Source organism: Sciurus vulgaris, assembly GCF_902686455.1.
Source record: "Sciurus vulgaris genome assembly, chromosome: 12".
NCBI lineage: Eukaryota > Metazoa > Chordata > Mammalia > Rodentia > Sciuridae > Sciurus > Sciurus vulgaris.
Window position 1 is genome coordinate 82,664,994 of NC_136473.1, and position 56,766 is coordinate 82,721,759.

At 38.0% G+C, this 56,766-nt stretch overlaps 1 protein-coding gene across 2 annotated transcripts; it reads left to right on the forward strand.

The window, feature by feature from the left end:
- Nucleotides 1-23,006: 23,006 nt before the first annotated feature.
- DDX59 (DEAD-box helicase 59) lies at nucleotides 23,007-44,344 on the forward strand. Of its 2 annotated transcripts, none has more exons than XM_079106829.1 (8): nucleotides 23,007-23,176; nucleotides 24,421-25,220; nucleotides 26,668-26,835; nucleotides 30,882-30,971; nucleotides 38,172-38,423; nucleotides 39,099-39,251; nucleotides 39,732-39,860; nucleotides 43,736-44,344. In XM_079106829.1, exons 2-8 carry the CDS (start codon nucleotides 24,432-24,434, stop codon nucleotides 43,997-43,999), a joined length of 1,845 nt encoding a protein of 614 aa, XP_078962955.1. In that variant the 5' UTR covers nucleotides 23,007-23,176; nucleotides 24,421-24,431; the 3' UTR covers nucleotides 44,000-44,344. The 2 variants fall into 2 exon arrangements, with proteins under 2 accessions (XP_078962955.1, XP_078962956.1); XM_079106830.1 differs by lacking the exon at nucleotides 23,007-23,176 and adding an exon at nucleotides 23,204-23,221.
- The last annotated feature ends 12,422 nt before the right edge of the window (nucleotides 44,345-56,766 follow it).

The window sequence follows — 56,766 nt, forward strand, 5'->3', positions numbered from 1 at the left end:
CCAAGCAAGTGCTCTACCACTGAGCCACAACTACAGTCCCAAGGAATGGAATTTCTGAATCACATAGTAACTCTAAGTTTGATTTTGAGGCCAGAATGTTTTGCAAAATGACTGCAAAACTTTGCATTCCCATCAACAATGTAGGAAAGTTGAAATTGCTCCACAACTTGCTAACACTTGTAATTAATTGGTGTTATTATCTACCTTCATCTCTTGTCTTTCTCTTTCTCTTTCAGAGAGAAAGAGGGAGGGAAGGAGGGAGGGAGGGAGGGGGAGAGAGAGAGAGAGAGAGAGAGAGAGAGAGAGAGAGAGAGAGAGAGAGAACACTATCCTTGTGGTTGTGAAGTGGTATCTCATTTGGGGTTTTCCAATTTTTCTATTTTTACTTTTGTCTCTTATGCTTTTGGAGTTATATCCAAGAAGATTTTGCCTAACCCAAGAGAGTGGAGATTATATGTGTATTTTCTAAGAGTTTTCTAATTTTAACCCTTACATTTCGGTCTATGATCCATTTTGAGTCAATTTCGTGTATGGTGTGAGGTAGGAGTTCGATCTTATTCTTTTGCATGTGAATATCCAGCCATCCCACTACCATTTGTTGAAAAGACTATTCTCTACTCCATTGAATTGTCTTGGCACCTGTGTAGAAAATAATTTAATCATAAATTTAAGGCTTTCTTTCTGGATTTTTTTTTTAATAGTGATCTTTTTTTTAAATTTTTTTTTTATTGTAAACAAATGGGATACATGTTGTTTCTCTGTTTGTACAGGCGTAAAGGCATACCATTTGTGTAATCATAAATTTACATACAGTAATGTTGTTTGATACATTCTGTTATTTTTTCCCTTCCCCCCACCCCTCCCACCCCTCTTTTCCCTCTATACAGTGCTTCCTTCCTCCATACTTGCCCCCCTCCCTAACCCTAACTCTAACCCTAACACTAACCCTTCCCTGCCCCCATTATGTGTCATCCTCCACTTATTAGCGATATCATTCGTCCTTTGGCTTTTTGAGATTGGCTTATCTCACTTAGCATGATATTCTCCAATTTCATCCATTTGCCTGTAAATGCCATAATTTTATCATTCTTTATGGCTGAGTAATATTCCATTGTATATATATACCACAGTTTCTTTATTCACTCATCAATTGAAGGGCATCTAGGTTGGTTCCACAGTCTGGCTATTGTGAATTGAGCAGCTATGAACATTGATGTGGCTGTATCTCTGTAGTATGCTGATTTTAAGTCCTTTGGGTATAGGCCAAGGAGTGGGATAGCTGGGTCAAATGGAGGGTCCATTCCAAGTTTTCTAAGGAGTCTCCACACTGCTTTCCAGAGTGGCTGCACTAATTTGCAGCCCCACCAGCAATGTATGAGTGTACCTTTCTCCCCACATCCTCGCCAACACCTGTTGTTGCTCGTATTCTTGATAATCGCCATTCTAATTGGGGTGAGATGGAATCTTAGGGTGGTTTTGATTTGCATTTCTCTTATTACTAGAGATGTTGAACATTTTTCCATATGTTTGTTGATTGCTTGTAGATCTTCTTCTGTGAAGTGTCTATTCATTTCCTTAGCCCATTTGTCGACTGGATTATTTGAATTCTTAGAATTTTTTGAGTTCTTTATAGATTCTGGAGATTAGTGCTCTATCTGAAGTATGATTGGCAAAGATATTCTCCCACTCTGTAGGCTCTTTCTTCACATTGCTGATAGTTTCCTTTGCTGAGAGAAAGCTTTTTAGTTTGAATCTATCCCAGTTATTGATTCTTGCTTTTATTTCTTGTGCTATAGGAGTCCTGTTAAGGAAGTCTGGTCCTAAGCCGACATGTTGAAGATCTGGACCTACTTTTTCTTCTATAATCTGCAGGGTCTCTGGTCTGATTCCGAGGTCCTTAATCCATTTTGAGTTTAGTTTCGTGCATGGTGAGAGATAGGGGTTTAGTTTCATTCTGTTGCATATGGATTTCCAATTCTCCCAGCACCATTTGTTGAAGAGGCTATCTTTTCTCCATTGCATATTTTTGGCCCCTTTGTCTAGTATGAGAAAATTGTATTTATTTGGGTTTGTGTCCATGTCCTCTATTCTGTACCATTGATCTACCTGTCTATTTTGGTACCAATACCATGCCGTTTTTGTTACTATTGCTTTGTAGTAGAGTTGAAGATCTGGTATTGCAATACTCCCTGTTTCACTCTTCCTGCTAAGGATTGCTTTAGCTATTCTGGGTTTCTTATTCTTCCAGATGAATTTCATAATTGCTTGCTCTATTTCTGTAAGGCACGTCATTGGGATTTTAATTGGAATTGCATTGAATTTGTATAGCACTTTAGGTAGTATGGCCATTTTGACAATATTAATTCTTCCTATCCAAGAACATGGAAGATCTTTCCATCTTCTAAGGTGTTCTTTAATTTCTTTCTTTAGTGTTGTATAGTTCTCATTGTAGAGGTCTTTCACCTCTTTTGTGAGATTGATTCCCAAGTATTTTATTTTTTTCGAGGCTATTTTGAATGGGGTAGTTTTCCTAATTTCCCTTTCTGAAGATTCATCACTTATGTATAAAAATGCGTTGGATTTATGGGCATTGATCTTGTAACCTGCTACTTTACTGAATTCACTTATGAGTTCTAAGAGTTTTCTGGTGGAATTTCCAGGTTCCTCTAAATATATAATCATGTCATCAGCGAACAGGGATAGTTTGAGTTCTTCTTTTCCAATTTGTATCCCTTTAATTTCTTTGGTTTGTCTAATTGCTCTGGCCAGAGTCTCAAGAACGATGTTGAATAGAAGTGGTGAAAGAGGGCATCCCTGCCTTGTTCCCGTTTTTAGGGGGAATGCTTTCAGTTTTTCACCATTTAGAATGATATTAGCCATGGGCTTAGCATAAATGGCCTTTACAATGTTAAGGAATGTTCCCACTATCCCTATTTTTTCTAGTGTTTTGAGCATGAAGGGGTGCTGTATTTTATCAAATGCTTTTTCTGCATCTATTGAAATAATCATGTGATTCTTGACTTTAAGTCTATTAATGTGGTGAATTACGTTTATTGATTTCCTGATGTTGAACCAACCTTGCATCCCTGGGATGAAACCCACTTGATCATGGTGCACTATCTTTTTAATATGTTTTTGTATGCGATTTGCTAAAATTTTGTTGAGAATTTTTGCGTCGATGTTCATTAAGGATATTGGTCTGAAATTTTCTTTCCTTGATGAGTCTCTGTCTGGTTTAGGTATCAGTGTGATATTGGCTTCATAGAATGAGTTTGGGAGGGTTCCCTCCTCTTCTATTTTATGGAATACTTTGAGAAGTATTGGAATTAGCTCTTCTTTAAAGGTTTTGTAGAACTTGGCTGAGAACCCATCTGGTCCTGGACTTTTCTTTGTTGGTAGGCTTTTGATGACTTCTTCTATTTCAGTACTTGAAATTGGTCTATTTAAATTGTGTATGTCCTCCTCGTTCAGTTTAGGCAATTCATATGTCTCTAGAAACCTGTTGATGTCTTCGAAATTTTCTATTTTGTTGGAGTATAGATTTTCAAAATAGCTTCTAATTATGTTTTGTATTTCAATTCTGTCTGTTGTGATATTTCCTTGTTCATTCCGAATTTTAGTGATTTGGGTTTTCTCTCGTCTTCTCTTTGTTAGTGTGGCTAAAGGTTTATCAATTTTGTTTATTTTTTCGAAGAATCAACTATTTATTTTGTCAATTTTTTGTATTGTTTCTTTTGTTTCAATTTCATTGATTTCAGCTCTGAGTTTAACTATTTTCTGTCTTCTACTACTTTTGGTGCTGGTTTGTTCTTCTTTTTCTAGGGCTTTGAGCTGTAGTGTTAGGTCGTTTATTTGTTGAGTTTTACTTCTTTTATTAAATGTGCTCCATGAAATAAATTTCCCTCTAAGTACTGCTTTCATAGTGTCCCAGAGATTTTGATATGATGTTTCTTTGTTCTCATTTACCTCTAAGAATTTTTTAATTTCCTTCCTAATATCTTCTGTTATCCTTTCATCATATAATAGCATATTGTTTAATCTCCAGATGTTGGAATAGTTATTGTATTTTACTCTTTCATTTATTTCTAACTTCAATCCATTATGATCTGATAGAATACATGGTAGTGTCTCTATCTTCTTGTATTTGCTAACATTAGCTTTGTGGCATAATATATGGTCTATTTTAGAGAAGGATCCATGTGCTGCTGAGAGGAAAGTGTATTCGCTCTTGGTTGGATGGTATATTCTATAAATGTCCGTTAAGTCTAAATTATCAATTGTGTTATTGAGATCTATGGTTTCTTTGTTCAATTTTTGTCTGGAAGATCTGTCCAGTGGTGAGAGAGGCGTGTTAAAATCACCTAGTATTATTGTGTTATGGTCTATTTGGTTTCTGAAATTGAGAATGATTTGTTTGACATGCATGGATGAGCCACTGTTTGGGGCATAGATGTCTATGATTGTTATATCTTGCTGATTTATGCTTCCCTTAAGCAGTATGAAATGACCTTCTTTATCCCTTCTGACTAACTTTGGCTTGAAGTCCACATTATCGGAAATGAGGATGGATACTCCAGCTTTTTTGCTGAGTCCATGTGCATGGTATGTTTTTCCCCATCCTTTCACCTTTAGTCTATGGGTATCTTTTTCTATGAGGTGAGTCTCTTGTAGGCAACATATTGTTGGATCTTTCTTTTTAATCCAATCTGCCAGTCTATGTCTTTTGATTGATGAATTCAGGCCATTAACATTCAGGGTTATTATTGAGATATGATTTTGTTTCCCGGTCATTTGGTTCATTTTTTAAATTTTATTTATTTATTTGTTTGACACAACTTGTTTCCTCCTTTATTTGACAATTCCTTTAGGATAATTCCTCCCTTTGCTGATTTGCTTCTTTGTTTTTCATCTCTTCCTCATGGAATATTTTGCTGAGAATGTTCTGTAGTGCTGGCTTTCTTTTTGTAAATTATTTTAGCTTTTGTTCATCATGGAAGGATTTTATTTCATCGTCAAATTTGAAGGTAAGTTTTGCTGGGTATAAGATTCTTGGTTGGCATCCATTTTCTTTCAGGACTTGAAAAATGTTGTTCCAGGCCCTTCTAGCTTTTAGGGTCTGGATTGAAAAATCTGCTGATATCCATATTGGTTTTCCCCTGAATGTAATTTGGTTCTTTTCTCTCACAGCCTTTAAAATTCTGTCTTTATTTTGTATGTTCGTTATTTTCATTATAATGTGCCTTGGTGTGGGTCTGTTGTAATTTTGTGTATTTGGAGTCCTATAAGCCTCTTGAACTTGATTTTCCATTTCATTCTTCAGATTTGGGAAATTTTCTGATATTATTTCATTGAATAGATTGTTCATTCCTTTGGTTTGTTTCTCTAAGCTTTCCTCAATCCCAATAATTCTTAAATTTGGCCTTTTCATGATATCCCATAGTTCTTGTAGATTCTGTTCATGATTTCTTACCATCTTCTCTGTTTGTTCAACTTTGTTTTCAAGGTTAAATATTTTGTCTTCAATGTCTGAGGTTCTGTCTTCCAGGTGTTCTATCCTACTGGATATGCTTTCTATGGAGTTCTTAATTTGGTTTATTGTTTCCTTCATGTCAAGGATTTCTGTTTGGTTTTTTTTCAATATCTCTAACTCTTTATTGAAATGATCTTTTGCTTCCTGTATTTGCTCTTATACCTGTTGATTGGTGTGATCATTCAATGCCTGCATTTGCTCTTTCATCTCATCGTTTGCTTCTCTGATCATTTTAATTATGTACATTCTGAACTCCTTTTCTGTCATTTCTTCTGCCATGCTGTCATTGGGTTTTATTGATGTAACATCTAGATTTGTTTGCAGCATTTTCTTTCCTTGTTTTCTCATATTGTTCAGGTATCAGTGGACCGCTGAGATATTGCACATTTCCTCTATTGAGTTACAATGTCCCTGAAGATTTCTAGTATATCCCCTCTTAGCCTTCAGTAGGCTGAAGTCTTGGAGGAAGTTGATAAGGCGGTGCTCCACAAGGAAGATGCCTCTCTAGGAGTGGTGGCCTTCAGGTGGGGTATATTCCCTGCTAGTGGGCAGAGGTGCCTCCACTTGTTGACCAATGGTCATCCAAAGGGGAACTAGGCTGCGAGCTGAGGCAAGGCCTGTTTGGGCCTGTGTCTCTGGTTTTACCGTCCTTGTGGGGAAACCTCACCCGGCAGGGAATACTCACCCGGTGGGGAAGTCTCGCTGGTCAGTTCCCTCCTAGAGGTTCTCCTCAATTTACAGCTACCGCCTGGGCTGGGCTGCCTTCCTCTGCAAAGTTCCCAGGGACCCGGCCCTACCTCCTGGGCCTGGGAGCCTCACCCTTCGCAGATGAATCTCCTTAGGCTGCCCCTCCTCAGAGAATCTGCCCGCAGTCCTGGAACCTTCGCTCTGCCCCTAAGCGTGTCTCTGTGGGGCTCTTCCACCAAGAAGCCTCCTAGATCCTGGGACCCTGCTCTGCACCTAATCGCCTGGCTATGTGGCCCCTCCTCTGAGCAGCCACCTGGGGCCCCGTACAATCGCTCTGAGTCCCGGAGACCCGCCACACGCCTCTTCCTCCAGACAGTATTCCTCGCCCAGTATTCCGGTGCGGTCACTAGGAGTCCAAGCAACTTACTGCGTGCCTCCTCCTCCCACCAACCACCCTCTTTCTGGATTTTGAACGCTACTATTTTCATTTATATATCTACCTTTATGCAACTACTATTAATAGTTGCCTAAATCTTTCCTCATATTTTTTTCCTTTTGCTATCTTTATTCATATTTTATTTTGTCAAAACTATTGCATATGCTCCAACTAGTGAAAAAGAGGTTCTGGGTTTTTTTCCCCATCATTTTGGTTTTATTTACTGATTGCCCTAGTTCCCCCTATTTTTGTGTCTTTTATTAACTAGTGCATTGTCTTATTAAATCTTTACTGTATTTAATGCAGGATTTGTGCTTCAGTTGCTCTGTGTATTTGGATATTTTTATTTAGAGGTTTTGTTTGCTCTTTGACGTTAGTTGTTAAGTTACTTCGTGTTATAGATGATATCCTTTACCCCTTAATATTTTACAGCAGTACGTTTTTTTGTAACGTGAGACTGCAGAATTTTTTCCTTTTGTTACTGTATGTGAAGGATTACAACACAAAAATTATCCTGCCATTTCAGTGCTCAGAACGAAATGTTTTCTGCAGATCTTGTGGCATTTGTCTCTAGTGTGATATATAAAGGTGTAATTAAGACAGATTTCTGTTAATCTAATCAAGTTTGCTGTTAGTTGTGCATTAGCAGTATAAAAGCTAATATATACTGTATGGTCTTGCAACAGTTTTAAAGCCTCTGCATAATTGATAATAAAAATGCATGACATTTTTGTTTTTAATAGACTTTTAAAATTATAATTTTAGGTTTAACACGTAGATCTTTGTACAGTTGATTTTTTGACATAGCAAGGCCAGAAAATAACTTTCTGAATATTTTTTTTTTCTTCTGTGTAAGTGGAAAGGGCATTTTCACATATAAGTGGGCTATTATTTTCAGAAGAAGCTTATCATTGTTCAACTAACAACTAGCCCTTAATTATGTTGACAGTTTCTTTTTGGTGTGTGTGAGATTACTCTAGCAACTATTGACAGTATAACACAGTTGAATGATTCTCCCACACACACACCCTATCACCCAGATAATTTACAGTTCTATTAACAGTGAGATTGATAAAGTATTACTGATTTTAAAAATTAAGATTATCTAAGGGAAAAAAAAATTATTTGGTGTGGCCACCTTACATGCTAATGTCTTCTACAAATAACTAAATATCCTAGCAGTGGTGTAATGAAAAGTTACATCTTACTGTTGATGTATGCATGCTCTGGTACACAGATGTCATTTTGTTGTCACAGCACTACAGTGAAATACATAAATAAAAATTTAAATTCATATAATGAAAAAAAAAAAAACTATTGCATAGATTTTTTTTTTTTTTTTCTTTTGGCACTGGGGATTGAACCCAGGGACTCTTAACCACTGAGCCACATCCCCAACCCTTTTTAAATTTTTTTATTTTGAGACAGGTCTCACTAAGTTGCTTATGGCCTCAGTTGCATAGGGCCTGCTAAGTTGCTGAGGCTGGCCTTGAACTTGGGGTCCTCTAGGCTCAGCCTCCCAGGCCACTAGGATTACAGGTATGTGCCATCATTCCCACCTCATGCATAGCATTTTTGACCTTTTTTTTTTTTTTTTAACATCTTCTTTTTTCATTAAATATTTGACTTTTTTTGTTGTTGTTTGTTTGTTTTTGGTAGTGGGATTGAACCTAGGGGCACTCTACCATTGAGTTATATCCCCAACTGTTTATTTTTTGAGACATGGTCTCCCTAAGTTGCTCAGGTTGGCCTCAAGCTTTTGAGGGTCCTGCCTCAGTCTCTCAAAGTCATTAGGAGTATAGGCCTCTGTCTTTGTGCCCAGCTTCAACATAATTTTTACAATCACATTATATCCCATTGTATAGATGTACAATAATTAGGTTAAATAATCCTCTGTTGCGAATATTTAGGTTGTTTTCAGAATAACATTATTTTCAAATAATGTAATAAACACTCCTCCCAAAATACCTTTATTTGCTTTAGTAATGATCCCACAAGAAATAAAACCTAGACTAGTAATTGCTAGGCAATCATATTTTTAACAACTTGATACTACTGGCCTAGCAATATACAAACATATCATCTGCAGGTAGCAATGGTGTGCAACTGTAATTCCAGCTACTTTGGAGATTAAGGCAGAAAGATTGTAAGTTCAAGGCTAGCCCAGGCAATTTAGCAAGACCCTGTCTCAAAATAAAAAAAATAAATAAAAATAAAAAGAGTTGGTAATGTGGCTCAGTGGTAGAGCACCCCAAGTTCAATCTCTATTACTGCAATAAATAAATAAATAAATAAATAAATAAATAAATAAATAAAATTAAATAAAAATAAGGAGTATCAGTTTCCTCACATACTTACTAGAACTAAATATTATCATTTAAAAGTATTTAATTATTTTGGATTATATTTTATTCTTGTCTTATAAAAGATGGATATCTTATATCTAAAACCTGAGACTTTGTGATAAATTGATTAAAAGTCAAATAACCAGTTACTTCCTATGTTTAAAAGAATCTCACAGTTTGATGAGATTTTTCATTTCCTATATTTTACTTCACAGGGTAAATTGCCATTGAAAGAAAACAGTTCAAATTAAGCAACCTAATGAAGCAACAAATAAGATAAAGACTTACAGAGACCTTACTTGATTACCTTACACTGATCTGGTTACCCCAATGAGGTTCTCAATGTAAGTTCTCAATGTAAATTTGATCAGTGTGTCCAGGTTTATTGGTCTCTGATGAAAAGATGAATGATAACCATCTTACTAAAGATTAATATGTAAGATGGAATGCCCTTCGTTAACTCCTTGTAAGACATCTTATTGACATAGACCAGGTGATGTTTGCTTTGGGCATGTCTTCTCTTGTGAGATGGAACAGAAGAAATAAAAGACAGGGAGAAAGGAGACAAAAGGGAGGAAAGGGAGACTATAATTTTAATCTGAAAATCTTGTGCCGAAGTTCCTCGTAGTTTTTCTTCTCAAGCCAGTTTTCCTCCCAGTCCTGTCACTCTCAAATTTCTGTGAAATCTATAAATCTTCACCCACAAAGTTACTGAAAATTCCACTGACTGATGGAAATTGTCCTGTGCAATGTAGTCGCATGCTTTTTTAGAATAGATTAGGCAAAGGAAGATACAGTATTTTATGAAAACTATAATACAGGATACATTTCAAACATTATCTATTGATCAGATAATGGAAACAATGTCAACCTAAGGATCTTAAGGACAGACAGATAGCAGTAAAACATCTTGTGGTCACTGATGTCATCTCCACGTACATTCCAATGCCCATCCCTCACAAAGTTTCCTTTAAAAGAAGAACCTGAGGCCCCCAGAGCGCAGCTCACTCTTGAGAGAACCCTCCTTCTCTCTTCAGTTTAATCAGGAAAACTCCTTGTTTTCCTGATTAAAGCTCTGCTTGCACCTCTATCTGACACGTCTTGAATTCTCAACGATGCCATCATTCTGAGTTGAGGCCCCCTCTGGCAGACCTCCTCAGATCCCCTTAGGCATGACAAGATTTGACATATGGAAAGTACTTGGTAAAGGTCAGTCAATATTACCATTATTAATAGTAATGTTATTACTATTATTTATCATTTTTATTATTATAGTACAATAGACTATTGCTTCATTCTTCTCTCTCCTTTCTTGGGAACACAGTCTGATTTTTAAGATGGCACTTGACCTTTTGGGGTCAAGAATCTAATCTTAGTTGAGCATCTAAGGAAATCTAAGGACACTTTCCACAGAAATAAACAAGGCTCCTATGTACATATGGAGGATTTTATGTACAAACTATGTCCTTATGTTCACTGCAGCCCCCTCTCACTTCAGCCTTCTAAAGGGAAAATGCTCATACTTGTGCCTTCTTGGATTCAGAGCAGAATGTACTCCAAGTTCATGATCAGGCCGCTATGCTACAGGACTGGCTGGGGCAGACTCTTGACTTTTCCCTTCCATTTCGCTTTGTGCCTCTCTTCTCTTCTTTCATGGAAATGTCCACCACTCAGAAAGGTCAAGGGGTATGAGACTCAGGTCTGCCCCAACTGGCTCACTACTCTCCTTTTCTCTCTCTCTCTCTCTCTCTCCTCTGTGTGTGTGTGTGTGTGTGTGTGTGTGTGTGTGTGTGTGCGTGATCTTAACATTCAAGTGGATATTCTGACCTTGGCCTCTCAGTTCCTTGGCCCTCTATTAATTTAATTCTGTACCCCACTTCAAACATCCATAACCACATTCCTGACTTTGTCATGACAATCCCAGTATACCTCTGAGATTCTCACTTCCAGAATTCTACTCTGACACTGTGCCCTTCTCTATCCCTCCTGCTCCAGCAATTATTGACTCCATCCCAAATTTCCCTCTGGAGGCAGAGACGGGAGAATCACAAGGCCAGCCTGGGTGACTCAAGAGAAATCCTATCTCAAAATAAAAATTAAAAGGACTGGGGATGTAGCTCAGTGGTAAAGCACTCCTAAGTTCAATCCCTAGTACCAAAAAAGAAGAAGCCCATCCACACACTGTCACTTTCCCAGTTACGATCAATCTACTGCCATGTTCTCACGTTTCTCTTTACCCAGGCTGAATCCATAGATAATACTTATAACTATTTCCTTGCAAACCCCTTAAAACCCTAGTCCCTCTTTCCCCAAGCCTCCAGCTCTGGTTCCACCCCATAGTCTGCTCACTCTGGGCAGCACTAGAGTCTCTTAATATGGCGCAGCTGATTGTGTTCAACATGTTCATGGTCTTCTTTAAATTTAGGGCTCCAAATCTCATTTGAGTGCTTAATACGCTTGACAATCCTATCATGTTCCTTGGAATGTTTTCTTTCCCACTTTTCAAAAAAAGACTAATTCACACCTTTTGTATTTTCAGACTTTCTGAATTATTACCACCTCTCTCCAACTTCAGCTGTAGCCCACATCTACTTGCATTTTTTGACCATAAAATAAAGTATAAGAGCAGACAAGGACCACCCAGACTACAAACGTCCTTTGTGTGTACCCACTGGGCATCACCTCCTTGTTCTATGGGTCCAATGTCCTCGTTCCTTTCAAAGTTCAGCACTTCTGTGTTCTGGATCCCAAGTAAATCTTGCATTTTATGCTCGGATAATTATTTCTCTCTCCCCTCTATCACCAATTTCTCCCTTTCTCATGGTTTATTTTCACCAGCGAACAGTATACTATAATAGCTCCTATCTTCAAAGAGAGAAAATATTATTTTTATCACACCCTAGCCTAGTCCAGTTTCTCTGCTCCCCTCCCTAACAAAACTTAAGTTGACCATTAATAGCTGACTTAACCTTTTACCTCACATTTTCTCCTCCAGGGCATTTCCCTGGAGACGCCTCTCGTCCAAGTCACTGAAGGCTTCCATGCTGCCAGATACAATGGTCACTTCTGTTGCTATTTCACTTGATTCTCTCTGAGCAGTGTTAGACACACTCTCTCATTCTCTAAGTACTTTCTTCTATTGGTTTGTAGGGCAAAACAGTCTGTGGGGTTTCCTTCTTTGGGTGAGGATGTCTATTCACAGATTTTTTTGCCAGTTATTCTTCTGCCCTACTTTTAAATGCTGCAGTGTGAGTGTCCCAGGGCCCTGCTCTTTTCTCTGGGCAAACATTCCCAGTCCTGGGCTGCAGCTTTAAATACTACTTGTAACCCTGTAGGAGTGACTGGGTAACTAAGTGGTTGTGATAAGGGTAGGAAGAAGAGTCATACCTTCTAATTTGTGTTCAACGACAAACTAAAATTTAAATGACATATGAGGGAGAGAAGACTGTGATTAGTTTATGCCCTTTCTTATAGAAGGCCAACTTAATCCTAACTGATACAGAGGGACAGGCTGCATTTATAAGGCAGAAAAGGGGAAACTACTACTGTTAAGATTCTGGAATGGCAGGAAGAATATAATCCCAAGTCCAGTGGAGCAAGTCCTGGTAGGAGGAAGAGAATATTCTCTTTTGGCACATCAGGAAGAAAGAGAGAGTCCTGAGTAATGATACAGAAGTTGTATGTTTTTGGTAAGAAGCTGAGATGGTTCTTGTGTGATGGTTCCATGTTGTCTATGAAATCAAAGGCAAGGTTTTTTATTCAGAGTGCTGGCCAGGGTCAGGGAAGGTAGAAGAAAGGACCTTTGAGGCTTTGATGACATGATGTTTTAAAATCATTATTGCTGCCAGCAGAAGTGCAAGTTGACCAGAGAAAAGCAACGGGATTGTCGAGAGACCATTTACAGCTGGTGACCATGAATTAATACAGGGGAAGCAGAGCAGGAGTGAGTCATGACTTTTTTGGTTCAAATCCAGGCTCTGCCAGTAAATGGTTGTCTAAGCTCAGGCAAGTTAGTTCAGAGCTTCCCCATTTGTAAAATGAGGACTCATTCATTTATTCAACAGACATTTATTAAGTGCTTTTTATGTGCCAGGCAGAATTTTTAGGGCTGAGAATGGAGCCCCAAACAAGAAAAGTCTTTTCCTCCACAGAGCTCATGATAGTTGTACCTGCTTTTAAGGTTGATATAAGGGTTACCTGAGATTATCATTTCCTGAATTTTAAGATGTACCTTTCTTTTTTTAAATTTTAAATCTTTGAACTTAAGATTCATCTTACAATCAAAGCCATCTTTATTCATTGGCGGAGTGTTTTCTTTTAATTTTTTTTTTTAGTTGTAGATGGACACAATACCTTTATTTTTATGTGCTGCTGAGGATCAAACCCAGTGCCTCCCATATGCGAGGCAAGCGGGCTACCACTGAGCTACAACCCCAGCCCCGGTGGTTTTTTTTTTCCTTGGTGTTACATAGGGTAGTGTTGCATCTTATAATCACTGGAGTTTCTGATTCAATAAAATGTGATCATACTTACATAAGCTTAATAAAATGCCTGGAAGGCTTTATTGCAGCACTTACAATAGCAAAGAACTGAAAACAGCTCAAATACTTATTGACAAGATACTGGAGCCATAGAGCAAACACACAATGGAGTACAGGGAAGGACTGAAGAATAATTCTATGCACTGCTGTGAAGTAATCTCGACACATCGCTAACGGAAAGAGGGTAGAGAAAAATGTCAGCAGTATGCTTCTGTTTATAATAAAAGGGATGTATACATTTGTGCACATATATAACATATTTGTTTATTTTTTCCAAATCGGAAGGATAGACAAAAAAATTTAAAGTAACCCATTAGGGAGGGAAGGAATAAAGTGGAAGAATCAGGAATAAAAGCCAAACTTTTCTTTTCTTTCTTTCTTTCTTTCTTTTTTTTTTTTTTTTTTATTTGTTATTGGGGATTGAACCCAGAGGCAATTTACCACTGAGCCACATCTCCAGCCCTTTATATCTTTTATTTTGAGAAGGGTCTCGTTAAGTTTCTTAGGGTCTTGCCAAATTGCTGAGGCTGGCTTCCAACTTGTTATCCTCCTGTCTCAGCCTCCTGAGCCACTGGGATTATGGGTGTAAGTCACCTTTGCCAGCAAAAAGCTAAATTTTTCAGGATATACGTTGTTTTGCAGATTTGATTTCAAATCAGCTAAATGTTTTATCATTATAAAACAATAGTAATTCAAAATGGAAACATGATTCCTAAAAATCAAAAGCGAAAGGAAACAAATTAATGTTTCTGTGTATTGACTTCAGGATCTAACCATATTATAAGGAACTACTATTATTTTAATATTTAAAAAATTGTTTTTTAGTTGTCAATGGATCTGTTTTTTACTTTATTTATTTATACGTGGTGCTGAGTATTGAACCCAGGGCCTCACACATGCCAAGAAAGTGCTCCACCACTAAGGAATTATTTTTCATTGTTTTAAAATATATTAATCTAGTTATATAGCATCTTCACTGGGATACACTTAGAAATTTTTTTAAGAAGATATTTTAAACTTTTCAGTAGTATGAGAAGTAATAACTTTGGCATTGTTATTCTGAGGCTATTTTATACATAACAAATAACTAATTATACTAATATACAATAATATACTAATAATAGTCTTAGAAATGAAGACTTTTAGTGAAAGAGAAAAGTGATACCAAAATAAAATCAGACAGGAGTGATGCGTGGATGTATATCTATAATTCTAGAGATTTGGGAGGCTGAGGCAGGAGGATCACAAGTTGGAGGTCTGCCTGGGCAGTTTAGAGAGACCCTGTCTCAAAATGAAAAATAAAAAGGGCCCGAGGTATAACTCAGTGGTAGAACGCCCCTGGGTTCAATTCCTAGTGCCAAAAAGAAAAAAAGGAAAAATAAAAAGAACTGGGGATTGGACCCCTGGATTCAATTCCCAGTGCTAAGACAGAATCAAACAAACAAAATAAGTTAAATAGAAACCTTATGATTCTAATTTTAATAGTATGAGCCTATGACATTTTTTTCTCCTACCCCCCCCAAAAAAAAAGAGAGAGAGAGAGAGATAAATAACATCTTAGCTCTATCCACTAAAAAGACACAGAATCAATAACCAACTTAGTAGCACTTAACACCTCTCATAGTAGACAGGCTTGTGAACACCTTTTCTGTTAAAGGGAACCAGGAACCAAAATTCCAGTTAGAAATGGCTGATTTCTAGTCCCCAGCAAAAATAGGCAAGATGAGCCCAGAGCAGGAAACAAAGAAACTATTAAAGACTACTAGGGCCTTCGGGCCCAGTGGCACACACCTGTAACCTCAATGGCTCTGGAGGCTGAAGCAGGAGGATTGCAGTTCAAAGCCAGCCTCAGCAACAGCAAGGTGCTAGACAACTCAGTGAGACCCTGTCTCTAAATAAAATATAAAATAGGGCTGGGGATGTGGCTTAGTGATTGAGTACCTCTAAGTTCAATCCCCAGTAGTCCCCCCCAAAAAAGACTACTAAGGTTGCATGTGAAGGAGGTCCTGGGGCCAGCTTAAGAGAGTCCTACTGTCAAAAATGGAACTGTTTCAACTTCAGAAAGAATAGTAAGTACAATGAAATATTAAGGGCATCAAGTACGTTAAAAACCTCAAGTTCACAGTGATTAAACAACAAAACCTTTGAAAGATGTTAGGAAACCAACTCTCCAGACCCAGGGTAAAAGCAACACTCTTGGTCAGTATGTTTCATGCCTTCTATGCAGAGCTGACATTTCTGATTTCAGTAAAATAGTTCTGGTTCATTGTTGGCATGCTGAAACCAACCCTCACAGTACGAAATCTCAGTTGGATAAGATAGAAAGTATGACAGTAGGTGACAGAGAAAAGAGAAGAGAATAGACTAGTGGTCCCTATGTGGTTGAAAAATGATCATGGCATGAGAAGTTAGACGAGTAAAGCTGGAAGAAGAGGAGGTTGCTTCCAGATAAAGGAATGTTCGAATTGGTGCTCTTAATTTGTTCACTGCTGAGACATTACGTCTTGGAAAACCCTAAGATGCGGGTTGGTGCTGGAACTCAGTGGCAGAGCGCTTGCCTAGCATGTATGAGGCACAGGATTTGATTCTCAGCACCACATATAAATAAAGGAATAAAATAAAGGTCTGCCAACATCTAAAATAAAAAATATATTAGCAAAATTTATAAAAAAACAAAACAAAACCCTAAGATGCTCTCTCTCTTTTTTTAAGGATTTAATGTCCCAGTAATATGCCTAAACTTGAAAGAAAAAAAAATCCAACACAGTGGTTGAGTGTCCCTGAGTTCAATCCCTGGTACCAAAAACAAAAAAACAAAAAACCTATTACATACTTCTGACAGGGTGCAATGGCATACACCTATAATCCCTGCAACTAAGGGGACTGAGGCAAGAGGATCACAAGTTCAAGGCTTGTCTGGGAAACTTAGCAAGACTGTCTTAAACAGCAAATAAAAAGGAGTGAGGCTTGGTGGTATGCCATTGAGATTTTGTCCTCTTTTATTACTGCAGCATAATTCGACCAAAGTAGATTGATGTGTAAATTCTTTCAGTTCCTCAGATATGCCATACTATCACGTTAAGCCTTTCTTTCTTGTTTTACTTATCTCAGTTCCTACTCAGCTCCCAGATTTCCATTTAGATGTCATTTCCTCCAGAAAATCTTCCTCTGATCTCTCCTCATGTCTGGTTATGTGCCTATCTTATACATTCCCATAAAATCCTGTACTTTCTCAGCATAGCACTTAGAGTGGAATTGTCTGTCTCCCTTCCTTTGCTGTAAGATTGATGAGGGCAGAGACTTTAGCTGGGCACAGTGGCATATGCCTGTAATTCCAGTAATTTAAGAAGCTGAGGCAGGAGGATGGCAGCAAGTTCAAGGCCAGCCTCAGCAATTAGTGAGGTCCTAAGCAACTTAGTGAGACCCTGTCTCAAAATAAAATATAAAAAGGGCAGGGGATGTGACTCAGTGGTTAAGCACCCCTGGGTTCAATTTCTAGTATCAAAAAGGAAAAAAAATCATAAGATTATGACTTCATATTTTTCATCATTATATTTTCAGGTCTGGTACAAGGTGGATGCCATAAATCTGCAGAATGTTTAAATAACTCAGCTTTTAGCATTTGAAGACCAGGTCATGCTACTTAGCAGGCAAAGGGTACAGAAGGCAGAAAGTAGTAGGAGCCAAGCTCTGAGTTGATACATTGCAATGATTCAAGTGAAAAAAATTTCAGTGGCAAGTCCAATGTAATCGGTCTGTATTTTCCTGTCTTTACCTTGAGCTAAATTTACAGCTTTCCAAGCTTCACATACTTACAGAGTAGGGAGTAGCTACAAACTAATAGGTATGAGACTGAAATTTCCCGAGATGAAAGAATGGTAGGCATTATTTATTTCTATACATGTCTCAACAGCACATGAGAATAACATACAGGTCGGCTCTCATCATTGCAGCATTTCCTGTTCTAAGACACAGCTTAAGGCAAACTCTTAGGATGGATATACAAGATGTATGCATTCCACAACTGGTCTGAGTCACTCTGGGTATTTTCCTGTCCCTCCCTGCCATAAAGCATAATGCATAATAAGTAGGTATTAGTGAAGCCATCTGTGATTTCCATGTGACCTACTCTGGGGAATGTTTTCTGTGACCCCACAATTAAAAGACCACCATAAAACCATTTTGGTGAAGACCTTTTGTGATGAAGACAGAAATAAAAGTTTCAATTAATTAGACTGTGTTCTGATGAGAAAATCTGAGATCTAAGCTTTTAAAAAAATTTTTTTTTTAGTTGTAGATGGACATAATACCTTTATTTTATTTACTTTTATGTGGTACTGAGGATCAAACCCAGTGCTTCACACATGTGAGACAAGTGCTCTACCACTGAATCACAACCCCAGCCCCTGAATCTGAACTTTTTAATTAAAGAGCATATAGTGAGGTAGGGAGCCACATGTGAGACCTGAGTGGTTCTGAGGTTTGACTTATTAGCCTTGAAAAGTGAAGGATTTCACATTAAATATTAGGTCGAATGAAGACTCATATTTCATCCAGTCTAATATTTAATAACTTATATGCAGAAATGAATTGTAACTCACTAGGATGGGCATTAAGAATGATTCATCCCCCACATCAAGACTAGCTACTTCTCCATTGCGTACTGTCAAAGGTTCAAAGCTTCTGTGAGAAAACTGAGGGAATTTGGGCTAGGAAGCAAGTAGCAGCCCGAATTTTCTTCTGAGGTCTCCAAGAGGTTGGGAAATGCTAGGAACATGGAAAATGATGGTTGGAACCAGTTATAGTGATTGAAAGTTAAGGGGACACGGTTATAGATCTAACATAAACAGATTAGAGCAGGGGCATGGTGGCACACCATAATGCTAGTGACTCAAGAGGATGAAGCAGGAGAATTCCAAGTTAGAGGACAGCCTCAGCAATTTACTAAGACTCTATGCAGCTTAGCAAGATCCTGTTCCAAAATAAAAAATGAAAGGTACTGGGGATGTAGCTCACAGGTACCATCCCCAGTACCAAAAGACAAACAAACAAAAAAACAGGTAGGCTAATGGGTTTAAGAGACAGACCTGACAGACATGGGCATAAATTTCTACGGTGTCATTAACTACCTGTGTGATCTCTGGCAAGTTGATTAATTACCCTAACCTGTTTTTTCTACTAGTACAATGGAGATTTTAAAAACCTACTTTGCAGGATTATACTGAGAATTAAATATAACAGTGTTTGAAAAATGCTTTCATAATACCTAGCCTTACAGAGATCTCCAAAGAAAAACTGGACTGCCCTGTAAGGTAAACTTCCTGCCTCTCAAAGTATTCAATAATTCATTTGGTCATGTAGCAGGGTACTGTAAAATAATTCTAGCCTGTACACGTACGGAGAGTGACAGAGGGTGGTGACTGGACTCTGGTGAACGCATTCAAATCTAAAATTCTACTACATATTAAGGTTTAAGTTGTTTTACAAATATAAATTATAGATTAAAATGGCCCTCAAGTTTACAAAACTAAAATACTAGACCTACAGGGGAAAATGGACAAATCTACCATTTTAATGGGAAATTGACAGATCTATTTTTTTTTGGGGGGGGTGCTGGGGATCGAACCCAGGGCCTTGTGCTTACAAGGCAAGCACTCTACCGACTGAGCTCTCTCCCCAGCCTCGACAGATCTATTTTATCCATTAATAGATCAGAGGCACGCTGACAGGCAAATCTGAATGTGAACATTAGGAAGGATGTAGAAAATAATGAACAACCAAGCTTGATTTATTTGACACATCTCATTGCACCTCTCTATTGGTGAATAAACATTCTTCTATAGTCTCCATTCTTCTATCAAAATAATGCATTTCCAATCATAATCACATCAAGATTTTTTTTTTTTTTGAAACTGACAAGTTGATTCTAAAATGTATATGGAAGAGCAAAGCTTTCAACACTTGTGGAAAGCTCAAGTGAGGGAACTTGCTCAACCGGATTGCAAAACCTATAATAAAGCTACAATAATCAAGACAGGGTGGTATTGGCACAGGGATAGACAACTTGGAAGAGAACAGTGAGTCCAGAAACAGACTTGTGCATTGTGGAACCTTGATATGTGACCAGCAATGATACTGAAGGTCACTTGTGAAAGGATCCTAGTCAATAAATAATATTTGGACAACTGGCTGACCGTCTGGAAAATAAAAAGTGGATTCTTATTTCATACCAGCTACAAACCAATTCCATATGAGTTAATGATTTAAGTGCTAAAGGTAAAACTTCAGAACTTTTCCAAGAAATTCTAAGAAAATACCTACTTGATTCGAGGGTAGGCAAGATTTTTTTGGGAGAGCAAAGTTATGAGCTACAAAAGAAAAGATTGACAAGTTTAAGAACAATACATTTGGGATTTTTATCTATCAAAAGACTCCTCAAAGAAAGTGTCAATAGGAGCTGGGGTTGGGCTCGGTGGTAGAGTGCTTGCCTAATAAGTACGAGGCATGGGCTCAATTATCAGCACCACATAAAAATAAATAAAGTTAAAAGAAAAAAAGAAAGTGAAAATATTTTGAACTGACTTCCCTGACTGGGAAGACACTGTTCTGAAGACCAACAGGCAAAATTTCCATGAAGACTATGTAATAACTACTAATATTATATTGATGCTAACCTACCTAAATTCGAACATTGTTCTTTATGTACATGAGAGAAAATCTTTGTCTTCAGAGGTTCATGCTACAATTTACTTTCAAATGATTCAAAGGCAACAACAACAAAAATCTCACACACAAGTAAACTCTGAATCTATGTGAAGAACATAGGGGGTTTATGTGGACATTGTATTAGCCATAAATTTTTCTTTGTTTTTTTTCAAAGAAAGTTTAAAGTGTTTTAAAAATTAAAAGCATAGCACCCTATAAACATACACATTTTTATGCTTTTATGTACCAGTTAAAAAATTAATTTAATTTTTAAAAAATTTTAAGTCATTCTGGGTCTTTCACAATACATATGCCAAAATGCATGAGGAAACTTAGAAATTCTCAAATGAAAAAAAAAATCACCAGTTATCAAAGGCAGGTTTTGTTGGTGTTTTTTTTGTTTTTGTTTTGTTTTGTTTTGGTATTGCAGACTAAACCCAGTGTCCTCTACCACTGCATTCCCTGCCCTTTAAAAATTTTTTTTGAGACAGGGTCTCACTAAATTGCCCAGAATGGCTCAAACTTGGGATCCTTCTGCCTCAGTCTCCCAAGTCACTGGGATTACAGGTGTGTGCCACTGTACCCAGCATCAGTTACTTTTTAAATATGTGACTTTAGAGATATCACCTACTATATATATGTCTACATGTGTAAATATGTATTTTATATATTTAAGCATTAATATAAGCCAATCTTAAAATCAGATCATGCATTGTAAAAAATGGAAAAACATGCTTTTGTATGATAGTTGTATTTGCAACTACAATTGACAAAAGATTGGTATAAATAACATACATATTTAAAAAAATACTTGATGAAGAAATACAAATGAAACACTATGTAAAAATGCTCAATGCTTAATTTCATCAGTAATTAAAGAATGCAAATTAAGATCATAATGTGGTAACCTTTTTTTTAAATGTTTTTATTTGTGCATTCTAGTTACACATACTAGTGAAGTTCATTTTGACATAAGGTACCTACTTATTCTTTGTAGACTGGCAAAAGATTAAGAAGTCTCACAATAAGGAGGACTGGAGAGAATGGGGGAGGCAAGAGCTGATCAATGCTGAAGCAGAGATTGGTTCAACCACTCTGACAGTATCTCAGTTACCTTGGAAAACTGAACACCTCCTCCACTCTGTTACAACAGTGCTACTTACACATTCAAATGAGACTCGGGCACACTTGCCCTGGGTGAACAAAAATGCTCCTGCTAGACTTGTTATAACCAGCACCAAAGCCAGGTTTTGTTGGGGCATGAGTTTACATGATCAGAAAAGGGTAAGATTTTTAAAGAAAAAGATATAAAATTATGAATAAATATTAGGCTCAAAAGTGAACATGTAGCCAGCCTCAGAGGTGCACACTTGTAATCTCAGCAACTTGGGAGACTGAGACAGGAGGATTGCAAGTTGGAGGCCAGCCTCAGCAATTTAGTAAGACCTTCAACAATTTAGTAAGGAACTCAGGGAATCTGATAAATTTAGTGTGGGTCAATAAAGAAAAAAAAAATACAGTTAGGCAGAGTAGAATTGCAAGTTTAAGGGGCTCAGCAATTTATTGTGATCCTGTCTCAAAAAAAAAAAAAAAAAAAAAAAAAAAAGTGCTGGGAATGTATCTTAGTACCCTGGGTTCAATCCTTAGTGCCAAAGCAGGGAAATTAAAAAAAACAACAACAAAAAAAGTAAAGTGCGTATTTTAATTACGTTTGCTGTAGTACTGAATACTGAATACATTCCTGACAGGAAATAACTTCCATTTGAATAGGAAGTGAAAAATAAATTTCAACTATTACCCTCAACTACTTTGATAAGTCAAAGAGACAAATGTTGAGTAATAAAAGCACATCTGGGAAGGCTATATATGTAAAATATATTTCTTTTGACAAAATTCAAAAATAAAATGAAACAATACAGTTTAGAGATGCAGCCAAAATGCATCTACTAAAAATGGAAAGAACATCCAAATAAAACTTGGAAATGGGGGTGGAGGAAGAGGCAAGGAGTAGAATCTTGGAGATACAGAAATAAATACTAAGTATTGATAATGTGATTGGATCAGATTTTGCTTTTATTAGTATGCTTCAAATTTTGTGTTCGTTAAATATACTATTTTGAATGCATCAAACATTAGGTTGAAAAATACGTAAGAATACTTACAACATCCAAAAATACACACCAAGTCATTAACCTCTACTTCCCTCCTTTCCCTCTCCTTCCTCACTTCACTTCTCAACCACAAGTTTCCTGGCTTCAGAGGCTGGGAAGGCAGAGGAATGTCAACCCACAGAGATCTGTGTGTTGTGTGTGTTTGTTTCACTTCGGGTTATTTTATTTTTTTGGTGCTGAGGAGGAGTATGGTGGTGGTTGAAATGTTACTCAGTATAACAAATGTTCCACATTAAGTGTACTCCGTTTAAATTTTTCAAATTATTCTTGCTAGCTAAAAGCAGAACAGCGTTTTCCGGCCCGACAGGGCCTCGCCCCTCCCTTCCAGGCTCAAACTTCCCACTTTCGAAGTGTGCCAGGCCGGCGCACCACGCTCGTGCGTCTTTCCGCGCGGCTCCGACTTTCTCACCAGTCCCGGCCTACTCGATTACGTAAATTCTTCCAAAAGGATCCCCAAACCCAGCACTCCACGCAGAGCCTGCTCAGCCCCAGGCTAGCTCCTGACATTTACCGTCAGCGGGAGCCGGGGCGGGGCTAGAAAGAGCGCGGAGCCTCCCGGCCCGCCCCCTCCCCGCCGAGCTCCGCCCCTCTCCTCCGCGCCGAAGGCGCTCGGCCCCTCCCAAAACCCGGAGAGGTGGATCGGGAGCGCCACATCGCCCGCGGGGGCCGCAATTCGGCCTGGTTCGCAGCAGGCCCGGCCTGGCGCCTGGAAGGGTGAGCTGGCCCCGAGAGGAAGCAGATGCGGCCTCCAGTGCCCGCGGGTGAGGAGCCGGGGCGTGAAGCCGCGGCAGCAGAATGGGTCCCCGGTGCGGCCTCCCTTTCCACCTTTGCAGAGCGGAGTCTCGGCCTCCGTCCGGAACCCTGCGCCCCGCCTGCCGCGTCTCCTAGCAGCGCCGTGACGTGCGCGCGCCTCCGGGTGCGCGGCCACCGGGCGCGGGTGGGAGGCAACGCCTGTGGGGAGGGTCTGGGAACGTGCCAGGGTGCGGGGGGCGTTGGCGAGAATTTGAGGCCGCGAGGCCGCCCGCCTTGCCGGAGCTGGTTCGATTTCGTCATTTGAAGACTTGGTGTTCCGCGCCATTCCCTGTTGACTTTGCGCTGTCCCACGCCCACCCCTTTACATTTCCGAGTTAGAATATTCATTCTGGACCCTCAGTTGCGTTTTATTCCGCCCGCCCGCGAAAATGGAATTTGGCAATTTATACCAATTTTTTGAGAAAAATATTAGTATATTTGATAGTCCCTAAGTTAATTAAAAGTGCTCTTTCCCAATTACTGTAATTTTACCAACATAATTTTGCAAGCTCTTTTGGCAAAATTAGCTTCTGTTCTGGAGCCAGAATGCTTGACTTCCAATATTTTAAGTGTGAGCTTGGGCAAATAAACTTAATCTCTAGGTGGTTGAGTTTATGTGTAAAATGTGTTTATATATAGATAGTTATATGCAGTTGATAGACATTTTATACCTTATCATGCTATGTAATATTTGTAATGTGGTATAATATATATACACACACACACATACAACCTACTTCACTTGGTTGGGAAGATTAGGTGGAGCACTAAACACTGGCACAAAATAAGCAGTTTATAAGTATTACTTAAAACAACATTTTTCTCTATGGTTTATGGTTTCGATTTTAAAGATTCTAATTGTGAAGTATCCCTCCAGTTTTCTTTTGTGAAAATATAAAAGATGTATTTACTTTAGAATTTCTACGATACCTGATTCAAACTGCAAGTGATCAGTAAACAGAAGTAAACTGTACAGCAGGGCTGGGTTGAGCAGTGTGCAGTATTTCTGCTGCTCATGTGTGTAAAGAAAAGACTTTTTTTTTTTTTTTTTTAAACCGGAGGAAACTGATAAATGAAAGAAAAGCTTGGTGTAAAGTAGTGGCATGTTGTCTTCACTATTCCTTTGAGGTAAAACCTTGGGACATGTAACCATATGGTACTTTATTTGTGAACTGGATTGATGGTGAAATATTTCTTATCATTTCTTCAACAGAATATTGAAGGATGTTTGTTCCAAGATCCCTAAAAATCAAGAGGAATTCTAATGATGACATCAAAAGTTGTGTTGCTAAGAAAATTAAGCCAGAAACTGAAGACCTTCATTTGGGGAAAGGCAGAGACATACTGGTTGATGCTTTAGTTACAAAAGAAACCACCACACCAGACAGGCCCAGCAGTGAATCAGGCTCCCTTCCCAGTTCTGATCACTTGGCCAAGGTTGGCTCTGTAGGACCTGAGTTGGGTTCTGAAGAGCCTGTGAAGTCATTTTCCAAAACACAGCGCTGGGCAGAACCTGGGGAACCTGTCTGTGTTGTTTGTGGCCGTTATGGAGAGTATATCTGTGATAAGACAGATGAAGATGTGTGTAGTTTGGAGTGCAAAGCGAAACATCTTCTCCAGGTTAAGGAAAAGGACGAGATATTAAAACTAAGCGGTCCCCAGAAAGTTGGTTCTGAGCCAGAGGCTCCTTCATTTGATGCTTTTTATGTCTACAAAGAACACCCCTTTATTTTGAATCTTCGGGAGGACCAGATTGAAAATCTAAAACAGCAGCTGGGAATTTCAGTTCAAGGGCAAGAAGTCACCAGGCCCATTATTGACTTTGAACATTGTGGTTTCCCTGAGGCCTTAAATCACAACTTGAAGAAATCCGGCTACGAAGTGCCAACCCCCATCCAAATGCAGATGATTCCAGTGGGTCTTTTGGGTAGAGACATTCTGGCCAGTGCAGATACTGGCTCAGGAAAAACAGCTGCTTTTCTTCTTCCTGTTATCATCCGAGCTTTATTTGAGGTAATTTATAGAGTTCGCATGAATCATTATTAAAAAGAAATGAGATATTTGCTATGTTTCATCCTTTAATTTTTTTTTTAATATTTCATCTTTAACTATATTAAAATTGCAAGTTGAAACTAGATATTTATAACTTCAGCCACTGGAGCTCCTACTGATTTTACTTCTGATGGTTCATATGCAAAACAATTTTAGAGAATTTTTCCATTTTATATTGCATCAAAGGTCTCTGCATTGCAAGTCTAAAATATACTGGCCTTATAAAACCTTTATTTTCAACAGCTTATCTATTAAAAAAATAAGCTTTTGATCTGGTGGAAAAAAATTCTTCTGATCACATGAGCTGCAGTTTATGTGTCAATTAGGCTTCCCTGGATTTTGTATTTTGAAGACACTGCTTTCTATTTTGCAATCCTATTGTAGAGTTTCAAAATATGCCCTTAATATGATCCGTATTCCATCTTGATATAATACTACCTTATCTTGCTTGTTAGTTTACAGTGTATAAACCACTTTCGTAGATATTTTGCTTAACAAACACTTGGAGTAATTATTCTGAATACAGTGAATATCCTTTTTCCAAAATGCTTGGGACCAAAAGTGATTAAAAGTTTTTCTGATTTTGAAACATTTGTGTAGATTTTACAGGTTGACCATCCCTAATTCAAAAATCCAAAATAGAAAATGCCCCCAAATTTGAAACCTTTGACCATCATGTTGGTGCTTAAATGTTTTATATTTCAGAGCATTTTGGATTTAGGTTTTCAGATTGGGAATGCTTGACCTATACTGATGAGCTTGTGAGCTCTGAAGTATGACAGGGAAGGAAAGGAGTGAAAAATGTGGTCCAAAGAGAAGAAGGATAAAGGAGAAACATTTGGAAATCTAAAGAGTGGTAGAGAACAGGAGAAAATATAGTGAAAACAGTGAGGACCAAAGTAGAGCTAGAAGGCAGAAAATGAGATGTGGACACACACACACATATAAAAATAAGTTCGTTGTTTTTTTTTTTTTTTTTTTTCTGGACAAAGGAAGAATCTACAAGAAAACTGAGAGGACAAGATAAAAGGTAGAATGCCAAACTTGAACCATATCTTCCTGGTGACTCTTGGGTTTTGTCTATAGAGAAGGCTGACTAAAGATTGCAGAATCCAGTTAACAAGGAACAATCCTGCAGTTTTCCCCACTTTGGTTACTGTGGACACCTCTTCCTGGCCCCAATTTTCATCTTTCATTGTGTATCTGTATTATATAAGGAATGGATTCAATGTATGATGGTTTTTGGAGGCAAAACCTGCATGTGGTGAGCAGAAGGCAGGAGGGCTTGTATCTCTTTGGGCTGATGGAAACAGAAGGGAAATGTTCCTGAAGTCACTGTGGTGATGTTTTTCTGTATCAGCAGGAATTAACTGCTAGCATTCCTGACTTGCTTTTCTTGTCTTTGCAGAGCAGAACTCCATCTGCACTTGTTCTTACACCAACAAGAGAGTTAGCCGTTCAGATAGAGAGACAAGCTAAAGAACTGATGAGTGGTCTGCCACACATGAAGACTGTACTTCTTGTGGGGGGCTTGCCTTTACCCCCACAACTTTATCGTTTGCGGCAACATGTTAAGGTAAGCATCCATTTGATAGAATATCTTTGAAAAAGTTTTGTAAGGGATATAGGAACTAATATTTGGCTTTTTCCCCTTTGAGGAGTAAGTGCGGTTTTATGTAGCTTTAAAATTCTTGCCTAAGTCTACCTATTTTTTTAAAGTTCATTTTATAGAGGAGAGGAACAAAATTTATTGAGTGTCTGTTGTATGCCAAATGCTGCTGGATACTCACTTAAGTATCCCATTTAACCATCACCTTTGCTCTGGAGGTACGTTGGCATATCCCGTGTTTTATGGTTGAGAAGATAAAAGATCCATAGTCAATAAATTATAGTTGCGAAAATTGAACGCTTAATTTCCCTGACTTTGCTCCTTCCTTAGTTATACTATTATGTTATAATCTATATATTCTGAGATATGAAAGTATGTAAAAGCAATGTGGTCTAGTTGTACCTTTGGAAACTTGATAGTAGTATGGCTGTAGATAAGTTACTTCACTTCCCTGAGCCTCACTTTTCTTGAGTTTGAATAGGAGGTAAAGATACCTACATTTAAAGTAAAAATCTTAATGAAAGGATTGGCACACATGCTGACCACAGTGGACTGTAGCCTTGGTGCAGGGCTGGATCCTGGAGGCTCCCTGCTCTTCTGAGCATCAACTGTTTAATTTTGGAGGTAACAGGGAGCTCCTGGAGCCCAGGAGAGGAACTGACTTGCTGGGGAGATGGTGGGAGCACTGTTAGAGGAAGCATCAACATTTACTTACCAGTCAGCCTGAAGCTACCGCAGCCTTCAGTGACTTCTATGGATGAATAAAAGCCTTTCTTATATGAATGTTATGAAGATAAAATGAGGTGTATTTGATGAATTTAACACATGTAAAATATAGACATTACCGATTAATAATGGGATATTGGACAAGTGATTTTCAGCATGGAACTACAATATAAAAAACAGATAAAGGTGATGTTCTGGTAAAATAAAATTATAAGTTTAGCAATGTATTTTATAAAGTTAACAAAAATATTTTTGATGGACATCAATTTTGAAATTGAGTTAATAGAGTTTCTTATAATTTCACATCAATCTCAGCATTAAATTTATTTTTCTTGCATAGACTAGAAAACATTATGATTCACATGGGTATGTAGATGCAAATTCTAATAGCTTTTAAGCAACAAATCTTGCATTCTTATTCTTAAATAATTGAATGCATTGGTAGTAATCTCAACTTGCAGCATGTAATAGCTCATATGGTTGGGTACAGTGTTTTTTCACTGTATTTCACTTATTTTTAAAGAAAGGTGACCAATGCACTGTACAAAACTCATTTCCCCCAGGCTTCTTGGAAGTTAGTTGCTGATTTGATTCCCCACATACAGTATGAGTCCTACAAAGACTTCATCCTGTGTAACCAAAGTGCAATTGTAGAATCATGAAATTAACATCAATACATTAGAACACATTAGAAATTGGCATTGATAATCATCTATACCTTACACCCTATTCACATTTTTTAATTTTCCTGTTTTTTAATAGCACAAAAATCTGGTTCAAAATCATTACATTTAGTTGTCATGTCTCTTATCATCTCCTTCAGTTTGGAACAGTTTCTTAGCCTTTTGTTTTTGTCATGATCTTACCACTTCTAAGATTTACAGTCTGCTGATTTTGAAGAACATTCCTCAGTTGATTAGATTCTACATATTTTTGATAGAAATATTGCAGAAGAGATGCTTTGCTTTTTTTAATTGCATCCTTTTAGGTGGCAGATTTCAGTCTGTCTTTTTCTGGGTGATAGTATCTGTTAAGTAATTGTAGAGTTTCCCCTATTTTCTGTGTTATTAGTAAATATTTTGGAAGGAATACTTTGAGATATGTAGATTTGTGGTTCACAAATCTTTTAGTTTGTTCATTTATTTTACTTATGCCAGTATGGGCTCATCATTTCCTATTTTATTCAGAGGTTTATAATCTATTATTATCATTATTTGTTTGGTACTCCAGTTGTCTTTGATTTGACCAGTGTAAGTACCTTCAAGTTGTTTTCTGTGTCCTTTAATCATATCCCCATTGTTCTCTGCTTGCCTTATTCTTCCTGTCCCAGCCTGGAATCACATCTCTTTCCAAGGACCCTGGTTCCTTTTGTTGGAGAGTTGTATTTAGAAACCAAGATCTGGGTTTTCCGTGCGCTCATTTTGTTTGGGCTACTACTACTTTTAGTGGATACTACTCTTAGTGGATAGAGCTGAGGAATAAATATAAAAGTGTGTTTTTCTGTGTGTATTTATTGGAGATTATGAGTTCATGTTAATAGTTACAATCCTAATTCAGCCCAACAGGAATTCATTTCAGGTTTTTTTTTTGTTTGTTTGTTTGTTTCATATTTGTAACTCTGATGGGGGGAACCAGCCACCCACTTTTCTTTATGTATTTATTGATTTGACCTGTCCTTCCCACCACTACCAGTGTCCCCTCCCACACAGTGATGCCTCTTCCCTAGTCCCACTCCACTTCTCACTCCTCGGGCTCCAGTCCTCTTCTCCTCCTGCTGCCACTCCCACCTCTCACACCAGCCTGTGCACGTTCACCAGTGCTCTCTGAGAAGGAGACACTGAACCATCTTTCAGTACCTAAGGCAAACTAAAGACCTTTCCAGATAAACAAAACTGAGAGTTATTACAAATACACCATCTAAAGGAACTTTCAAACTGAGATATTCTACAAATAAATAAGATGATTCTAGAAAGAAAGGTGTGGCATAGCTAATTACTGGCCAGAATAGCATGTAAGTGCAGGGGAGATGTAATTGATGTTAAAGCATTTTTCCTTGACTATTTAAGAAAAAGTAAAAGTTTTAATTAACTCCATACTTTATTAAATTATGTGTTTGTTAAAATTCAAGGGAAAGCACTGTGAAAATGAAAAAAGAATTTTTAACTTCAAACCCCCAGATATGGCAAGAAGGGAATAGGAGTAAATGTAACTCCAAGTAAATAAAAATGATCTGAATATTTGTGATATTTCTGAGGTAGCTAAGCAGAATGTTATAGTTCTATGAACACTCATCCTTATAACCCTGAGATTTTATCATTCTCCATGAGTTTTACCATCCTGTTGTTATGTATTTGAAAAGTGGAATACAATTAAATTTATTAGATCATTTGTAATTCTACTTTATACCAGACACTCTCATTTAATTGTCACAGTAATTATTATCATTTCCATTTTCTGGATGAGAGAACAGATACACCATTATTAAATACTAAAGCAGGGTTGCTACTAAAGAGCCCCTACTTTTAGCCACGACTTCAACTAATATATTATAAAACTCTTTAAGAGCCTTGAGCAAACATAGAAATCATTGTGTTCAGCCTTTTAACTTAAAAAGGATATAACAGTGGCACATGTGTGTAACTGCAGCGGCTCAGAAGGCTGTGGCAGGAGGATTGCAAATTCAAAGCCAGCCTCAACAACTTAGCAAGGCCCTAGGTAACTGAGCAAGACCCTGTTTCAAAATAAAAAATATAAAGGGCTGGGGGTATGGCTCAGTGGTTAAGCACTCCTGGGTTCAATCTTTGGTACCAAAAAAAAAAAAAAAGAAGAAAGAAAGAAAAAAAGAAGAAGAGAGAGAGAGAAAGTAGTCCCAAAGAGGTTAAGGAGTTTGCTCTTATTCACAGAGCCAAATAGCTGCTTTTGGGTTGAGTTCACTCCTTCTATTCCCTTCTTTCCATCTTTGCTGGTTTGAAGTTATAAAGGCCCTTCTTGTCCTTGCCAGTTCTGGAGCCTCACCCTGTGCATTACCCACCTCCCTTAACACCTGTAAGCCTCAGTGGCCTCCCAGTTTCAAAAATTAAATAGATGCTGTTTCTCTGCCTCGACCACTTACCTTGCTCACTCCCACTCATCCTTTGGGTTTGAGCTTAAGTTTCAGGTAGGACTGACAACAGATCCCTCCATTTATTGCACACCATACTTTATCTCATTAGCATTTATGTATGTTTGTTCCTTTATATGAGTGAATGTTATCTGATTCTTAAATTTGCTTTTTCTCTTTTATTCAGGTTATCATAGCAACCCCTGGGCGACTTCTGGATATAATAAAACAGAATTCTGTAGCACTTTGTGGAATAAAAATTGTAGTAGTAGATGAAGTAAGTAGTGGTGTTTAAAAAATATTAGTCACATAATTTTGTATAATTCATAAACTGTTATAAATTCATAAAGTATGTTATAGTTATATAATTTCATTACATATGTAGGGCATTCTCCCGGAGAAAAAAATTCCATGACTTTTAAAAAATTGCAGTGGTGTTGCGTAAGCTGTTTCCTGTGTAGAGTTGAAGCTAAAATTAAACCAGAACTGTCTTTTCCTAATTGACAGAAAATATAAATTCAACTGGTACTATCTTCTTAGTGATAAGTTTTTTAAACATTTGATGCTTTGTATCATTTGTCTGCAAAAATGGAGGAATCAAAAAACAAAACAAAAAACAAAAAAAACCAAACAAACAAAAAAAAAATGGAGGAATCAGTGATGTATAATTATTACCAGGAATTGTAGAGGTAACTAAATAATGCTTAGTTGGATGGCCTTTTTTCTTTCTTTTTTTCCGTGTGGTCATAGGCACTTATGGTTATGATTTTCATTGTTAATATACCAAATAGGCATTTTATACTTTTGATTTCTAAAGAAGGTGAAGTAAGTGTATTATCATATTATTATAATTATTATGTCATATTCCACCATACATATAAGCAGGAGGATATGAAGCCATGTACCAGCCCACACTGGGTATATTTCATTCCTGCTTGCAGGGCACATGTACCTTCACATAGGTCCCATCAGCAGTGATAGAGCAGTTTTGGTGTTACCCAGCAGTGATAGAAATGTGGAATGCCAGATGTTGACCAGTGATAGCATCCCGGTGTGCCCTGTGGGCCCCAGTAAGTAACAGTGGGGTACTAGAGGATGTTGAAAGAAAATGTAGTCAAGACTCTCAAGACCAATGTTTAGATATTTGCACCACCTCCTATGAAATCTTGAGAAGTTAGTTAATCTTCTAGAGCAGTGGCAGGAATGAGGAATGGTTGTGGAGATGTCTCATAGACTGAAGAATCATAAATAAGTGTAAAATTGTATTATTCAGTTCTTTAAAATATAAGCTAAGTCAGCATTTTCCTGGTGTGGTCTGTTTATGGAACTGATTTATTGCATCCAATTAACATCAGATTTAAACTGCCCATATGACTAAGCTTCTCTTTGTTGATAAGCCCATGTTCCTAAGTTCTCCCCACCTTTAAAGCCTGAGAAGTGATTCTTGTATGAAATTGAGCTCGGTTCCCATTGATTCTCACTACTCTTCATAGCATTTTCATTTTCTTCAGTTGATAAGATTTCATACATCAGTGCAAAAGAAGTACCTTTTCAGCAAACATGCACTGAGGGCCTGTCACATGTATCCCCTGTCCCAGCTCCTCAACATCTAAGGAAAATGATGAGGGGAAATGAGCTGATTCAGCTGAAGCTGAAATCAACACAGAAGTACTGTTTAGGTGCAGAGTAACTAACTCTAGATAAGTTTGATTGGAGTTACAGAGAAGTTTTGATACCTGCTGAAATCTTATCAGAGAGCTAAAGGCAAGAACATTATCCTATCTGCTGAGATAATAAACGTACTCAAATGGATGATGTAGGCCAGGGTTTGGCAAATGCTTTCTGCAAAGAACCAGAAAGTAAATATTGTAGGCTTTGGGGGCCATTATGATCTCTGCTGCAGCTAGTCTGTACAACCACAGACAATACCACAGTGACTGGGTATGACTTGGTAAATGCAAAACTCTGTGTGTGTGTACTGGGAATCCAGGCCCCTGCAAAACTGCCTTTACAAAGACTGGTAAAGGTTTGACTTATCCTGAGAGCCATCATTTGCCAAGCACTGATAAAAGCTGTTAGTATAATAATAGGACTGTATATGATTTGTTCATTGTCCAAGACAAATAAGATCAGAAGGAGAAATGTGAGTAAATGTATCGGTGCTGTAAAATATGGTTTCTCAGAGATAATGGTACTTAGCCTGGGCCTCAAAAGAGGGTAAAAGACTTAGAAAATAGAGGATGTATCAGATATTCCAAGTGAAGAGACTAGCATAGGCAGTGCTAGAAAGTCCAAGTACCTGTGTGGAGGAGACAGAAAAGAAACCAACCAGCTTGAGCAATTCTTCCTGAGAAATAATAGGAAGTAAAGTTGGGTAGTTAGGGTGGGGTCAAATTATAGAGGGCCCTGAAAAGGAGTCAGAGGAATTTGGATTTGATGTGGGAGACAGTGAGGCTTTCTAAATTATTGAGTTTGGGCATAACATGTTAGAAGTGGTGTTTTAGGAAGGTTATTGTGCTTCTCAGTACAAGAGAAATTAAAGAAGAAAGAATCTGAGACAGAGAAGCCAGCAATCCAGACAAGGGGTGAAGGGGTCAGGGACAGGGTGGAGGCAGTAGGACTCAAGGGTTAAATGAGAGTCACTGTAATTGTTTGAGCCTCCTGATGACTTAATGTGAGAGAGAAAGAAGGCGGCAGTGAAAGAGGTGACTCCATAAATTACAGTTGTGCCTTTCATTTTGGAAAAGGATAAGTGGGTAACCGCTGGGTTTTGTTTAAGTTTGGCTTGAGAATATTGAATTTTGTGTGTATGATGGACTAAGGGGAAACCATCTGTAGTTGTAACAAATGTGCCCTGGAATCCATTTGACCTAATGGTTTCTCTAAGGGAGGGAGGTTGGAGAGAGATGAGCGGAGAAATATGGACTACGGGTAGGGACCTGGTTTCGGGGTTTGGAAGATGAGGCAGTAAACAGAGTAATCTGAGAGACCAGAGAGAAACTGAATGAATAATATCCTTGAAGGAGAGAAGCCACTGTTTCAAGAGGACACAGGAGTGACTGGATGAAAACCAAGATAATTCCTTTGGAATTTAAAAACTCTGCTTTGTCACCTTTCTGTGTCTCCAGTGAGACCTTTCCTTTGGACTAGAATTTTCTCCTGCCACATCTGCCTTCTCTAAGTGTCTGTGGCTCTGAAACCACCCTTCACTCCCCCAGGCAGACTTTGTGCTTTCTTTCCCCTCTGCTCTGTTGAACTGTATACAGAACTTACTATTTTTCTTACATTGTGTTCTCAGCTATATCCCAGTAATTAAGCATGGTGTTTACCCACGTTTCCCTAATGATAAGAATCACCTGGCATGCTTAGTGAATGTAATACAAGATCAGACTCCACTTGGATATTCTTTTTTTTTTTTTTAATTTTTCATATCTTTTTTTTATTGTAAACTAATGGGATACATGTTGTTTCTCTGTTTGTACATGGCGTAAAGGCATACCATTTGTGTAATCATAAATTTACATAGGGTAATGTTGTTTGATTTCCACTTGGATATTCTGATTCAGTAGTTCTGCGTTGGAGCTCAGGAATCTTTAAAAACTCATTCCAGTTGATTTTTACCTTCAGAGAGGTTTAGGACACACTGACTAGTAAGTTACCTAACTAGTATTTAGGTACTTGTTTAGTCTTAGAATTAATGAATGCTCATTTATGAAATGCATTTTTAGGGCTTTTGATGTGCTGTACACTACTGTTGGCTTTGAGTCTACAGTGGAAAGTCCTCCAGATGAGTTTTCTGCCTCCTGGAGCTGTGACAGTTGTACCCAAAGTAATGTGACAGAGGCAACTGGTGGGCTGCCTTAGACTGGTATATCAGTGCACCCTGGGGAGGTGACATTTATGCTGAGATCTGAATGAAGGTGAAGGTCTGCATGGAGAGAAGACAGGACAGCCGTTGCACAGGCACTGACATGAAACTGGTGTGGGTTATTTGGGGACAGAAAGAAGGCTGGTGCAGCGGGGTCAAGGAGAATGAGGGAGAGAGGCGGGAGATGAAGTGAGAGAAGTGCACGGGATGAGCTTGAGGGACTTGAAGGCTGTGGTGAGAGGTTGGATTTTACTCTTAAGTGTGATGGGAAACTACTGGCAGGTTTAAGCAGAGCAGTGATAAGATCTGATTTATATTCTAGAAGACTCCCTCCGACTGCTTGAGGAAAATGGGTCGTGGAGGGGAGGTGACAGGAATAGGAGCAGCACCTCCAGTGTGAGCTGCAAAGAAGTGACCCACTGAGGTGCATTAGTGTGTCAGCAGCATTATCACTGAGGAGGTGGTTAATGAAGAAGAGAAGAGGTAGGGACTTCTGATGATGTCATTTCATGGGATGTGTACCGGGATAGGAGGAAATATAAAATTCTGTTATGAATATGTTAAAATTGAGGGGCCTGTTAGATCCAAGTGGATGTTAAGTTGGCAATTGGTTGCTGAGGAGCAGCTGTGAGCAGACATAAGATGTGGGGACTCTGATGTGTATATGGTATTCAGAGCCATGGAACATGTTGGTGTTACGTAGGGAGAGAACACAGATGAGGAAGAGGAGGAGGCCCGTGACAAAGCCCATGGGGCTTTCCAGAGTGCAGAGGCGGTCCAACTCCAGAGACTGAGCAGAGGAGAAGAAAGATAGCTGCTAGAGAGGAGAAAAATCGTGAGGGAACAAAATAAGTGTTTGAAGGAGGTGGTGGTAATTATGTTATGAGGTGTAATTTAAGTGTGTATTTCAAGTGTATGGATTTTGTCAGTTTTGGTGGACTCATCTGTTTGCCTGTTAGACATAAGTTCTTTGGATCTGGGGGTCTCTTTGTGTGCCTTCACCACCTGACACCCAGCATTTCAGCTTCATATTTACAACACAGGTTCTAGAGCCTGATTGCTGCTGTCCCATGTCCCAGCCCCACCCCTTAATAACTTATTATTATTCTGTGTATGATATACCTCAGTTTCTTCATCTGTAAAATGGGGATTATAACAATGCTTACCTCACAGAATTATCATGACAATATGTGTGGCACTTGGAAACCTGACTGGCACAGAGTAAATGCTTAGTTAATGTGAATTCTGAACTACAGTTAGCTAGCTACTCAGAAATGGTTTGGTGATAAAATATTTAGCCCTGGTACCCTTAATAGACATGGAAATCACATTCTCATACAGTAAGGAAGTCATGAGTAATGAAGAAATGTAAGCAACATCAAAACAACATTTTTCAGAAAAATTGGGCAGTTTTTCTACAATTAGGGGATACTGGTGTTACTCTTTTTCTTATCTCTTATTGTTTACCTCTTACTATCGCGTTTTCCGAGTATCTTTGTTTTGATTTTAAGTGGTTCTAATGTTTGAAACACTTTATATTTATGTAGTACTTTTATTTTGAAGAATTTTTTAGAAGTATGTTTTTTACATTTTAACCTGATAACATCCCTGTAAAGTAGGAAATGGATTTATAAGTAGAAAACTAAGGTATATAAATAGCAAGGTTTTCCCAGGGTCTGATTCATACTTTCAAAGTAGTGCAATTTAGATGTGGACTCAGTACATGAATATTGTATTAGTATAATTATCCTTGCTACATGTGGTTTTTCTATTCTGGTATTTTCTATTCTGTTTTTCGATGGTTTTTAAAAAATGCTGTTCATGCACATTCTGCATTTTGAATGACAACTATATTTTATGCATATTAAAGATCAATTTGCAAACGAATGGGGTCAGACCCATAGTCCTAGCACCCTAGAATAACCATAGTTAGTGTGTTTCTTTTCAAATATTTTCTCTTGTTTATAGTTTGTAAGAGGCCTTGAGAGTTCAGACTTTAATCTGTACACATTGGGAACCCTCCAAGGATTTTAAGCAGGAATGTACTATAATCACACTTTTGTGGATGAGAAGAATAGCCAGGCAGCCAGAAGCCTGGTTCACACCAGGCAGAGAAGGTTTGAGCCAGAGCGGGGTGCAGGAGTGGGAGGAGGCATTTCTAGACACACCTCAGAGATTGAAAGTAAGGGAGCTGGTAATGTCTGCATTGTGAATTTAGTTCTTTTTGCTTTGTTGTGTCTACCAAGTTTTCTATAGTAAGCACGTTCTATTATTTAAAAAAATTAAAATTGTGTCTTAAAGAGAGACAAAGATTCTCTTTGAATTGGGCTGTTGGGGAGTGATTTCTGCCTGAATGAGAGTCGCTGCAGTGCGCCGAGGGGGTGAGGGCTAGTGGATGGGACAGGGAGTGGGAGTGAGAAAGCAGAGGAACAGAGCCGAGGGTCCAGACAGCTTTCAGAGCTGGCAGAAGACAGGCCGAAGTTGTCTAGTTCCGCAGGCCTAGGCTGCTTCTCCCAGCCAGGAGAAGCAAGGCCTCCCTGAGGTGAGTGACACTGGGGATTATGGAGGGATGTTTACAGAATGTACTCCGTGTGCTCACCTGTATGTGTTCTCAGTGTCCCCTGATAAACAACAGGAATTTCTTTCTCACAGTTCTGGAGACTGGGAAGTCCAGGATCAAGGTACCAGCAGATTCCATGTCTGATAGGAATCTCTGCTTCAAAGATGGTGCCTTCTTGCTAGGTCCCCACACAGCAGAGGGGAGAGCAACTCCCTTCAACCTCTTGCGGGGGAAGTAACCCCATTCCTGAGGGTGGAACCCTCCTGTCTTAATTATCTCCTCAAGGCCTCACCTCATAATACTATCAAACAGGGGGTAAAATTTGAATAGGGATTTGGGAGGATACCAACATTCAGACCATACAGCACCAACGTTAAAATTTTTTATTTAAAATAATATTTTGTTACAAATATACTGTATACTCATGGTAAAAAAGAAATTAAAATGTTGCAAAAGCAATTAAAAGTGCAATTGCTTCCCCATCAGCCCTCTAGGGTTCCCCCCCCTTAACAGTTAATAATTAAGTTTCTTGGGTGTATACACATAAAATATTCGTAACAAGATTGCATTGTATTGGCCATAGTGTTCTGTACTTTGCTTTTTCTCCCCTGGGAATCATTCCTTATCTAATAAAGGGCTTTCTGATCATTTTTCATGACATCATAATGTTATGTTACATTGATTTACCATCATTTACCCAGTCCCCTATTGATAGATACTTAGAATGTGTATACCTTTTGCAATTATTAAAAATGACATAATAGCAATCTTTATATATTATTGTAAATATTTAGTTGTGCAGTTTATAATTGTATGTAAAAAATTCCCTTTTGAGGGCTGGGGATTTAGTTTAGCAGTAGAGTACTTGCCTAGGGTTCGATCCCCAACACCACAAGTGAAAAAATTCCCTGTTGATCCTTTGTCTTTGAACATTGTGATGTATTCTCCTGTGTGTTATACTTTTTATGTTTTTAGTCATATCAGTCTCAATTTGGGTGACTCTGTGTTTAATGTTGAGCAAGACTGACTTTAAAATGCTTTTATTTTAGGCTGATACCATGTTAAAGATGGGCTTTCAACAGCAAGTGCTTGACATTTTGGAAAACATTCCAAATGATTGTCAGACCATTTTGGTTTCAGCCACAATTCCAGCTAGCATAGAACAACTGGCAAGCCAGCTTCTGCATAATCCTGTGAGAGTGGTCGCGGGAGAGAAGAACCTGCCCTGTGCCAATGTGCGCCAGATTATCCTGTGGGTGGAAGACCCAGCCAAAAAGAAAAAACTATTTGAAATCTTAAATGTGAGTAATGAAGCAGTCAACCATGTTTTGTAGATTGTGTTTGCATTTTTCACAGCTCTTAAAGAGAATGATATTTAGATTCAGCTTTTTGGGGAATTCGATAGATGTTTGATAACAAATTGCTTTACCCGTCAGAATTCTATGAGGATCAAATACATTTTTATTTGTGAAAACATGCTATGTTGGTGGCTGGGTGGGTTTGTCTTACCCTTATTATAGAAAGATGTTTAAACATCAGATTATTCTCAAGAATTTTTTTTCTGAAAGATTTTAGTACTTCTTGGCTCTTCTGTCCTTGAAAATTTTTAACTGTTATTGATTTAAACAGAAATTTGTGAAGTGGATGATATGCACAAGCATAATTACTTACACATAAGCAGTGAGCTAAATATGGCTTGTATTGGCTCATGAGCAGTATTTAGAACTGTACTGATTGCACTTAAAATTTTTTTAAATACATTTGCAATATTAATGATTGAAAAATGCGAGGGATTGTAGACTGGCTTCTGTTTATGCCTATTTTAAAGAAAATATTCATTTTAACACAACACACTCTTTTTCTCCTTAACAGTATTTTTAAACTTTTCAATAATTAGCTTGTACTAATGCTTTCAGAAAAACCTACCATTGTAAATTATGGTAAGTGAATAATTTTAAATGTTTTTGATTTTTCAGGATAAGAAACTCTTCAAGCCTCCAGTGCTGGTATTTGTGGACTGCAGACTAGGAGCAGATCTCTTGAGTGAGGCAGTTCAGAAAATCACAGGTCTGAAAAGCACATCTATACACTCAGAGAAGTCACAAATGGAAAGGAAAAACATATTGAAGGTTTGACACTAAATACTGGATCTTCTCTTTCCTGTAAATCTGTGTGCCTCACTTTGAAGAGACAACATGTTACCAGCTGGTTTTTAAAGCAGACCTTTTTTTAATGACTGTGATAACATCAGGCAAGCAGTGATCATGAAGTTAATTATTCCTCTTGCCCTGCCTTCTGTGTTTTGGGAACAGTAAGCCTGTTCTCTAGGAATTATACTAAATGGATTACTAATTCAGAATTCACCATTTCTGAAATCAGGTCACTTTGACCTGGAGCAGAGCAGGCGTTTACTTCTGAAAAAGATTTGCCTGCGTAATTTAATAGAATCAGTTCCATAGTATAGGTTTCAGGTATAAGAAGACTTACTTATTGAAAAGACATTGCAAAAAAATATTGAAGTAAGATTTGAAAAAAGAAAAGATATGAGAATTGTGTAAAACCACATAAAATGGATTCTGAATAATAAATTTTGTTGCTGTTTTGGAAAGGGATTACTTGAAGGAGACTATGAAGTCGTGGTAAGCACGGGGGTCCTGGGACGAGGCCTCGACTTGATCAGTGTCAAACTGGTGGTGAATTTTGACATGCCTTCAAGTATGGATGAGTACGTGCATCAGGTAGGGAGGTTCTGTCTGTTATCACCATTTTCTTAATGACCTTTATTGGGTAGGGCATTGTCAGTGTGGCATTAAGTTAAAAAAAAAGGCAAGAGAGAAAACTATGTATGTCTTTTCCTAAAACATACATGATTATAAGCCAAATTTTGGTTTTATTAGCTGTATGTATGCTTAAATGAATTTTTTTAAAATCTCAAGGTAAGTAACATAAAATGTTAAAAAATTTAGACACTTAATTTTTAGTTTTTGTTTTTCTTTTCTTCATTGAGCATATTAGTGACTTTTATAATCAGAAAACTCTTTAAAAGATTGTTTTAGGTTGATATATTTGTCTAAAATAAAATTGATCCTTTAAAGTTTTTTTTTTTTTTTTTTAGGAATCTTGATTTCATCTCTTCTTTGTATCCTTACTGGTTCTAATCTTTCACCTTTTAAAGTTTCATTCCTTTCCTTTGCTGCCAAAGGTAACAGTAGCTTCTCTTGCCAGCAGAAATAGAGCCTTTTCTTAGCGCCACGTTATCTCACTGACTGCTGCCTGTCTTCCTTCTCGGGCATCACTTACAAATCTACCAAGTGAAGCCTTTCTCAGATGTTTGTAGAATCACCTCTGAGTGCCATGTTTGCTTGAATCACCCACTGAAACTCTTTTAGTGCCTGTAATACATTATTCCTTTTATTTTTTACTTAGACTTAATAATACAGAAGTACTTCTCTTTCATTTATTTATTTATTTTTTGGTATCACCTCACTTACCTGCACATCAGGGAATTGAATTAATATCCTATAGGAATTGATTGTTCAAATAACTGAAGTTTATTTTCTTTCAAAAAATAGACTTTCACCAAGCATGGTGTGCACACCTGTAACCCTAGCTGCTAGAGAGACTGTGAAAGGAGGATTGCAAGTTTGAGGCCAGCCTCAGCAATTTAGCAAAGCCTTAAGCAATTTAGTGAGACCCTGTCTCAAAATAAAAAATAAAAAGTGCTGGGAATGTAGGTCAGTGGAAAGCACCCCTGGGTTAAATCCTCAGTTCCAAAAAAGAAAAAAAGACTTTCACACACACGTATATACATATACATTTATATACACATGTATTTATACACATACATGTATCTACTCGTGTACACACACAGGAACATGTGTATACCACACATACATAAATGTAACCACATCATACCAACTGTTCTGTGCCTTGCTTTCTTTACTAAATATATCTTAGACATCTTTCCTTATCGGCACACAAAATAGGTATAAATGTTAATGTATATTGAGTGCTTTCTGTATGAGCAGATGCTATTTTCTCTTTAAATGTTCTTATTTAATCTGGCTTGTTCTGTTTTGATAGTTGCAAGGTAATATATTGTGTGAACATATTATTTTTTACTTTAAAAATCTTCTATTGATGAACAAATGTTTCTAGCATTTTATTAAATAATGCTGTTGTAAACATCCATGTTCTTATCTCTTTGCACCTCCTATATGTTACTGTAAGGTAAATTCTTGCTGGGCATAGTGGTATGCAAAAGGCTGAGGCCAGAGGATCACTTGAGCTCAGGAATTTGAGGCTAGCCTAAGCAACACAGCAAGACCTGTGTCTAAAAAGGAAGATAAATTCCTAGTGGGACTGTGAAGTTAAAGAATTATGTGTATTGGTCCCGGGGTGTAGCTCAGTGGTGGAGTGCTTGCCTAGCATGCAGTAGGCCCTTCTTTCCATCCCCAGTACCACAAAAACTAAACCAAACCAAAGAATATGTGCATTTAAAATTATAATAGTTTCCATGTGTTTCTTTTTAATATTAGGGAGAGCTTCTGGAAGGAATAAATTAGTATTTGTTAACAGGGGCTGTCTTTTCGAGTTTGGAAACTTTTGCAGCTTTATTTTTTAACAACTTTAGATTTCAGTGTAAATTATCTCACTAGATACAATTCACAGTGCAATATAGTTCACCCATTTAAAGTGAATTCAGACAACTAAATGGTTTCAATATATTCATCGAGTTATGCCACCATCACTTTGGTCAATTTTAGAAAATGTTCATCATCCCCAAAAGACACCCATTACCATGTCAGTCATTCCCCATTCTATCTCTCACATACACACACCCTCATCATAGGTAATCACTCCTCACTTTATTTTCTGTCTATATTTTTGCCCCCCTGGACATTCGTATAAATGGAATCATACAGTTATGATCCTCCATGACTTGCTTCTTTCATTTAGTATAAGGTTTTCAGTGTTCACCATGTTGTTGTATACATTAGTATATCATTATTTTATTACCAAATAATAGACTAGTGTATGGGTATAACACGTTTGTTTATCCATTCATTAGTTGCCAGATATTTAGCCAAAATTTTCCAGTTTTTGGCTACTCTGAATGTTTATGTACCAGTTTTTGTGTCCACATATTTTCATTTCTATTGGACTAGTACCCTAGGAATGGAATTGCTGGGTTATTTGGTAACTCTGTGTGTTTAACATTTTGAGAACCTTCCAGGCTGTTTTCCAAAGTGATTTCATTCACTTGAGTTATGGTGGCACATGCCTGTAATCCCAGCAATTCAGGAGACTGAGGCAGGAGGATAGCAAGTTGAGACCAGCCTCAGCAACTTAGTGAGACCCTGTCTCAAAATAAAGTTTAAAAAGGCCTGGGGGTATAGGTCAGTAGTAGAGCACCCCTGGGTTCAATCTTTAGTGCCACCAAAAAATAAAAAAGTGGCTTTCCTATTTTACATCTCCAGCAGTATATGGAAGTTCCAGTTTCTCTACATCCTTGGCAGCATTTGTTATTGTCTTTTTATTACAGTCATACTAATAGCGATACAATGGTATTTCCTTGTGGTTTTGATTTGCATTTCCTTAATGGCTAATAGTACTGAATGAACATCATTTCATGTTCTTGTTGGCTGTGTGTTTATATTCTTTGGAAAATGTCTGTTCAACTCCTTTGCCCATTTTTAAAATTGTTGCTTTATTATTAATTTATAAAAAGTTATACTCTAGAAGACTTATAAGAGACATGATTTGTAAATAGTTTCTCCTGTGGGTTGCAACTATTTTTATATTAGCTTTTTATTTTTATGGACCAATTTGGTAGTATAATTAAGCAAATCAGGTAAAATTTAAGGCTAATCCTGTATCAGTATTCACTTCCTTCACTGCCCCTAATCCCATTCACTAGAGGCTACCCCTTTTAACTCTTTAGAGGCCTCTTCTTTTACAGTATTAAAAACGCCTTATATATTGATAGATAGGAACCACCTATTGATTTGGGCATTTTTTAATATAGACTTTTAAGGTTTACATTTCAGTTTAGGAGCAGAAATTACCACGATTGTGTTCCCCCCTCTTCTGAAGAGCTTTTTCATTTTATGTTTGGAGACAAGTAGATTTGGGGCTTACTGTGAATTTTCATCACAAATATATGTCCATTTAATTCTGCGAAAGTGAGAAATAACTATGAAGTAATGAATCCACTTAAATCTAACATATCAAGGCACTTAATGCGCAAAAGCAAATAGTCCTCTTTTTGTTGATGTGACTTCCAAAAATATTTTACCTTATCCCACCCACAGTGAGAAATATTTTTGTTATTACCTTCTTCCCACCACTGCTACCACACACACACTGGTATAACTGGAACACGATTTTCACAGACAATACTTAATTGTAATTTATGTGTTTATTCCTGGTTTTTACTTGGGATATTTTGTTAAAAATAGGCTGGTGGCAAAGGCACACAGTTCAAAAACTGCTATCTGAATGAATGTTAATCTTAGCAAAGCATCTTTAAATAATCTTCATTTTTCTTTCAAGAGACATTAAAGATGTTATATGAGCATTTTGAAAATGTCTTTTTTGCATTTTATTTCAGGTTGGAAGAGTGGGGAGATTAGGTCAAAATGGAACAGCAATTACTTTCATCAATAACAATTCAAAAAGACTCTTCTGGGATATTGCAAAAAGAGTAAAGCCCACAGGATCCATTCTTCCTCCGCAGTTATTAAATTCCCCCTACCTTCATGACCAGAAGAGAAAGGAACAGCAGAAAGATAAACAGATACAAAATGATGTGGTTACAGGAGCTAATCTCATGGATATTATTAGAAAACATGATAAAAGTAATTCTCAAAAATGATTTGTTATGCCAACTTGAATAAGTTTTTATTACATGTTTTCAACAGAATTTCTATAAATTATTACTACAGTTTGAGTAAATGAGAATGTTCATGAAACAGAATTTTTAAGATAGGATTTTTTTAACTTAATAAAATACGAACAGCAATATTGTATTTATTTCCCTTTTTAATTTTCAAACTAAAAACAAAGACAGAAAATGAGTTGTTAAATCAAATAATTTTCTCAAATTTTCTTATCTGGACAAAGGGTTTTTATTTGTTTTTAATAGTTCTCAGAACTGTCAGAACTGAAAATTCATCAAGGAGTGTCAGTCATTGGAAAAAATAGAACTACTCTTAAAAGAGATATGAAATATGCATTTTTATTCTCAATTGTTTTCCTTTCAACCTGGATAATAACTTTCTAATACATTTAATAATTTGGGCTATTTATCAAAGTCATGTCAAATAGTATTAAAGTTGCTTTGTAGGCTGGGGAGATAGCTCAGTTGATAGAGTGCTTGCCTTGCAAGCACAAGGCTCTGGGTTCAATCCCCAGCACCGAAAAAAAAAAAAAAAAAAAACAAAGTGATGGATAAAGTTGATTTGTAGTTTTATGATTATGTCACTTTGCTAACTCAGTTTTAAATATTGGAATAGGTTTTTGATTTTAGCGCATCTAAACATATTTCTTTAAAGTCTGATAGCATAAATTAGTTGAGAAATTTAGGTGGTCAGTATGTTATACAAATATTGACATTTAAACAAGCTTTATAAGGTCAGCGTCTTCCCTGAAGGGCCACAGGAGTGATTTTTCTAACAAAAGCCCTGTGTTGGTAGTTTGTTAGTGTTGTCTTCACCAAAGGAGTAAGGGTGGGGGTGTCAGAGGTTCTGCAAACGATACAGTCCCTCAGCCTCCAGATATCTTTCTGTATGTCTGCTATCAGGTGGTGAGTATGTTTGATTTCAAGGGAACGAAGATGAGCAACCGTCAGGTCCCAGGGTACTGTAGCAGCAGTGCCTTGGAAGACTGAACCCATTAGCATTAGCATGGTACCTAATACATACTAAGTGTCTTTAGAATGTTGATAATAATTACTAGAGAACAGGGCAATTTTTTAATAGGTTCAGACTTATTTATAAATAAAAGTGGGATAACTAGAAAAATAAGATGACCTTGTGAGTCACCATTTACAGGAAACATATTTAAACAAAAATAAGTATAGATTATAATGTAAATTAAGTTGGTCAGCTTAATTTTCTGGCAGTCTGGCTTCTCCCACCACTGCACTCACTGTCCTCAGAGCCATCTCAGGATACCCTCCTATAACCCCATTTTCTGTCCCCCTCACTGTAGATTTCTTTATTGACTGGGCCTGGCTGACCTTCCTTCTGCAACTTTCACTTCCTAAGGCAGCTGGCAAATGAGGGAGTGGTGGGGGAAAGAGCCCCTAGCTCAGCTTCGCTGTGAGAATTAAGTGAAATTGCTTATGTAAAATCCCTTTTATTGGGTGCCCTGGTGGGGGAGGGTTGGGTAGTGCCATCAGCTCTGGTCACCATCACTGTTGCCAGGAGGAGTGATTTATGACCTGGTTTTTTTCTTAAGCTCCCAATTTGACTTCATACTTTATCTTATGTGAGTGTTTATTCCTTCATAGAGGCATATAACATATTTTTACTGCCCTTACCACAATCACCACAAAATTTATTCCACTAACATAGATATGGTTCAGAGGTGACAAGTCATCCAAGGTGACTTTCCCAGCAGCCTGCAGTAAACTGGTTCTGGACAGACAGTACTCTTTTGTTGTCTCCAAGGCACACTTAGAATGATCCCAGAGGTGCTAGGTCCTCAGTGTGAAAAAACCAACTAATGATAAGTAAACACAGTTCTCTTGTTTGGCTGTCAGAGTCAGGACTTATTTTATAGTTATGTATTATAATATATGGCATATATGGTGTTAGTGGACTCAGTAACATAAGACATAAGACAAATGTTTACTTTTGTAATAGGTTTACAAATAGTAATTCTTTAGTTTTAACTTTATGAAAAATTTACATTTCATCTTTATTTTTCTCATTTAATCTCAGATGAATACTTGGCAAAGGTGTTTGCAAGTAAGTGGTTTCCTGTTATATAGCTCTATTTTTTTAATTAGGGAAAATTAATGACTATTCTAATCTTTAGCTTTGCTTACCTGAAGAATGAGAAGTTTTGCAGTAAAGTTCTCTGAAGTCATCCCAAATCTATGTTTTCTGTGCTTCATGCTTTTAAATCTCTATCTTCATTTATGGACTTTGCTTCGAAATAATATGGGGGGGGGGTGCTGGGTATATAGCTCAGTTGGTAGAGTGCTTGTCTAGAATGCATAAGGCCCTGGGTTCAATCCCCAGCACCACCAAAAAAAAAAAAAAAAAAAAAAAGAAAGAAAGAATATGGGGCAGGGGTGGTGGTATGCATGAAACAAGATTGGCCAAGAATTGGTTATTATTGATGCCTGGGACTAGAAGTGTTTTCGATTTCAGATTTTTTTTTGGCTTTTGTAATATTTTCTTATACATAATGAGCAATCTTGGGGAAACTACCCAAGTCTAAGATTCATTTATGTTCCCAAAGGTAACGTTATACAGCACTTTGAGTGTGCCAGCATTTTGAATGACTCATCCTTGAGGTCAGGTGTAGAATTTTCTACTTGTGGTATCATGTTAATGCTCAAAAAGTTTCAGATTTTGGAGTATTTCAAAATTTGGATTTTCAGAATAAAGATGCTCAATTTGTGTATATAATCTTCATTCCCATTCTTTCACTTCTGCCCTGAGTATCTTCAATTTACCACTGGACATTTTGGCTCAAATATGGTATGTGTAAAACCACATTTGTCATCTTCCTCACAGAACATCTAATTCTTCCTTTCTTACTTCCCTGTTGCCCGCGGAGCTGCCACACCCTTGGTCATACTGAAAACCACAGTCATCGTTGACTCACTTTTCTACCTAATCTCAATATCTGCTTAGTCACCAAATTCTGTATTATTCTTTGAAAATGGCCACCGTTTCATGCTGCCACTCTGTTACCCTGGGTCCAAATTATACTAGCAGTCCCTGAACTGGCCTTTCTAATTCTGTACTCCCGTCACTCAATGTCCTCCCAACCCATAGCAGGAGAATATTTTTAGTGTATAATTTCATTACCCTGATGATTTCTTGCTTAGAAATTTTAAGCAGCTCCTTGTTGACAAGATCATCAAATCTGAGTTCTGGCTAGCGGCCGGATCCCTCCTTCACTGAGTGAAGCTTTCTTCACACCACTCCCCGGCTCAAACCATCTGCCGTGGCTTATCACATACTAGAACAGTTCGGAACACCACCATTGTGGGATCAGACAGTTCATCCCAACTTCCATGAACACATTCATAACACAAATAATTAACTGCTGGCAACCAAGAGCCGGTGTATCACTGATGAGCTCTCAACACAACTGAAGGAAGACAAGATTCTGCTGATAGAAGGCCAGCTTAGTTAGGGAATATTTTTTATACTTTCTTTCTCATTTTGGATCCTGGTATACTTGCTTGGAATTACAAGGGGTCTTAAATGCTGGGAATCAGGAAATAGTAGTAAAATAAAGTGAATTCGGAACCTGGACCTTTATTTTAGAACTGACGATGCTGCTCTTATGTATGAGTTAGGCAACTGAGAGCGTTTAATTAAATAAAGTGCTTTAGGAAAAAAAAGTTAGGGCATTTATAAATGTTATGACTTTTAACACATTTAAATAATTAGAACAGTTTATGACTTTCATGAATATAAAAAAATATATTCAGAAAACTTCTAATTGAAAATGACATTTTACATAAAGAAAGTATCCTTGGAAAAATAATAAAAAGGGAAATGTAACTGAAGGGAGAGGAGAGCTGGGAGACTTATGAAACATCTTTTTAAAACAGTGTACATATTTCTTATTTGTTAACTGATAAATGGTTACTCAGTTTTCTTTAAATCCTTTTGGATTTGAGGATAGAGGAAAGTGTGGAGTTTTTGTGTGTTTTGTATTTAAATTTTATTTTATGGGGAAAACTAGTGTTTTGTTTATATATTTGAAATTTCATTAATAGATATTAAATAGTAAACATAAAATTATAATTCACTTAAACCTCTAGCAAATTAAAATAATTAGCTTAATGTTGATAGAGAGGTATTGGTGGGGGTGAATTTTTTATGTTTTAAAAAATAATTGATAGTTGTAAATGTTTTAAGGGAAAATCAAAAGGGTTTTATAGAAATACCCAGAAAAAGGCTGGGTATGTAGCTCAGTGGTAGAGTGCTTAATTAGCATGTGTAAGGTTCTACATTCAATCCCCAGAATTGAAAATAAAGAAAGAAAGGAGGGAAAAAAGAAAGAAAGGAGGGAAGAAAGAAAGAAAGAGACCAAAACAGAAGGTGTCCTGACACATAGTCCAGGGACCTAGGAATCATTAATGGCTCGATTGTAAAGAAGGCTTAATAGCTTCTGATTTTCTCTCTCATCTTTGCCTAGCATTCAGTGTTTATGGAGGATGATAATAGGATCTAACTGAGCAATATGCTTCCTTTTTTAAAAAAAAATCAATAAAAAAGGCTTCGCAGGATTTCAGTTTCCTTTATGTGTAAATTAGGCTTCCATAGCTTTCTTGGTTAATTTTGGAATGGTTTCAATCTTGTGTACATAGTATCCTCAAAGAACTAATTCTTTGTCCTGATTATCAAAATACTGGTTTTTTTTTTTATCAAAATAAGGATTTTTAGGATACAATCTTCACAGATTTTATTTTTGATTGTTTTGAATAACACCTAAAACAAAAAGGAAGACTAGATGGAGCTGCAAAAATATTGTTTTATTCAGTTAACCAAAGGCCTACCTAGTTAACCTTTGTGAAACTAATGAACTCAAATAGAATTGAGTTCTTCATCAGTTATATATGACTATGATAACACATTTTCCAATACCAAAATAAGGACACGATCTTATAGTTTTTTTCTGATATATACGTTTATATGGTTAGTCTTGCACAGGTTTGAAATCAATCATGTTAGTTACACACTTACTAAATTGCCAGAAATACATAGGACTTATGTCTCTAGGCTGCAATGGTTACAACTTGTGATATTCTAGACCTTATGATCTTTAGTAGCCATGAGTAACATATGAAAATGTTAAGCTTCTTAATAGATCTGAGGAAAAAAAAGAGTAAAGCTTCGTAATAGATCTGACAGTTTCAGACTGACAGCCTTTGAAAGCAGAGACTGTGTCTCTGAGGCCTACTTGATCTTCCAATATCAGCTTTTTATTTTGTTTTATTTTATTTTTTTTGCCGTACTGGGGATCGAACCCAGGGCCTTGTGTTTGCGAGGCAAGCACTCTACCAGCTGAGTTATCTCCCCAGCCCACTTTATTAGCTTTTTAATCTTGGGATAATGCTAGTAACTGCAGGGTTCTGGTTTATTGCATTCCTTTTTTTTTTTTAAAGTCTCTACCAAAGTTAACCGGGAGAACATAGAAAAGGTAGAACTACAATTAGAGGTGAAAGATGGACAAAGGAGAGCAAGTTCATAGGGCTGATAGGCAGCATAACTGTGTGAATAGTGCCCTCTTGAGTTGTGCATTGAGGTCTCTCAGCCTTTTAGGGAATTTGTGAGAATTGAGAGGAGGATGTTGTGGGACCAGTTAACCCCCCACAGCATTTGGCATCTTTGATGGCAATGTCATGTCATGGTTAGAAGCTAGGGCAGCTCTGACTTGGTTCTTAGCTGCCTCATGGTCTCTCTGAGCTCCTTGGTTACAGTTCTGTATACCCTCACCACTTAGTATTCATGGAGCATCCCGGCATGCTTAGCAGAACACAGAACACTGGCAATTCTCTGTAGCTGGTGGTGGATGTAGATGTGCATGGGAAGGGTAAGCATTTGACAATCACTAAGAGGGAAATTAAGAATTTTATCATGATTTCATGAGCACCGAGGCTTGATTTTGTGCATATCATGTTTTGATTTTATGAGAGGAAGCAGAATCTTTATAAATAAATATGAAGTCAGCATTTTATCTGGCTGAAAGCGCAACAACATAGCCACTTAGTGTAAAAATTTATGCTGTAAAGGAGGAATAGTATTCCATTACAATTTTATTTAAAATAACCATACTAAAAAGTAAACTGGCAATTATGAAAACAGAACTGTGGATTTAATACAATTGCTATAATAAGCTAATAGTCGTGAGTTGAGTTTTTAGATGATCAGTTTCTGAGCTTGTACTATAAAATGAAAGCAATTTATTTTTTGAATACCATAATCAATGAATATGGAAGGTAGAATGAAGAAATAATCAGAACCCAAGGAAGGTAAGACCATAAAGTAATAAAACAAACTGAATCAGGATGACTGATATTATTTTGTTTTTCCTAATGTGGTGCTAAGGATCGAACCCAGTGCCTCACACATGCTAGGCAAGTGCTCTGTCCATATTCTTTTGATTGATTGTTCTGATTAACACTGAAAACAAAAATGCAAGCCTAAGTTATCATGAATAAAAGTAACAATAAATGTTGGCGAGGATGTGGGGAAAAATACACTCATACATTGCTGGTGGGACTGCAAGTTGGTGCAACCAACCACTCTTGAGAGCTTTATGGAGATTCCTCAGAAAACCTGGAATGGAAACACTGTTTGGCCCAGTTATCCCACTCCTCAGTATATACCCAAAGGACTTAAAATCAGCACACTACAGCGATGCTGCCACATCAGTGTTTATAACAATTCACAATAGCTAAGCTATGGAGCCAGCCTACATGCCTTTCAACAAATGAATGAATAAAGAAAATGTGGTCTATATAAACAATGGAATATTATTCAGCCATAAAAAGAAATGAAATTACAGCATTTACCAGTAAATGGATGGAACTAGAGACTATCATGCTAAGTGAAATAAGCCAATCCCCAAAAACCAAAGGCCTAATGTTCTCTATGATATACAGATACTAACTCAATAAGGGGCAGGGTGGGGGGTAATGCAGAGAATAGAAGTACTTTGGATTAGACAAAGGAGAATGAAGGGAAGGGAGGGGGAATGGAAATAGGAAAGATAGAATGAACCAGACATTAATTTCCTATGTTCCTATATGAATACACAACCAACGTAATTCCACATCATGTAGAATGGGAAGTTTTACTCCATTTATGTATAATATGTCAAAATACATTCTACTGTTGTGTATAACTAAAAAGAACAAAGAAAAAAAAGCAAGCCTAGATGAAGCTGCAGTGTACTGAAGAAGGTTGAGTTAATTGCACTCTCTTAAATAGACTCTGGTTATTATCTGCTAATGATTAAATTACTTCTAAGATAAAATAATTCCTTTCTAACTAGATAATAGGCACTGTTTCTCTGACTAATGAAAAGGAACTATTGTAGATCAAAAATCATTTAGTGAGCCGGGCAAGGTGGCATGTGCCTGTAAATCTCATCAACTTGGGAGGCTGAGGCAGGAAGACTGCAAATTTGAGGTCAGTCTGGGCAATTTAGTGAGAACTGTTTCAAAATAAAAAAATAAAAAGGACTACGGATATAGCTTAGTGGTAAAGTTCCCCTGGGTTCAATCCCCAGGACCAGAAGAAAAAAAAAAATGCATATATAAACGTGTCTGTGTGTGTGTGTAATTTAATGATTCTTTGAGGAAAAAAATAATAGCCTAAACTTTCAAGCTGTTTGCCAAAGCAGTTAAGATACTCGTGCCTTTCCTGAGGGTCTAGCAGTGTTCTAATTACTTCTGATGATTAACTGATTTAATCCTCACAAAGGCCTTATTGTCATTGCCAGGAGGTTCTGAAGGTCTAGAGGCAGAGGAGACTAGTTGGAACTTCAGGCTTTTGACGACATGGCACAGAAGAGAATTTAAGGACGTGCCCGGTTTTAGCAAAGACAAAGAGCTTTGTTAGAACGTGAAAGGTGTAGGTACACATTCTCGGGGTAGAACGTGGGCCATCTCCAGGACCAACAGTACTTTGGGGGTTTGGCTCTTCTAAAGGAAACTTCATGAGGAGTGGGCATGGGACAGTATGTGGAATGACATCAGCCTGGTGGGCTCCGTGCTTTGATTGTGGATCACAAGGTGGTTTTGGTGGTCTGGTCCTTTCAAGGATCTTCAAGGTCAACATTGTCTCCTCTGGACAATGTTAGGAATGTGCCACTGTTTTATCTAATCTGAAAATGCAACATGTTGGAGAACACTGCACATAAACTTTAATAAAATAAGGCAATTTTCACAAATGAGTGAGTCTGCAGTAACTAAGATTTGTAGATTTCTCAGAAATTTGGGAGTGACCAGCAGAGTGAAAAAATGGGTCTAGGGAGTAAGTCTGATCATAGGGCTTCTCAGTTATCAACTACAGTCTCTTTTTTCTTCCCTTTGGTCTCCTTTCTACCTATCTTTATTTGTTCTACTGTGCTATGAGCTAGGTACTTTTTAAATGTACACAGATTTCAGAGGGGTTCCCTAAGGTACCCAGGATTCATACTCAGGCAGTCTGGTTGTGGTGTCCATGTAACCACTTCCCTGTGCTCAGTTTTGACACAGAGAGGACAAGGTACAAGTTCCTCGGTATGTTAGGTCTTCTATTCTCAAAACAAAGGCCATTTCCCCTGTTTAGGAAGAAAGCTTCTAGAGCTGGAGAGACCACTTGGATGCTTTTTTTTTTTTTTTCCCTCTCATTCTCCCAAAGAGGAGAAGTAGGACTAACTGTGGCCTGTCAGAGGGTTAGGGCCAGAGCCCAAGTCCTTTGGTATTTTCTATGACTGATTCTGCCTATTTTGTTAGTTTCCAGAGCTCTTAGGACATTGCTGTGCTGTTCTCAGTGAATGCTTAATAAGTATTCAAAAACTGCATAACTTAAAATAAGACTTATATGTTAAAAAAATGGGGGGCGGGTACTGGGGATTGAGCCCAGGGGCACTTTACTACTGAGTTACATCCTCAACCCTTTTTATTTTTTATTTTGAAACATGATTTCACCAAGTTGCCCAGGCTAGCCTTGAACTTGTAATCCTCCTGCCTCAGCGTCCCAGGTAACTGGGATTACATGTATGTACCTGCATCTGGCAAAATTTGTGTTTCTATGTTATGAAAACTTAGAGCTGGGTACAATGATGCATGACTAATCCCAGTGACTCAGGAGGATGAGGCAGGAGGATTGTAAATTTGAGGCTAAGCTCAACAATTTAGCGAGACCCTATCTTGAAATAAAAAATAAAAGACTGGGGATGTAGCTTTGTGGTAAATCTCCCCTGGGTTCAATCTCCGGTACCCTCCATGCACAGAAACACACATGCACATACCCTTATATAAAGAAATAGATACTATAATTTCTTTTTTTTAAATCATGAATTAATGGTCTTTAAAAGGAAAGCTAAGCTGGCATGCTGCAGGAAGCCACTGCCCTTCAGCCTGATCCTAGAAAGAGAGAGACACATGAGATAGATCTTAACATTACCAGAGCCTGAAATAGAGTCATCCTAGCCAACTCACAGACTGGTGATCAAGAAAGTAGAAGCTATTGTGAGCCACACTAAAGAAAGTCATACTAACAACTTACTATGTGCTGCTTAGTTTATATCCACTAACCCATATAATTCTTTCAAAAACCCTATGTTAGAAACTATTATGAGCCTATTTTACAGATGAGGAGACTGAAGCAGAGAGGAATTGAGTAACTGTCCCCAAGAACACATAGGTAGTATAGTAGATATGGATTTAAACCCAAGTCCATATGGTTATAAAACTTGTACTCTTTCAATACTGGGAATTGAACTGAGGAGTACTCTACCTCTGAGCTACATCTTCTATCCTCTTTATTTTTTATTTTGAGACAAGGTCTAGCCAAGTTGCTGAAGCCACACTTGGACTTGGGATCCTCCTGCCTCAGTTACTAGAGTTGCTGGGATTATAGGCATGTGCCACCAAACCCAGCTTTTGAGTAATTTAAAAAATCTCAACTATACATTGAAAAAATTTTTAAATAAAAGTTATTTTAAATAATACACAACAGAGTATTATCCCAATAATAATTTTAAAATATCCAATAGAAGATAGAACATTTAATTCTAAAAGGTTGATATTAATGTTAAACATTAATTATAAGAATAGAGACTTGAGGCAACTAGAACAGCTGATAGAAGTCAGACATCAGTAGCTACCTCTGAGGAGGTAAGATATTTCTTCATGGGCATTGGTAAAAAACAAACAAACCTGGAAGGACTATTTTCAAGTTTCTAGAAACAAGGAGTGAGGGTTTATTCGATTCTATAGTTTTTGTGACAAACCAAACGCTCTTGTCTTGAGAGTGTTCTGTTCTTTCATTCATCTAAGAGGTCTCCAGCAAGCCCCTTCCTGATGCTGTGGTGACGAAGTCTGTGACATACATTTCTATCCTCAAGAGACAATTCCTCTGCGAGGCCCAGAGCTGGCTTATCAGTTGCTTTTCGAAATGATCCTGTTTAGTTTTGGTGGAGGGGGATGGTGAAAGGCAGAGAGGCTACACTCCCGGAGTTGGTGGCCACGGGGGCCCTTCGTTCTGTTTTCCCCACAGCTGCCATTGCTGATCTCTCTGACTTTCTTTATAGGAAGTGAGAGAACTGTCTTCACTTCCATTGCCCAGTCCTACTGAGAGGGTAAAAAGAAGAACCCTCACTTCCCAGAAGTTATGGCCATTTCTCCTCAGACCCTCTGACGCGCTGGCAGGCAGGTGCAAAGCTGGGTAACCTAGGCACGCCTGTTCTGTGCCTGGGGAGGCTGGTGCTCTCCTGTTGCTGCTTGACTGCCCAAGCCCTTTCCTCCATGCCTGCCTTTCCTCATCAGCACCAAGCCCACACCCATCCTCTAGCTTCCTCATAATTAAAATTTGCTGTAACTTAAGTTAGAATGACGGATGAGTTAATTCATACTGTGACTCTGGCAAAATGGCTTACTTCCTTTCTTTTTCTTGAAGGAACAATTAAACATCCTATTTGGATTGTAAATGGTAGGGTTTCAGGAATCAATAAGTAGGAAGTGATAATAGCTACATTATGGAATGCTATGTGCAAGGTAAATGTATTATCTCATTTAATTCTCATAACAACCAAGTGGGGAAAATACTATTCTTATCTCCATTTTACAAATGAGGAAAATGAGACACAGAGAACGGAGGCCATGCCGTGGAACTATATGACAATGTGAAGCTCCAGAGCTTCACTCTACTTTTTGGCAGTGCGGGGCAAATGATCTACCACTGAGCTACATTCCAGTTCTTTTTATTTTGAGATAGAGTGTTACTAAATTTCCCATGCTGGCCTTGAACTTGCAATCCTCCTGCCTCAGCCTCTTGAACAGCTTGGCCTGCACCACTGCATCTCACTAAACTTCACTCCTAACAACTACTGGGAAAGAAGTGAGAGATACTTCCAGTGGGAGTAGCCCACAGATCACCTCTCTTGGACAATACTTATGCCACTCCGAAGCCTGGCCAAGTCCTGAGAACAAAGTTTACATGATGAGCTACTTTATGCCATCCACTGGGTGAGACCGAGTGCAGACAACTGTTAAAGTCAAGAAGCCCCGATTCTAGAAGGTAATTGACAGATTATTTTGGTCAACCCCATCAGTTCACAAGTGAAGAAACAGAATCAAAGAGGTTTAACTTATTTAATTGCACCTCCTGACAGCTGAGGACTTGTTCAGGGATTTGTTTTGTTTGCAGTACTGGGGACTGAACCCAGGGCACTTTACCACTCTGCTACATCCCCACATTAATTGCCTCATTTCTGCTCCTAATGTCAATCAAGTTGCTTATTACTTTGCACTTGAACCAATACTTATTCTGGCCTCCCTGCCTCAGTCTCCTTCAGCACCCCTCTGTATTTCTCACGATCATACACAATCATCTGCACACCTTCCTCAAAACTTGGCTTTATCCTGAGCACAAACTCGGGGTTTAAAGGCCTGGGTTTGAACCCAGTGTACCATTCGATCAGTGAACAGATTCGGCCACTGTGGCTAAACACAGACATAGCTGGCCTGAGACTAGAGAAGGATTTGGACCCTCACTGGGCCTGTAGATCTGAATGCACAAAGTCATCAACCTGCAATGACTGACTGATCCCAGAAACCTCCCTGAATCAAAATCAAAAGACATGAGTTGTCATCGAACCCAACAAGGTTGTCTTTGTTCCGAGCACAAGGCAGGTTGGGGCTTAGGTACATGGAGCAGGTGGAGGATGGTGAGGAGACAGAATCTCCCACATCCGCTGCCTATTTCATTTCTCAGTAAAAACCTTTCTCCTTCCTGGAAATGGTAGCAGAACTGAAACTTTAGCCAGAGCCAGGGTTTCTTTATAGCAGGGCAGGAAGACTGGATTTAGGATTAAACTCTATGAACATGAAAACTCATCTCCCTTCCTCACAACTCCAAGACACGAGAGTAGAGTGCAAGGAAGGAGACAGAACTGAGCCCCCCCACATGCAGACACACACCCACAACCCCAGAAAACCAGGACCCCTGCCCCTCCACCCCGTGGACCATTTTAATCACCCTTCACTAGTACCTTTCATACAAAGGGAGGATTGAGCTCTTTGTGTCCTTAGGTAGGAAGCTAGGTTTACAGATGAACCTGTGATGAAGGAGTATCAATTACTACATTCCAGGAATGGACCAGATTACTAAAGATTTAAACAGTTTAGGGAAATGGGCAGAAACGAGGCTAATGAAATTCAGTCTCACAAAG

Bases quoted from the DNA above. Each gene is read 5' to 3' on its own strand.
- DDX59 (XM_079106829.1), top strand. From the start codon at position 24,432: ATGTTTGTTCCAAGATCCCTAAAAATCAAGAGGAATTCTAATGATGAC. The intron at 25,221-26,667 runs GTAATTTATAGA...TTGTCTTTGCAG, and splicing joins TCATCCGAGCTTTATTTGAG to AGCAGAACTCCATCTGCACT. The intron at 30,972-38,171 runs GTAAGTAGTGGT...CTTTTATTTTAG, and splicing joins AAATTGTAGTAGTAGATGAA to GCTGATACCATGTTAAAGAT.